The sequence below is a fragment of the Pinus tabuliformis genome, chromosome 1_2 (assembly GCF_031772625.1).
Source record: "Pinus tabuliformis cultivar Carrire ecotype Pingquan chromosome 1_2, CPIR1, whole genome shotgun sequence".
NCBI classification, from domain to species: domain Eukaryota; kingdom Viridiplantae; phylum Streptophyta; class Pinopsida; order Pinales; family Pinaceae; genus Pinus; species Pinus tabuliformis.
This window is the reverse complement of record NC_142298.1, coordinates 729,399,092-729,471,180: the sequence shown is the minus strand read 5'-3', so window position 1 is coordinate 729,471,180 and position 72,089 is coordinate 729,399,092.

Sequence of the window (72,089 nt, the reverse complement as noted above, 5' to 3'; positions counted from 1 at the left end):
CTTGCCCATTTGCTTAGGAGAAGTAGGGAGCAGATTTTTGGTGGCGAATGTGATGTTGCTTCATTATTTTGTCAATTGGGTTGGAAGTAAATAGAGTGCCTTGATCTGTCACTAACTCTCTTGGAAAACCAAACTCATAGAAAACATTTTCTCTCAAGAACTTAACTACATTTTTCTCTATGGTTTCCTTTACTACTTTTACTTCAACCCATTTTGTTAAGTAATCAACTCATACAATGATGTAATTTTTTTGTCTAATAGGACTAATGAAGCCCATGCCCCACTTCTCAAACAGTTAAAAAGACACTTGAGGTTGAAGGGGAATTTCATCCTTCCTTATAGTCTTCCCCATTCTTTGTCACTCATCACATTGTGCAATGCATCTTTAGGCATATTTATGAAGAGTTGGCCAAAAGTATCTTGCTTGCAAGATCTTGTAGGTTGTCCTTCTTGTAGCAATATGACCTCCACATGTGGCCCATCAAGACAAGATGAGAGGATGTCATAGACCTCATCCTCCCTTACACATCTTCTTAAAACCTGATGAGGTCCCAATTTGAAGAGGCTTCCCTCAATCCAAGTATCGAATGCACTTTGTCTAATGATTATGCATTTCTCCCTTGAAAACAAGTGAGGAGGGAGTTGGCCAATGGCCAGATAGTTGGAAATGTTAGCAAATCATGTAGAGAGAAGTGAGATGGAAAAAATATGTTCATCTGGGAGTTGATCATCAACAATCCCTTCATCTATAGAAAATGTTAATCTTGACAAGAAATCTGCAACAACATTTTTCTTTCCCTGGATTTTCAACAATGATTAAGTCAAACTAAAAGCAATAGTTTCCTAATTATCCTAACATTTACATCTAGTTCATTAATCAATTATTTAATTCCTACATGGTTATTATGTACAAAGACTTGGTAACAAGTAATATAGTGTATAAACTTATTCAAGAGTATAAAACAATGAGGAATTCATTTTCAGTTACAGTGTAATTCAATTCAACCTTTGATAGATTCTTACTAATTATGTAGATTGCATAAGGAAGTTTATCCTCAAGTTCACCTAAAGCTGCTCCAATTTCTCTCTCGGATTCATCTGTGTGAATGTGAAAAGGAAAGGTCTAATAATGACCTCTGCGAATAGGTTTTTCCATTAACTTTTCTTTTATGTTCTCAAATACTTGTTTGTATGGATCTATCCAACAAAACTCGACATCTTTGGTCAGAAAGAAAAACAAAGGAGAGGTGATCTTACTGAAATTCTTTATGAACCTCCTATAGTATCTTGCAAGGTTTAAGAAGCTTTTGACATTTGTTTGTTTTTGAAGGATAGGAAGGTGTTTGATTATTTCCACCTTACTAGGATCCACTTGAGTTCATTTTGAGGAGAGGAAATGTCCTAGAACAACTCCCTCATTTATTAGGAATAAGCATTTTTCATGGCTTAAAGAGAGGTTCATGTCTCGACATCTTTGCAAGACCTTGCTAAGATTGGGGAAACATTATTGAAAGTCATTCTTGTGACATCCCTTGGTTAATATTCCCTCATTGTAAATAATTGTATTTATTTAAAAGGCTAAGAGAAAGGGACATAGATTCCAGATTGCTTGGGGAGGGAGATTGCTTAAAGAAATGGTTAGTTTAAATGCATCAACCATCGTTGGTTGAGAAGTTAATGGGTTGACTAGGCAATAAATAAGAAAAAGACAGGGTCACGTGTCTGTTGACTCTAACATCAAGTAATAGAGGACAAAAATATTAAGTAAGGAATGAGTTGCATTGTCCATGAGATGACCTCGTGGGACCTCAGAAAGCAACAGATGGTTGTTCTATTAGGCAAGCATGAAATGAAATATGTGGAAAAGGAAGAAAAGTATTCACACATATGCAAGGCAGGAAACGAACCCTGTTTTTCTCTCATGCATGTGCAGTGGAGCGGGAGAATAATGGTAAAAACTGGGAGAAAAATTCCTCTAAGGGAAAAGGTGGACAAAAATAGAACAATGATAAAGACCATAAGGATCGAGCTCTAGAGAAAGTGAACTAGCTGAGGAACACTCAGAGAGAGGCTTGTTGGGTGAAAACATTATATAGAGTAGTGGGTTGCTTGAAGGTTGAAGAACCCACTAGAAGCTTGTGGATTAGTGAACCTACTGAATTGGGAAGAGACACTCAAGTACTTGTGAGGGCTAATGAACCACCAGGAGTTGCCTTGGGGCTGAAGCTCTGGTGCTTGACTCACTAATGAACTACCTGGAGAGGTGATCTCTTTACCCATCAATAGCTTATCCACTGATGAACCTTCCCTTGATGTGGATTTTTCTCTCCTAAAAATGTGTTGAAACTCTATGTACTGCGATATCTTAGAATGGGTGTTATTCATGTCTGTAAAGTCTGGAAGACTGGGCAAAATTTTGTGTAACTGGTGGGTGAAAGCATAGTAATCTTGTGACATCTTCTTTCAGCTGTTAAAATTGGTTAAGCTCCCTCTCGAAATCACTCCACCTCAAGCACTGGAATCTGGCTTGGGGGTGACAACAACAAGTAATTGTAGTTGTGCCTTGTCTATGGTTGGGTGGAGAGTTAGAGTCCCACTCTTAGTTGCCATATCTCTTATAAGATAAGTATACTCTTACGTTTTGTGCTTGTGAAATTATTATGTCTTTCTTCATTGTGTTGAAATAATGTTATGTTAATATTGAGGAGTGTTGTGTATTGCATGAATGAGGATGTCAACATCTTGTGTAAATATTTTAAAGGAATGTCTCATTTCTTATGAATATTGCTAGGCTTGAAAATAACCTCATTTGTCTGAGTTTGAAGAGATGTGTAACCAATATATGTTTATGGCTAATTACTTGCATTGAAATCTTTGAAAATATCTGGCTGTTATGTTGATAAGTCTCCTTATACCAGTAGGTAAATGTGTAAAACCACGTGAGGATGAGTCGCATTTAAGCTTAGGAGAGATAACACTCATTTGCATCTTTCTATATGTGCGTGTGTGTGTTTGTAGGCTGCAAGCCAAGAGGCCTTATAAAACTATATGTATGTTAGACCAAATTGAGAACATAATCACCATAGCCAAGACTTGGACTAATTCCTTTGAAAAACCATCGATTTCAAGCCTTATGTATATCTATGTGTGTATACATCAAGTGGGCGTTGAGTCTCAATAATCTAATGGCTCAGGCACTAAGTCGCAATTGGCCCATATGCCATAGAACCACCATGACCGAGCTTTGAGGACAGAGGAAAACCCAAGTATCCACATATTACATATGTTGTCGACTGAAATATTAGGTCTTGGAGGAGCCAAGAGGCTCGAACGTAATAGGTCAAGTGACCAAGCACAACGAGAAAGACGTTACAAGAGAAATTGGGACCATTAAGAGTTGAACACGTTACCACCATTGGATAATCACTGAAACTTTCTTCTTGAAGGTTTCAAAGGGAGTCCCTAAAGGAAACTCCCAAGATCAAATCCTTGGGACGATGTGGCAGTGGGGCTGCTATCAACACTAGGTGAAAACAATGATTACGAGTTATGTGACAAGAAGGCATGACAAATGATGAAATCACCTCGACGTTTAGGACTGATGACATCATCTTAGTGTTTAGGACCAATGATGTCACCTCGGGCCCTCGAGAATTGGACAGAGGGCCTGGTAGAATCCCCCAAGATCTAAGTTGTGGAGTGACTTAGCATAGTGGGACCCAAAGTTGTATCATATGGCGTAGCCTATGGAGGACCCCATATGTTTATAACGTGACATGTGTCACAGAGGGTATGGCGGGACCCAAGGCTAGCCTAAAAAGTTAGTATTGGTGCTAGGTGAGGACTAAGGTAGGAAATGTCACCCCAACATTTATTTCTTAGTAGTATTTCTTGGTGTTGGGTACTAAAGTCCCAGGGTTTTACTTCCAGGAAGATGTGGCATAGTGGGCTAGTGTTCATACTATGAGGTGGAAGGCAAGAGTTGTGAAAAGGCATGGGGACATGTTCGCAGTAGGGTCCATGAGAATCTATGCAATCCTGGAACTTTCATTTCATAAGAATCGACAAGGAACTGCATAGGTTTCTCTTTGGATTATATTCCCATGATGAGGTGGCTACAAAGCGCCCTGCACCCATTTAACTTGCTCAAGTCGATGTATGAGTGTTCATTTATTTGGAAGGGTATCACATATGAGCCAGTTAACAACAGATATATGTGACCCTGCACACGAATGGGTCAACAGCTACCATGTGCCCTGTGATGTTGACAGCCACGTGGGTGACACATGGAAGGACTGATGACATGGCACAATACAATTGGCCAAGACTATAATCAGCCATATATTTTGATCTAAGAGCCAGATTGGAGCAAAATTTATATCATTGGAAAAGTCTCGATAAGACAAACACAACAATGTAATATGTCTCTTGTTGTAAGGAAGTTGAAAAATGTTGAAAAATTTAGACCCCATTTCCATAAACAGACTTTGGAGGTTGGGTTGGATTAGTAATTACCACATTCTAACCTTAGTAGGGGCTATAGATAGTTGGGAATATGTTACAGAATGGTATCAGAGATTCTAGGTTCAACACTTGGATTGGATGGGCTCTATCACATAATTAACAAGCAAAGGTTCGACCCTCGACCTTTGAAGATTCAGTGAGGCCTTAATGCTGCATGATAAGCATTAAAAACCATTGTGTGGATTGATCATATGCACAGTTGGTGTGTCTCATGGTGATGAACATATGCATGTAGCATGATATTAATGATTGGATATGATTCTATTGATACTAATGCACTAATTGAACTGTAATGTTGCAGCTAGCTTTACACCAGCAGATTTCCAATAACAAGCCAAGGTGACAATGTTTATTACACATTAATATTTGTTAGAATCTAACAATTATGTATGTGCATGACAACACATGAAGGTTAAAGACCACATGAACAACAAAGGATGGTACATTATAGAACCAAAGGACCAAGGAATGAATAGTACAATGGTGGAGTACAGCTCTGATCAATCATAGTATGGATATGAAGAAGGAAAGATGAAGAGGAAATATTAGTTAGACAGAGAGGAGGGGTAGACTCTCCTGATTGGATGGACACGTTTGAGAACAAAAATAAGGAGTTGTAACACTAACAATGAGAGGCTTGTCAAAGTGTAAGAGAAACAAGCAGAAGTCGATGCAATCATATTGCAAAGCCTATCAGACTTGCAAAGGCAAAGGAAAAATTAGTTTGGGATCAACCATAGGTACATGCAAAACTATTTGGGGCAAGAAGAAAGAACTAATGGAGCAAATGAGAGTAGATCTAGAAAGAGGCACAGGTTGTCTAGTAAAGACACTGTGAAAAGAGGCACTCTGCTAAGTACTCCTGAAAAGGATTTAACCAACCATGAACAACAATATGAGAATACCTACAAGAGGCCGCATCATCGTCATCATTATCATCATCATCGTGGAAAAATAAGGGAAATAGAGTATGTACCAAAGGAGTTTAAGAAGGCCGAGCCTTCTATATTTGATGGTGAAATGAAGAAATCGAAGGATGCAGAAGCCTGGCCACTGGAAATGAAGTTCTTTTGTTCATGATTATTCAAAGAACATGAAAGCGAAGGTGTCTGCCTTCAACCTAAAAGGCAAGGCTAATATCTGGTGGTAAGACCTAAAAAATGTAAAGGGCATAAGAGAATAAGAGTTGTCCTGAAAGGAGTTTGGGGAATATTTCAGGGACAAGTATCTATCTGAGAGATGCTTTGAAAACAAGACGAAGGAGTTCTATGAGCTCAGATTGGGTCAAATTATAGATTATGAGTATACCACCAAATTCTTAGAGCTGCTAAGGTATGTTGCCTACCTTAAGGAAGAAAAAGAAAATATTTAGAGGTATGTCAATGGACTGCCACAATCCTTCAAGGATATAATTGAGTTGTATGAGCCCAATACATTGGAGGATGCAATGAAAAAATTAAAGTATTGCTATGAAAAGTCTAGTCGTAAACTTGAGTATAAACTAGACTCAAGATTCAAAGGAAATGTCAAGTTTAAAGTAAAAAGGCAAAAATAAACTAAGGGAATGAGGATGGCCCCTGTTAATCAAGAAAATTAATAGAGGTCTAACATTACTAGCAGAGGTAGTTATACTCAAGAAGAAGCCAAGAGTTATGAGAAGGGTCCATATAAGTGCTGGACTTGTGGAGGGAATTACTTAAGGAAATATTTCCGACAACACAAGCTCCTTGGTCCGAGAATATATAATGCACAGGAAGCAGAGACAGTCATAGACGTGGCTCAGAATATACCTATAATTTATGTAACGATGGATAATCATCAAGCTAATTACCATGTAATGATTATAGAGATGGAAGGTAAGCTTTGTGACAAAAAAAAATCAATTTTTATTGACCCTGGTTCAAATTTTATTCACATCAGTCCTTCTATTATTGAGAAATGCACACTAAAGAAGGAAGCACACAATGAGTCTTGGCTAGTCCAATTGGCCATGAGAATGAAAAGAAGAAATGAACATTGGGTGAGGGATTGCACAATCGAATTGAATGGGATGCCAACTATTACAAATCTCATTGTGCTACCATTGGGAGCATTTAACATATTGTTGGGTATGGACTAGTTGTACTTTCATCGAACCAAGGTAGATTGTTTTGAGAAGACCATCTGATGCCTTGATGAAGCTGCAAAGAATAAAGTATTGTGGGGAAAGATGAAACCCACTTATGTGAGATTAATTTCGACTATGCAAGCCGAGAGAAGTTGCAAAAAGGGATGTCTTTTATTTGTTTTCCAAATATCCAACAATGTTGAAGCTAATTGTGGCACCGAGAATGATTACAATGATGTGATGAGAAATTTGCCTATTTTAAAATAGTTCTCATATGTTTTTCCTAAATAAATTAGTGTGTTGCCTCCTCATAGAGAGGTGGCTTTCTCTATTGAATTAATGCCAGGAGCAACCCCAATATTAAAGGCGCCATATAGAATGAGCACTCTAGAATTAGTTGAGTTGAAGCTATAGCTCAAGGAGATGCTAGACAAGGGCTACATGAGGCCAAGCATGTATTTGTGGGGAGCACTAGTTATGTTCGTGAAGAAGAAGGACGAAACACTTAAGTTTTGTATTGAGTATAAACATTTGAACAAAGTGACCATCGAGAATAATATCCCTTGCCATGGATTGACGATCTGTTCGATCAGTTAAGAGGAGAAACAATTTTCTCCAAGATTGATATGAGATCAACCTATCATCAAGTGTGCACTAAGGATGAGGATATCCATAAAAAAACCTTCAAAATGAGATATGGGCATTACAAGTTTGTGTTAGTGCCCTTTGGGTTTACCAATTCCCCTACAACTTTCATGTGCTTGATGAATAGTGTGTTGCACCACTACTTGGACAGAATTGTAGTGGTTTTTCTTATGAAATTTTGGTTTATTCAATGACCAAGGAGGAACATGAAGATAATTTAGCCACAATACTACAATTTTTAAGAGAGCATAAACTTTATGTAAAGGTTAGTAAATGAGACTTCTTTTAGTCACAAATCTATTACTTGTGACACATTGTCTCAAAGGAGGGATTAGCAACTGATACATAAATGACTAAGGCCATGATGGAATGGCCAACACCTAAGAATGTGGCTAAAGTGAGGCATTTCATGGGACTGGCAGGCTATTACAATATGTTCATCAAGAACTTCTCCAAGATTGGCCACTTAATTACTGCGTTACAAAAGAAGGGGAAGAAGTTTGAATGGACAATTGACTATGCAACAAGCTTCAATCCGTTGAAGCAATTGTTAACCAATGGACCAGTAAGAATTGGAAACCCAAAAAAGGATTTTGTGGTTTGCACAGATGCTTGCAAGGAGGGACTTGGTGGAGTCTTGATCCATGAAGGCTTAGCGGTATGTTATGAATCTCATAAACTGAATGAACATGATCAGAACTACGTAACACATGACTTGGAATTGGATGCCATCATCCATGCATTAAAAACGTGGAGACATTGCCTCCTTGACAAAATATATCTCTAATGATTGATCATGGAGGACTAAAATATTTCTTTGAACAACCCAAGTTAAATGCAAGGCAAGCTAGATGGTTGGCCACACTTAGAGAATTTGATTTTGAAATCAAATATATAAAATGAGAAGAGAGAAAAGTGGTTGATACACTCAGCAGGACAGTGAAAATGAACTACATAGCAACCATAAGTTCTATGGAACTGATCTTGAAGAGAAGATAAAAAATGTTGGGCAACAGGATGAAAAATATCAATAGCTGAACGAGAAATTGCAACAAGCATGTGAAGGTGAAAAGGATAAGGAATATTTCCTTACAAATGATGGAATAATTAGATTCAAAAACCAAATCTATGTACCAAATGGCAATGACTTGAAGAAATGCATACTAAAATAATTTCATGCAAAGCCATACTCCGGTCACCTGGGTTTCAAAAGACTCTTACAACCATTAAGAAATTTTGCTATTGTCTTGACTTGAAAAGGGAGGTGGTTGAGTTCATCTCCAAGTGCATAGAGGGTCAACAAGTGAAGATTGAGTGAAAACACCCAACTGGCTTATTGTAGCCCATTACCATTATGAAATATGGATTTCATTACAGGGTTACCAAAGACTTCTAAGCAACATGATGCAATCATGGTAGTGGTTAACAAGTTGAGCAAGGTGGCTCACTTCGTAACTGTTAAGTCTAAAAATTTAGTTATTGAGGCGGCTCAAACCTTCATTAAGGAGATTGGGAGATTGCGTGGATTTCCTAAGAATATTATCTCATATAGAGATTCCAAGTTCACTTCAAAGTTATGGAGAGAGCTATTTGTAGGATTGGGAACCGAGCTGGAATTTAGCACAACTTACCACCCATAGACTGATGGGAAAAAAAAGAACTAATATAATTCTTGAGGACATGTTAAGGATGTATGTGATGCACCAACCAAGGAAGTGGGAAGAATATCTTCCACTTGTAGAGTTTTCGTACAATAATGGGTATCAATAATCATTGAAAATGGGCCCATTTGAAGCACTTTATGGGAGGAGTTGTAATACTCTTATCAGTTGGAATGATCCAATGAATAGGGTCCTTATTGGGCCTGATATGTTAAAGGACATGGAACAAGAAATGCAAGCTATTAAGTGGAACTTAAAGGTAGTGCATGATAAAAAAAGAGCTATGTAGACCAACATAGGTTTCACAATGAGTTTCAAGTTGGGGAACATGTCTTCCTATGAGTTAGACCAAAGAAGAGATCCTTAAAATTTGGGTCATGTGCCAATCTAGCACCATGATTTTGTGGGCCATTTGAAGTGCTTGAAAGAATAAGGCCAATGGCCTATAGGATGGCCTGCATCCATCAATAAGAGTTCATGATTTCTTTCATGTTTCATTGCTTAAAAGATACATACAAGATGTTAATCATGTAATTGATTGGTCTTTATTATAGGTAGTGTTGAACCTCAGAATTACCCTCTCCTTGACAACTTTTCTCACTTCTTTCCCTTGCTTTTCCATAGGATTATTGATCCCCATCAATGATAAATGATAGATTTTGTCTTAAGGAGGGCATTAAATGATTGACATGTTATGTTTTTATGTTTTTGCTATTTGAATAAGTTTTTGCAAATTAGCTACAGAACGCAGCCTATTCTGCAGCTAACTGTGTATTTCGTAGCTACTTCCATGGTCTGGTAGGTTCCAGGTGTCAAACGAAGAAACTGGCCACATGGGCATCTCTGGAATTGTCTCCACATGGATTCTATCCTAGTCACTTAGCCCAGATCGATAAGAAAGAAATCTCAAGATCATAGTCAAAGGTGGAGTCAAATATATGAAACCCAGAAGCAATAGGACTCTTTGTCTACTCTTTCATGGTTAATTAATAAATCCAACAGTTCTATTGTAGCATTAAATCAGATCAGCTACCTGTGTTAACGGTTCTGTGCAAACATCTCACTTGAATTCAAGTCACCTGTAGCTGATCAAACATTTACGCAGTCCTGTTGTGATTTGTGTAGGCCACCTGTGGCTAATTTTCCTCAAAGACAGTTATGAATATTTTCTTTTAAATACTGGTTGTACAGAACTGATAGAGGTTTGAAGATTTTTGATATATTAAGTTCAGACTCTCAGCTCTGTATTTTTGGACTTTGTTCATGTTTATAATAAAAAGCCGTGTGTTGACCAATGATCGTTTGAAAGAGAATTTTCAATTAGTTAGCAGCTCAACCCAATTAGTTGCAGAGGGCCCCTGCACTGAAGGAGGTTTTCTTTCCATTTGTTTTCTGTTCAGCTTTAATTTCACCATTTGCTTTTAGCAGTATTTCTAACTTAGGTTGATTTCTTTTAGTTTTGATCAGTAGCATAATGTTAGAACTCAATTGTGCAATCTTGTTTCTCCAACCCATTTCATAAAAGGAAATGACTTTGTTTCTAAAAAGAGTAAGGTTGAAAGTAATAAGAATGCATTGTTGACTAGTTTACTCACTGTTTTTGTTATTTATTTTCTAGTTTAGATTGTCAATACACTGTGTTAATGAATGTTTTTGATTACCATTTCAAGTTGATACCCATCCTAAAATAAATGGTTAAACATTCACTCTACACAATGGTTGAAAACAATTAGTTACCTTCTACATGTTTTCATTTAGTTCTCTAGATCATGAAGTATAAAAAGTTGCTTGTATTCCATCTCAAGAAGGTTATCTTTCAAAACTGAAGGTTAGAGTAACTAGAAGTACTTCAGTTAATTTCATTCTCTATATTTATTTCAACATGCCTTACAACTTCACCTTTTAATTTTAAGAATTAGATTCATGACTTAGGATTAATGACAAGATGGGACAAATGCTCTGTTTTTCCTTCTTTTAACTTAGATTTTGATTAGTTTTAAGCTCTTGGTTCACCTTTAGGAAGTTTAGATCTAGTTTCTCATAGTTCAATTGTACATCATTAGGAATCAAAGAACAGAAACCCCAAAAAAATAAATAAATAAAAAAACGAAGTAGGCAGGGTTAACTAAGCACATATAGTGCACTGCACTTCATCAGCTTACAAACCTCGGTTGATAATTCATGCAAGCAATTTAGGACACTAAATTGACTAAACATTTTGGTGTCGTTGTCGAGGAAGTGTAATTAGGTAACCTCATCTCTTACATTAAAAAAAAAATGATATGCATAGAGAAAGAGACTCTAGGGGTAGATTTATAGCTAGAGGCAGGAGTTCAATTCCTACAACACCACCTACTCCACCAAGAACAAGAAGAGATACACCTCCATCTCAAGCTCATACTCCTAGCCATAGAACTCCTAAAGTTTTAATGTCAGAAATCCAATCAAAAGGATCTCCTATTTCATCTACTGCGGCAGTCCTACAAGAGAAAAATCTTGGGTCTCCAATAGGAGGAGTAGCCTTTTTCACCTCCACAGGAGAGCACATTTTAGTTGAAGAATTAGGAATACCTAGTGAGGAGGAAGAAGTAGAACCTCTCTCCCACATACCATTAATAGAGGAACCAGAGGAAGAGAAAGTAACCTTGCAGGTTGAACCTTATACTGACTCTAAAGAAACTATAATGGCCGAAGAAGGAGAGGATGGAGAATTCACACTGTTTGGAGGAGGGGGTAGAGGAAATAATGGAGGAGGCAGAGGAAATAGGGAAATAGATAATTCTTTTGGATTCCCTATAGTTGATGAAGAAACAAATGCCACAATGAAAAATATCTCACCTTCTGTCCTCCCAAATTTCCATGGGTTAAAAAGTGAGGATCCTAAAACATTTTTATTTGAGTTTGAAGTCTTGTGTAGAACCTATGATTACTTAGAAGACTCTCAAAAACTTAAGTTGTTTCCTTCAACATTGAAAGGAGTTGCTTTGAAGTGGTCCATGGAGTTGGTCACTCAGTCCATTAGAACATGGAATGACATGAAGAAAGTGTTTTTGGATAGGTATTTGGATTATTGCATGCCTACCAATCACAAGGATGAAGTGTTCAAAATGATGCAAAGAGAGGATGAAAATTTAGAGGAATTAATTAAGAGATTCAACTATAACTTGAAAAGAGAAAAGATGGATAATTTAGATGAAGATACCTTAAAATCTCTTCTATTAAAAGCCATTAGAGATGAGTGGGTCGATATCCTTAACATGATGGGGAAGGGAGATATCTCTCAACTCCCATTAAGTGACATAGGAGAATTATGTGTTCATCTCTTAAGGGGGAAATCCAAAACTGGGAAAGGTCCAAGAGATCCTTCTCCTGTTAGAGCAAATAAATCTGCAACTAGATCAGTGAGTAGGGCAGAAATTGGGAATATGCTTGATGAATTAAAAACATATATTCTAGGGATCCCTAGTGAGCAAATAGACACCCTTAAGTTGCAAAACAAGCAGAAAACCGAGATTGATGCTTTAGTTATTTTCTGTCTCAAATGCAAAAAAAAACACACTTTAAGAGAATGCCCTTTGGATGCAAAAATCATAGAGACTTGTGTGATTTGTTCAGAAAAACATAAGACCAAGGGTTGTCCTTCAATTCTAGGTCTTAAGGCTATTTTTCAAGAAGAAACAATTCCAAATTCAGCAGAATCTCTTTGCTTTGTCTCTATAAGACCTTGGCAGGGGCCACAAAATCAGGGATTTAATAATCAAATGTATCTTCAGCCCCCACCAAATTGGAATTCTTAGCAGCAACCTTAGCCTCAACCTCAACCTCAACTTCAATCTCAATCTCAACCTTGGGCTCAAGGAATACAAAATCCTTATGGAAGATTTTCTCAATATTATCATTATCCTCCATCATATCGTATTTATCCTCCCCCACAAATTCCATAACAAAATCAGCAGCCACAACTTCAAAATCAGAGCCCTCAACTTTCACTACCATTTCCACAACAAAATCTGCAACAAATTCCACAACAAAACCAAAATTCTCAACTCTTACTACATTTCAGCAAAGACCAAATCAACTACCTGCCCAACCATTACCAAACCCCAACAATAAAAATCCTCAGAATACTTACATGGTGGAAGGACAACAATTTCCAACTTATATGATCACTCCTCTAGATCTCAATGATGTTCAACTAAGATCTAATAGGGTATTAGAAAAGGAAAGGCCTTCTGTAGTTATTCAGGAACAAGACAATTATGAGGAAGATTCTCTACAACCCAATAAAAGTTTTGAAGGAACATGTCTCCAAAACCAAAATACTAAAAAAGAAAATCAGAAAGAACCAGTGAACTCAACTCCTATCACTGAGCAACCAATACCTACTTCTGCACCTCCTTTTCCTGAAAGATTACAAGTTGATAGAGGAGTAGAAAAGCAAATTATGTTGCCTAATTATGATTTTCTGGATGAATTGAAAAATGTATGTATCAAAATCCCTTTTTTACAAGCCATTAAGGAGATTCCAATCCTAGCTAAAACAATAAAGGAGTTGAGCATAAAGAAACCAGGAAGAAAAGTAAATGAAACAAAAAGAATTCACATGGTAGGAAAAATAGCAGATACAATGATAGGAAAAATTGCCATACAAAAATATGTAGATCCAAGAAGTCCAATTGTGAAAACACATATCAATGGAGTTGAAATTCTGAATACATTGATTGATTTAGGAGCAACAATGAACATCATGAGCAAACAAACCATGGAAAAGCTCAAGCTTCCTAATCTTCTTTACACACATACATTACTGCGATTAGCAGATAGATCTGTAATAAAACTAGATGGTGTGTTAGAAGATATTTCAGTGTCCTTAGATTCTTGGGAATATCTTGTTGATTTTATGATCTTAACCCCCAAGAACAATTTAGGAGGACATCCACTTATATTAGGAAGACCTTGGTTGGTCACAACTGATGCTTTCATTCGCTGTAGATCTGGTGACATGTATATTTCTGATGGGAATTCAACAAAGAAATTCACTCTATATCCTCCAGTAAGAACAATCACAAAAATAGATGACAAAGAATGGATTGATGATGAAAATGACATTCAACCTCTCTTTACTATTTCAAATATTAGTGAAGATAGTCAAATCTTGAATACAATGGAAAATTTTGAATCATCTCCAGAATATGAACATGATCAATTCTAAGAAAAATCCAATATTGAATATTTTTCATCTAGGCAGATGTCTCTTTATTCTATGGAAGAATTTGGTAGGTCTACAATTAAATATTTCTAGGGAGAACATTGAACATAAATAATAACTGGGAGAAATTATAACAGGAAAAGCTAATCAAAACATTACAACAGCATTTTGCTGCATATGCATGGGAATATACTGACATGAAAGGAATTAGTCCTAAGACTTGTATACATCACATCTACATTGAGGAAAATTGTCAACCTATCAGACAACCTCAAAGAAGGATGAATCCAAATCTTAAGGAAATTGTTAAAGAAGAGCTGCAAAAATAGCTGAATGTAAACTTCATTTACCCAATTTCAGACATCCAATGGTTTCCCCTTTAGTGATTGTGCCTAAAAATAATGGTAAATGGAGGGTGTGCATTGATTATTGAGAATTGAATAAAGCTACCCTTAAAGATCATTTTCCTTTACCCTTTATAGATCAAGTGTTAGATACATTAGCAGGTAAGAGGTATTTCTCATTCTTTGATGGTTTTAGTGGTTATAATCAGATTGAGGTGGCACCTAAAGATCAAGATAAAACCACATTTACCTGTCCATGGGGAACCTATGCCTACCGAGTACTTCCTTTTGGATTATGTAATGCACCTGCAACATTCCAAAGAGCAGTACTAGGAACTTTTTCTGATCTAATACATGATTGTGTAGAGGTATATATGGATGACTTTACAGTCTATGGGAACACATTTGAAGAAGCTTTGGAAAATTTGGAAAAAGTTCTTAAAAGATGTAAGGAAGTAAACCTTTCACTAAGCCATGAAAAATGTTTTATGATGTTTACAGAAGGGATTGTTTTAGGACATCACATTTCAAGAGATGAAATTAAAGTTGATAAATCAAAAGTTGAAGTCATCTCCAAATTATCAATTCCAGGATACTATAGACGATTTATAGAAAATTTCACTAAAATAACATCCCCACTCTTCAAATTATTCACCAAGGATTGTGAATTCAATTGGAATCCTGATTGCCAGTTAGCATTTGACACTTTAAAAACAAAAATTTCTAAAGCACCCATCTTGAGAGGTCCAAATTGGAAACTACCTTTTCACATTTCAATAGATGCTTCAGATACAGCTCTGGGAGCTGTATTAGGACAAAAAGATTTGATTCCTTATGCCATCTACTATACAAGTAAGAATTTGACTCCCACTGAGTTAAATTATACTGTAACTAAAAAGGAATTTTTAGTTGTTGTTCATGCCATCAATAAGTTCAGATATTATATAACAGGGTATGAAACCTTTGTTCATACAGATCACTCTGCAATTAGATACTTAATGAATAAACCTATTACTAATGGCAGAGTTACAAGATGGCTATTACTCTTGCAAGAATTCAATATTATTGTGCTAGATAGACCTGGAAAACAAAACAAAGTTACTAATTTCTTGTCCATAATTCAAAATATCAAAGATGACACTCCGGTTGAAGATAAGTTTCCTGATGAATCTTTTTTTGCAGTGACTACTCAGACCCCTTGGTTTGCAAATCTTGCCAATTACTTAGTCACAAGGAAATTGCCTTCACATTTGTTTCCTAGAGAGAAAAGAAAAATCATTCAAATAAGTGCAAGATACTCATGGATCGCTAATGAATTGTATAAAACAGGTCCAGAAATCATGATTAGAAGATGTGCTAGGAAAGATGAAATGCCTGAGATTCTTAAGGCATGTCATGATGAACCGTGTGGTGGACACTTTGTTGACAAGAGGACAACGTATAAAATCCTTTCTTTAGAATATTATTGGCCATCCCTCTGTAAAGATGCCAAAGAATATGTCAGGAGGTGTGACAACTGCCAAAGGGTAGGAAAACCTGCTTCTTCAAATGAAATGCCACTACAAATTCAGGTACTCATTGAACCTTTTGAAAAATGGGCCTTGGATTTTGTTGGACCAATTAATCCCCCATTTAAGCAAAAGAAGTATATATTGGTATGCACTGATTATGTAACTAAATGGGTAGAGGCTAAAGCATTGCCTTTTGCTAATGAAAAATCTATAGTTAATTTTCTTTTTGAGGACATCTTCACTCATTTTAATGTTCCAAGAGAAATTGTGACAGATCATGGATCTCAATTTACATCTAAAATGGTGAACAGTCTTGTGGAAGCTTACAAGATCAAACACAAGAGATCTACCCCCTACCATCCACAAGCAAATGGTCAAGTTGAATCTACAAATAAGGTGATTGAAGGAATTCTCACTAAGATTGTGCATCTACATAGAACAGATTGGGTAGAAAGGCTTCCTGAAGCCTTATGGGCTTATAGAACTACATGGAGGAACACAACGGGACACACACTCTATGAACTTGTTTATGGGAAACAAGTCATGTTCCCTATAGAGTTTCAAATCAAAACCTTCAAGATGGCAGTCCAATTAGGACTGGATTTATCAAAGGTGCAAAAGCATAGATTGGAGCAACTCAATGAGCTTGATGAAATCAGGCAAGATGCAGTTCAAAGAACCAGTATAGTCCAACAGCAGAGGGCTAAATGGCATGATAAATATATCAAGGAGAAGAAGTTTCAAGCAGGAGATTGGGCACTTTTGTTCGATTCAAAATTCAAAGATTTTCAAGGGAAGTTTCAGACTCATTGGCTTGGGCCATATGAGATTGAAGAAGTCTTTAATAATGGAGTAGTAAGGATAAGGACAATAGATGGAAGCAAAATACCTCTTCTTGTGAATGGTCATCGTTTGAAGATATATCGTTTGAAGAGAGGAGTTCATTAAGATTTTCCAGAATAACTCTGAAATGAAGCTAGTGAAGAAGAATTCTTCTTCTCCACTAACTTAGCATTTATTTTTCCTAAAAAAAAATGATGAAAAAAATAAAATATAAAAAATATAAAAAAAATAATAAATTGTATGAGTTTGAAAACCAATCATTGATTGGCATACTTATACATAAAATATAGGGTGAAAATCAGATATTTCTAACATCCTATATTTTCCATTTCCTTTCTGTAATAAATAGTGACAAAAAGCTACATTTATTTGCAGTTTAGAGTCTGCAAATTCATAGTCTCATTCCATCTCATTATGTTTTCATTTTATTTTACAGTTCCATTTCATCTCACTATCATATTCCATTTACATTTTATTTCTACAATTTTACTCCATTTCACCCTATTTCCCATTTTATTTTACATCTCATTTCGTCTCACTGTCATAACCCATTTCCATTTCATTTTTATACTCATATTCCATAGCCATACTTCACTTTTCATTCTTTTCACATTCTACAGCTGATTCCATTCTGTAGCTAATCTGATTCTGCAGCTACAACTTACTTATTAGCTCTGGCACAATTGTACAACTCACAAATAAATCATGAATGCAGGAAATTGAAGAATCGAGTTTTGGAGACCAAACATGCTAAAGGTACCTACGGATCAACAACAAAAGAGTTATGAAGCAAAAGGTAAAGTTTTAAAGGTAAAATGCAAAATTTATTTCAAACAACAAGTTATAAACATAAGGCATGTATAATATGAATAATCGTATGTCTCTTTAATGAGTTATCATTTGATTTGACTGTCACTTCATCATACCACATCTCCGCCACATCTTCCATACTCGATATCAAACGGTCCATAATAACTTCATCATACCACATCTCCGCTACACTCTCCATACTCTGTACCTAAACAGTCCCTAATAACTCCATCTGTTAACGGTCATGACTACGATGTGACCAACGTATCCACGTCTCTCCAAACCCTCACCGTCTACTTATTCCACGCAAACCCGTAGTTCTTTTTCACCATACCCGCAGTCAGTCCATTTCATAGACCAAGAGAGTAATTTTGAAGGTTAATAAATTTTGTGAAACAGAAGCCATGGGACTCATTGTTAGGACAGAGCATGTAGGAGAAAAATATATGGAGGGATTCCCACAACTCAAGGAGATGTTGCAGAAGCTTGGATGGCTCAATTTCATTGAAAATTTTGATGGCTTCCACAAAGAGATCACAAAATCTTTTGCTAGATCATTTGATGGTACAAAAGTAGAAATTGGAGACATTAAGTTTGTAGCAACATAATCCTACATAGCAAAGGCTACAAAACTTCCAAGACATGGTGAGAGATGGTTCAAAAACAAGGAATTCCACAGTGAATCATGGAAAGTAATCCTTAGGAACCCATGTATGGATGTCTCTGTGTTTAGAAAAGGAATTCCTATTTCAGCACTTAAAATTAAATGGAGAAGCATGCTTTTGATATTACAAAAATTCATTACCTGTGAGGGGAGATTCGAGTGCATGTATGTCTATCATATACGTTTATTAATGAACTTTCTAGAAAATGGAGACATCAATCTCCCTTTCTTCCTGCTAAACAGTTTAAGAAGGATGGATTCAAATGTACAAAAGAAAATAGAATTCCTAGACACAACCATGTACCATCATGGGTTGGTAAAAATACTAGTTGAGTTTCATTTGAAAAGAATAGGAGATACTTGGGAAAATTTCTTGATAAGAAACTATTTCCAAGAGGCACCAGAATCACCTGAAGAGGGTAATGTCAGAAGGAGTAGGAGAAAGAAGACCGGTATAACCATTCAAAGAAAACCTGAGTCCTCAACACAGAAAAATGATGAAGAGCTAGTCTCTGAAAAATTGATAGAGATCAAGGAGAAAATCAAGAAAAAAGGGAAGATGAAAAAGAAAGCTGGTGGAATTACTGGAAACAAACCTAAATCTTCATTACAACAAGATGATGAACAATTAATCTCTGAAAAATTGACAGAGATTAGGAAACAAATCAAGAGAAAAGAAAAAAGGAGAAAAAGGGTACAAGGAAGGAGAACATAAGCCCTCTACAACTTAGAAGGAGCTCTAGAGTCCGAGGTATGGTAAAGAAGATATCATCAAAGGGAACAAAGTTCATAAATCTAGAAGAAGAAACCCCAATACCATCTCCTGATAATGTTCCATTTACACACAATCCTCAAAATTCTCCTGAACAATATTTCGAAGGCAGCCCCAGCAGAGGATCTCCAAGCATAGACCCAATGCAGCAACAGATAGATGATTATATAGAATCACTAGAGAAGAAAAGTGCCTCAATGGATCTAGAATCCTCAGCCAATCCAGAACCCTCTGTCAATCCACAAGAACCTCTAACTGACTCTCTCAAACAGGAAATCTATGAGTTAGAGATATTGAACAGACATATCAAGAAAGAAAATGAAACCCCGAGGGAACAAAGTAAATTAGATAAGGCTATTCATGATAATACAATACTGCACCTAGGGATATGGTATAAGAAGAATAGGAAGTTGAAGATGAAGAAGAGACGCTTAAACAGAACAGTCATCAACCTTAAATACAAGCTTCTTATGAAGAAACCCAGAATGGCAGTCACTTCAAAGAGGAGCAAAAGAAGAAAATTAGATGTGCTAGCAGAGGTGTCTAAGCAAATTCAATAGGAAAGAAGAATTCACATTTTTGGAAAATTGCATGGGGGCATGTACTGATTTTGCAGTGGGGGTATGTTGAACCTCATAATTACCCTCTCCTTGACATCTTTTCTCACTTCTTTCCCTTGCTTTTCCATAGGATTATAGATCCCATCAATGACAAATGATAGATTTTATCTTAAGGAGGGCATTAAATGATTGACATGTTATGTTTTTATGTTTTTGTTGTTTGAATAAGTTTTTGCAAATTAGCTACAGAATGCAGCCTATTCTGCAGCTAACTGTGTATTCCGTAGCTACTTCCATGGTCTGGCAGGTTCCAGGTGTCAAACGAAGAAATCGACCACATGGGCATCTCTGGAATCATCTCCACATGGATTATATCCTAGTCACTCAGCCTAGATCGATAAGAAAGCAAGCTCAAGACCATAGTCAAAGATGGAGTCAAACATATGAAACCCAGAAGCAATAGGACTCTTTGTCTACTCTTTCGTGGTTAATTAATAAATCCAACAGTTTTGTTGCAACATTAACTTGGATCAGCCACCTGTGTTAATGGTTCTGTGCAAACATCTCACTCGAATTCAAGTCACATGTAGCTGATCAAACATTTACGCAGTCCTGTTGTGATACGTGTAGGTCACCTGTGGCTAATTTTCCTCGAAGACAGTTATGAATATTTTCTTTTAAATACTGGTTGTACAGAACGGAGAGAGGTTCGAATATTTTTTATGTATTAAGTTCAGACTCTCAGCTCTGTATTTTTGGACTTTGTTCCTGTTTATAATATAAAGCCGTGAGACTCTTTTTATTATGGTACCCTGGCATGGGTGTTATTCATGTATGTAAATTCAGGAAGACTGAGTGGAATCTTGTGTAGCGGGTGGATGAAGGTAGAGTAACTTTGTGACATATTGTTTCAACTGTTAAAATTGGTTAAGTTTCCTCTCAAAAGCACTGAACCTCAAGCACTGAAATCTGGCTCGAGGGTGACAACTATAAGTAACTATGGATGTAACTTGTCTGTGGTTGAGCAGAGAGTCAGAGTCACACCCTCAGTTACCATATTTCTTATAAGATAAGTAATCTATCATTATTATGACTTTGTTCATTGTGTTGAAATAATGCTATGTTAATAATGAGGAGTGTTGTGTATTTCATGAATGAGGATGTCAACATCTTGTGTAAATATTTTAAAGGAATGGCTCATTCCCTATGATATTGTTGGGCCTGAAAATAACATCATTTTCCTAAGTTTGAAGTGATGGGTAATCTTTGTTTATGATTAATTACCTGCATTGAAATCTTTGAAAGTCTTTGGCTATTGTGTTAATAAGTTTGCTTATACCAGCAGGTAAATGTGTAAAACTAGGCTAGGCTGAGTCACATATAAGCTTAGGAGAGATAACACTCATTTGCATGCACACACACACACACATATTTGTGTGTGTGTGTTTTTGTAGGCTATAGGCCAAGAGGCCTTATAAAACTATATGTATGCCAAGCCAAATTGGTAACATAACGACCACACCTAAGACTTGGACTAAGTCCTTTGAAAAACCACAAGGTTCAAGTCTTATGTATATCTATATGAATATGCATCAAGTGGGGGATGAGTTTCAATAATCAAAGGGTTTGGACACTAAGTCGAAGTCGACCCATGTGCCATAGAACCACCATGACCGTGCTCTGAGTGTGGAGGAAAGCCCAAGTATTCACATATTACATATGCCATGGGATGAAAGATTAAGGTCTGGAGGAGCCATGAGGCTAGAGCCCGATAGGACAAGTGACCGGGTGCGACGACCAAAGGCAGAATAGGAGAAATCAGGACTGTTGAGAGTTGAATGCGTTACGACCATTAGATAATCCCCAAAATTTTCTTCTTAGAGGTTTCAAAGGGAGTCCCCAAAGGAAAATCCTGGGATCAAATCCCTAGGATGATGTGGTAGTGGGGTTGTTTTCAAAACTCTGTGGAAACCACAGTTACAAGTCATGTGACAAGAAGGCATGACATAGGATGATGTCACCTCAGCATTTAGGGCTAATGACATCACCCCAGACCCTGGTGAATTGGATGGAGGGTTTGGTACAATCCATTGGGATTTAAGTCGCAGAGTGACGGTGTAGTGGGACCTAGAGATAATTCATCTGATGTAACTGGTAGAGGAACCCATCCATTTATAATGTAAATCATATATGAACTGTGCCATAGAGGGTCTAGCGGACCCAAGGCCAGCCTGGCAAGTTAGAATTGGTGCTAGGTTGGGATCGGGGTTAGACACGTCACCTTGACATTTATTTCCCGACAATATTTATCTGTGTTGGGTACCAAAGTCTCGGGGTTTTAATTCTGAGTAGAGGTGGCATAGTGGGGTAACATTCATATTGTGAGGTGGAAGGCAAGAACCATGCGGAGGTATGGGGACATGTTGGTAGCGGGGTCCTTGAGGATCTATGCAATCCAAGAACTTTCATCTTGGAAGAATCAATGAGGAACTACATATGTTTCTCCCAAGATTATATTCCCACGATGAGGTGGCCAGGGAGGGGTCGAAACTCATTTAACCCACCTAAGTCTATGTATGAGCGTTTGTTCATTTGGAAGGGTATGGCATATGAGCGAGTCGACAGTCGATATACATGACCATGGACATGAATGAGTCGGTAACTACCATGTGGCCTGTGATACAAACATCCACGTGGGTGCCACATGGTAGGGTGCATTACGATTGGCTAAGACTATAAATGCCCAGATATTTTGATTTGGATTTAGATCAGAACAAAATTTAACGTTGGAAAAGTCTTGACGAGATGAACGCAATGATGTAATCCATATCTTGCTTTGAGGATGTCGAAAAAGATAATAAAAAAATTAGACTCCATTTCCACAACCAAACTTTGTAGGTTGGATCAACTTAGTAACTACCTCCTTCTAACATTATTAGGGGCTAAGGATAGTAGGGGGTATGTTACAATTCCCATGGGGTGTGAATTCATCCATATAAATTTCTATTGAATCATGTACAAGATCATAAACGATGTTAAGCACAACCCTTTGGAAAGTGGCAAGGGCATTACATAAGACAAATGAGAGGAAATTATAAGCAAAAGTCCCCAAGGACGAGTGAAAGTGGTATTATCTTGATCTTCACGACTAATTTGGATCCAATTATATGCATTAAACCCATCCAAAAAGGAAAATAACTTTTCCCCAGCAAGCACGTCAAGGGCTTGGTCAATGAAGGGTAAGGGAAAATGGTATTTCCGTATGGATTTACTAAATTCCCCGTAATCAACAAAAATTATCCATTTCCCATTCTTTTTGGGAACAATAACCAAAGGAGATACTCATTCACTATGTAAAATTCAATAAATGAATCATGCATAAAGTAGTTTATGCAATTCTTCCTTGACGATGTCCTTTAAAGCAAGATTTATTCACCTTTGATGTTGGTGAATGGGTTTGTGACCTTCTTTTATGTATATGTGATGGGTGTATATAGAAGGGTGTATGCATTTCATACCCTTGTAATTCTATGCAAATTAACTAATGTATTGCCTCAAGATAATGAGCAATTCATCCTCTTGACCAACTCAAAGTGAGGAATTAATTTTTAACAGTTTGAAGGGGTTGATTTCCACCATTTTTATGTTGTTTTGACTAGAATCGACAGTTAATAATTCTTCCCATGGACTATTCTTGGAACATGTTATGAAACCAGCTCAAGAAAAGATAGAAAAGATAGATCAACGCCTTAGAATTCAGCCTCTTCGAGGGGGCAACCTCCTTTACATTACATAAATGAACAGTTATTGGATGATACAAATGACAAAACCTCCTTTCTGTATATAGGAGTATATGGAGTCACCATATAATCCAGCCGACCTAAAAATAATAATATAAAGCCACAAAAATAACAATAGAGGGATTCTATGGGGCACAGAAATAACAATATGGGGGTAATAGGGGCACAAAAATATAAATAAGGGGTATAACTACAATAGTAATGGGGTAATCACTAGTATTATAGGGACCCAACATGCCCCTCTCCTTCAAAAAAGTGTTGTCCTCAACGCTTGAGTAGTTCTGGATACTTCTACATAAAATTCTCATCCTCCCATGTGGAATCCTCAGCGGATAAATTCTTCCACTTGATAAGATACTCTGAAATTGATTGATTTCGTAGCTGTCGAGTTCTTGTTTCTGTGACTGCTTCCGGTTCCAATATAATTTTTCCTTCCTCGTCAAGTTCTGGCAATATTGTTTGAATTGGGAGCTTGTCACCTATAACCTTCTTTAAACATGAAACATGGAAAACTGGGTGCAATCGAGAAGCTGCAGGAAGCTCCAATTTGTATGCCATAGTACCAATCTTTTGCAACACCTTGTATGGACCATAATACTTTGGTGATAATTTATTATCCTTCTTAGCTTGCTTTAGGGACATTTGCTTATATGGTTGTAGCCGTAGGAATACCCAATCACCTACATCAAAACTTCTTTCACTGTGATGTTGATCTGCCTGTTGTTTCATTCTATTTTGTGCCAACACGAGGTTATCCTTTAAGAGTTGGAGGACTTGTTGTTGATGTTCGATGTGATGTTCCACTGCCTGAACCTTAGAATTTTCTCTTAAATATGATGTGATGGATGGTGGTTGATACCCATAAAGTGCCATAAATGGGGTCATTTTTGTTGCGGAAGTGTTATACCACCATTCAGCCAGAGGCAACCATTTGACCCATTGTGTCTGTTTATCAGATACAAAGCAACGAAGATATCCTTCCAAACATTTGTTTACTATCTCAGTTTGCCCATCAGATTGAGGATGATAAGATGAGCTATGAGCTAACTGAGTACCAAGACAAGAAAATAATTCTGTCCAAAAATTTCCAGTGAAAATGGGATCTCTGTCACTTACAATAATCTTTGGGTTTCCATGTAGCTTTTGAACTGTTTCCATAAATGCAGTAGAAACTGTACTGGCTTTAAATGGATGTGATAATGCACAAAAGTGTGCATACTTGGTAAGTCTGTCAACTACCACCATGATGACACTCTTTCCCTCAGACTTGGGTAAACCTGTGATAAAATCCATTGAAACCTCCTCCCAACGTTGGCTTGGAATGGATAAAGGTTGTAATAGACCCGGTGTCTTAATTGTTTCAACTTTATTTTGTTGGAAAACCAAACATTCTGCCACAAACTTTTGAATATCTGATTTAAGGCCATCCCAAAAAAATTCCTTCTTAACCCTGTGGTAAGTTTTTAAAAATCCTGAGTGCCCTCCTAAGGGAGAAGTGTGCAATTCCATAAGAATCTTTTGTTTTAGCTGGGAATTCTTACAGAGGTATAAGCGATCTTTGTACCATAACGAATCATTTTTCCAGCTAAATGTATCAGAAGTACTGGAATCTTGTTGTAGCTTTCGAATAAGTGCCCACACTTCTTCGTCATTCTTCCATTCCTCCCTTGCTTCGTTTATCCAATCTGGTTGGATAATAGAAATGGCACACAACAATGCTTCCACATCCTCATCCTTTCTTGAGAGTGCATCTGCCACCACATTTTGCTTCCCTTTTTTGTAGATGATTTCAAAGTCATAACCCAACATCTTTGTGACCCACTTTTGTTGCTCTTCAGAGGATAATCTTTGTTCTAAAAAGTATTTAAGGCTATCATGATCCGTTTTTACCTTGAAGTGTCTTCCCATTAGGTAGGGTCGCCATTTCTTAAGTGCATGGAGTATTGCCAACATTTCCTTCTCATAAATAGCTTTGCTTAAAAACTTTCCCTTGATTGGACGACTTTCAAAAGCAATGGGTCTTTCATCTTGCATTAGAACAACACCAATTCCATTTCCTGAAGCATCACATTCCACAATAAAGGTTTTTGTGAAGTCTGGTGTAGCTAAGAACGGTGCTTGGCACATTGCCTCTTTAAGATGTTCAAAGGCCTTTGTTGCTTCCGGAGTCCATGAAAATGAATCTTTCTTCAATAATGTTGTTAGAGGTGCTGCTATTCTCCCATAATTCTTAACAAACTTGCGATAATACCCTGTCAACCCAAGAAATCCTCGCAGATGCTTTATGGATGTGGGGATTTTCCATTCCTTAATGGCTTTAATTTTGCTAGGGTCTACCTTAACTCCTTCATGAGATACAATATGACCCAAATATTCCACCTCCTGGACTCCAAAGAAACATTTGGATCTTTTTGCATATAATTGTTTCTCCTCCAATAGTTGTAACCCTGTCAACATGTTCAACATGATCCTTCCAAGACTTGCTGTAGATTAGTATATCATCAAAAAATACTAACACAAATTTTCTAAGGAATGGTTTGAAAATTGAATTCATCAAACATTGAAATGTTGAAGGTGCATTGGTAAGGCCAAAAGGCATGACCAAAAATTCATAATGACCCTCATGAGTTCTAAATGTCGTTTTCGGAATGTCTTCAATCTTCATTCTGATTTGATGATATCCCGAACGAAGATCCAACTTGGTGAAGTAAATTGATCCATGCAATTCATCCAGTAATTCATCAATGACAGGAATGGGGAACTTATCTTTAATAGTGATCTTGTTGAGCTCCCTATAATCCGAACACGTGCCATGATCCATCCTTCTTGTGCACCAATACTACTGGAGCTGAGAAAGAACTTTGAATCGGTTGAATTATACCAGCCTCTAGCATTTCTGTAACCATACGTTCAATTTCACTTTTTTGGACATAGGGATATCTGTACGGCCTGATGTTTGGAGGAACACTTCCTGGAATCAGATGAATAGCATGATCATGATCACGCATAGGTGGGAGACCTTTGGGAGTCTCAAATACCTTGGAATGATTGTCCAAGACTTTTTGGAGATCTGGAGAAATAGATGATTCCAATGTGGAAACATCTAGCGAACATAATTGTGCAATTACACCTCTTTGCTCCTTTTTTAGAAGCTTTGTCATGCCATTAGAGCTGATTATCTTTCCTGGTTTCCCTGCAATACCCCTTAATTCAACTTCCTTTCCTTCCATAGAAAATTTGATGAAAAGTTCTTGAAAATTAAAAGCTATTGTACCCAAGGATTGTAGCCATTGGACTCCTAGTACAACATCAACACCTCCCATTGGAATGGAAAGCATTGGGCTAGTCAATACATATTCTCCCATGGATAGCTTGATATTATGGCACTTTCCAGAGCAATTTATTGTTCCTCCATTTGCAATCATCACTTGACACTCTGGTGCTGGATATAGGAAGCAATTCAATTCTTTTGCTACCCTACAATGAATAAAATTGTGGGTGCTTCCTGAATCAATCAACACTATTACCTTTTTCTTCTTGATTTGTCCTTCTATCTTGATGGTTTGAGGAGTGGTAATTCCCACCAATGCATTACAAGATATGGTCGGATTTATTTGTTCTTCATCTAGGCTTTGTTCCTGGAGTATATCCTCTTCTTTTGACCTTTCTTGCTCCTTTTCTTCTTCCTCTTCACAATCTATGTAGAATAATTTCTTCTCAGCACACTTATGACCTTTTGTGTATTTGCTATCACAATTGTAACAAAGCCCTTTTGCTCTTTTTCTTCCAATTGTTGTGGTGTCAACCTTGTAGGTTGTGGAAGACTAGGGGCAACAACACTTCCGTCTTTATAGTTGTGAATGGTATGCTTCCTAGTTGCCATAATTTTGCTTTCCATTTTTCTTGCTAACCTGAATGCCTTCTCTAATGAATCAGGTTCCCAAAGGCGAACATCATGTTGGATATTATCCTTTAAAGACCCTATGAACACATCAATCCTATGCTCCTCTGGAATATCTTTTACCCTTATGTTCATTTTTTGGAACTCCTCAATGTGCTCCATTATTGAACCCTTTTGTTTGAGACTTATCAATTGGCTAAAAAAAGTGTTGCTTTTTGTATCCTCATAATGTGCTATCAATTCTTTCGTAAAAATTGCCCAAGTGATAATTTGTTTACGAGAACAAAGCCATTGATACCATACAAACTGATTTGGTTCCAAATATACAGTTGCCATACGTACCTTTTGTGCGTTTTGCACATTATTGAGATCGAAGAATTGCTCCATCTGTAATATCCATGTGGCGGGATCCTTGCCATCAAACTTCCTCATATCGATTTTTGGAATATGGTGATTCTTCGATCCAACATTAGCATCTATGGAATCATGATTAACATTTCTTTTGTTCTCATCATGAGTTTCCTTTACTACCTTTTCACCATTAGTAAGTATTTCTTGTAGAAAATTTGTCAAATCTGTCTTCAAATCTGCCATGCCTATCTTCAAATTTGTGTTCAAATCTATCTTCAAATTGGTCCATCTTAGCTTCCATGCCATTCATCTTAGTTTCCACGCCATTTATCTTAGCTTCTGTTAACTTTTGTGAGTGTGACATTTGTTGCACTTGTTCTTGTAATTTTGATATATCATGTAGCATTTCTTCCTCTTCTTCATGAGTCATGCTAGAGCTTTCAGGTTCCTTACTAGGTGTTTGCATTTTCTTTCCTCGGGGCATCAGTTACCGATAATAATGCTCTACTATGCCCTTTGAATTCCTTCAAAATAAATTTTCAAACCAAGCTTAAGCAAAAATTTAAAAAAATCTACACACCTTTTTTCACTTTGTAGGAGCTTGATATTGCCTCTGATGTATCTCTGTACTTTCCAATCATCTAGTTCTGAATTTGTGGCCTGTAGTAGCTATTTGTGTCCTCTTTCCAATGCCACCAGTCTGATCCAAATTGGATTCTCCAAGAAAGAGTTATGCACAATCTCCCAAGATGACCTGATTATAGACCTTTCCAGAAGAGCGAACTTGTATGAAGTGCCACGTGTACAATTTTCGATCTTTGGTTCTGAAAAAGGTATACAAGAAACTACAGTCCGTCCTCTTTCTGTAACTTCTTACGAAATTTCAATATAATTCCCAGAGAGAAAGTTATGACGATTTTCCCCAAGTCACCTGTTTTGAATGTATTTCAGGAGTCTGCAAAAAAACCAACTTCCTCAGATCATATCTCCGCAAATGTCACGCGAAAAGCTCTGAAATTTGGACCCAAGGTTCAACGCGATTTATTCTCAAATGGGTTTTTTTGCGACTTCTGAAACGTCACAGAAAAAAAGTTATAGCGAAAATGCCACGATGACCTGTTTGGAGCAGCGAAACCCTAGAATCCAAAGCTCTGATACCAAATGTTATGAAACCAACTCAAGAAAAGATAGAAAAGATAGATCAACGCCTTAGAATTCAGCCTCTTCAAGGGGGCAACCTCCTTTATATTACATAAATGAACAATTATTGGATGATACAAATGAAAAAACCTCCTTTCTATAGATAGGAGTCTAAAGAGTCACAATATAATCCAGCCAACCTAACAATAATAATATAAAGCCACAAAAATAACAATAGAGGGATTCTATGGGGCACAGAAATAACAATATGGGGGTAATAGGGGCACAACAATATAAATAAGGGGTATAACTACAATAGTAATGGGGTAATCACTAGTATTATAGGGACCCAACAGAACAACTAGGTTTTCCTAGGGATAATTCCTCTTTCATCCCATCAATTTTCATAGTAGCATGGTATTAATTTTGCATAAATATCTCAATTAAGTCATCTTCATCATCCTGCTTGTTGTTGAGGTATGTTTCTATGGTGCACATAGGATAGGGTGATGAGATTTTAGAATCCTCTTCTTCTTCTTCTACCCATGTAGGAAAGTCAACTTCAATGAGAGGTTGTGCAGGGGGATATAGCACAAGCTATTTTCGGGACTTCTCATTAGCGATTATCATGTTTCTATCCCTATAGCTAATAATGCATCAACATTAGCTAACTAAGGTCTCCCTAGAATGAGCGGATAACCACTGAACTTGGCTTTAGGCTGGAGGACAAGCAAGTAAGTGGGATATTCCCAGGAATCTTTGGAGACCATTACATCTTCTATTATGCCTTTTGGCTCTAATGTGAATTTGTCAACACAATATAACATGGTAGTAGTATTCCTCAAGGACTCTTGGAGTTTAAACTTGAACATAGTTTCTGATGAGCCCCATAAACAGGTAATTATATGGGCTCATTTTGCCTCCTAACTTAGCTTAATCCACCATTCTCATTAGTTTATTGCATGTTTTTTATTATATTTATGCTAATAGAGTGAGTTGGGTTGGTCATTATGCCTTGAAGTCTAATGTGTGCTTAATGTAGATTTTTGGTCAATTTTGGAGACAAAGTCAAAGATTTAATGAACATTTGGCAGCAAATATTTGAAGAAGACAAGGGAGAGGATTTATAGGAGGGTGTCCCCCTCATTTATGACTCCCTACTTCAAATTCTCCTTCAGAAAGCTCAGAGCACAAGCAGCCACATCAATGCACCAAAGAGGCAGCCGAGCAAGTGAAGGATAACTATTGTCTATCTCAAGCTTTAGGAGCCAAGCCTCCTTGATTTTAAGGGAGATGTTGAGAGCTCTAGTTATATAAGTAGAGAGGCCTAGGGCCTCATTAGGTTGTTGGATGTTAATCAAATTTTCGCACTTTTTTTGCAGCTTTGCTCTGCTCAACTTCGATCTTACTTTTGTAGATAGTTTCATGTAATCTTACCGTTATTTTGATAATGAAGATGAGATTGTTTCTGAGCTAGCACTGAGTTATCTCAGAGGGCTGAAGCTCTTGGGTTAGTGCCCAATCCAAGTAGCCAAGCACCTCTTGTTTTGTATTTATATGCTTTGTTTCAGTTTATGAAAGAATTGCTGATAGACAGATTTCTTTCTTAGTTAAGAATAGGTTGCTTTTGGTAATTTAAAAGGTTGGTTCCATTTTATTTTGATGTAGCAGGTTAAATAGTGATAGAAGAAGATACATAAAGGTCATCAACAGAGCCTTGGCCTCCTTTCTCCCCTTTGGGACCATGAATTGAGGCCAAGACCCTCTTGCAGCCACAAAAAAAACACAGATTTGCCTTTGCCATAGGATTTCTAGTGTTGCAGCTTGTTAGAAGGTTAATGCTTTGTTGTAGATCTATTTCATCATGCTCATTTTTGTCTTTGCAATAAATTTCCTTCCATGTTTTCTTTCCATATAGCATTGTTCAGCATTTACTTTCCTAGATCAGAATTTAGACTAGCTTGATGAACAATTCTGTTTTTTAGTGTAGCTAGTTTCTTTGCTTGCTTAGTCTCAGTGTTTGATTTTCAGTTCTCTTGCAATACATCTCTGCTCACAATAAGTCAACCGATGAGCCATCACCATCTCTCTTTGATCCATGTTCCACAGGTCATCCAAAGTCCCTCACAAATCTGCCTTAATTTTCTGCACTTTTCTCATGAACTTTCCTCTCTTTCCTTGAACAAGTCCAACCATCTTTCTCTTCCCTAATCCTCCTTGATGAACCTTAGACACCTTAACACATCCTCCTAGCCATCAGCTACCCTTTCCACCCATTTTTCCACCTTCAAAACCTCTAAAACGACTCTTGACATTCTCTTGTAGACCTCCTATAGATCCTTTGTAGCCTCTTGTAGATTTTCCTGTAGCTGTCTTTTTGAAGTCCGATTGCATGAAAAGCCTCCAGAAGGCCACCTGGGATCTCCTAGGCCCCCTCCACACCTTCCTACACCTCCGCAAACTCCAAAGTTTCCCTCCATCGCCACCTAATCGCTGCCACATTCACAAACAAATAAATTACATGCATGATAATTTCACCTAAAAATACATAAAAATCCAAAAAGATGTTTTTTTCATTTCCTTCTAGAAATAACCTGAGTAGATGTTGTTTACTTCCTAAGTAGGTAATGGAATTAATTTTCTGGGTTTTCACCTCTCTTTCTGCAAAAGTAAGATTAGCTAGTTAATTAGGGTTTGCGAGGGTTACTTCACATTTCAGTCTTCTTTCATTTTCTGCAAGTAGAGTAGCCTTTGTAGGGTAAGTTTTCCTTTCTTTCATCACATATAAAGCTTCTTTTGGAATTCATAGAATTTGGCTTGAGCTCTTAGTGATCTTGCACTAGCTGACCAAGTGACAGCCTGCAGTAAGAACTAGTACTTGTGCATACAACACCGTTGCTTCCAAGTTTGTTACGACCTACCAGGTTGATAAAAGTAAAGTAGGAAGCCCCGGAGTTGCAGCATTATTGCTGCAATACTAGTGCTCACCACTTTTTGGCGCCGTTGCCGGGGAAGCGTCAGAGTATCATGTGATTACTACTTTTCTTCTATTTCCTACTGCAACATTCTGCCAAGTAGTTTATTTCAACAAAAGTAGAGTAGTTCTTTCTTTCAATTCCTGCATTTCCTTGCTTTCATTACAATTTTGCAATTTCCATTCTAGAAAAAGTATGTTAGCCATTTCCTTGCTTTCATTTCAATTATGCATTTTCCATTCCAACAAAAGTAGATTAGTCATTTCTTTGCTTTCACTTCAATTCTGCAATTTCCATTCCAACAAAAGTAGATTAGTCATTTCCTTTCTGCATTTCATTTGCTTTCCTTTTTCAGTTCTACAATTTCATTTCAGCAAGTTCATTTCAGTTAGTTGCAATTTGTTTGTTCAATCAATTTCAGTTTTGTAGGTACAAGCAGTGAAAAAAACAAAAACCAACAAAAAAAAGATTTCCTTTCATGCCTCGTAGGAACAGAGATAATTCAGGAAAATTCTTACCCAACACCCCCACCACATCACATAGCCACCCTTCTCTCTTCTTCGGTGGCAGTGATCAAGAAGAACCTTTAGGTGAACAACCATAGATATTTGAAGAACCTATAGGGGAAGAAGAAGAAGAAGAAAATATCCCTCTAGAGACAATGGCTGAAAACAGAAATGGTAGATGGAATGGAGAAAGAGTAGAGGGTACCTTTCCCATCCGAGAGACCAATGGGGACACTAAAATGAAAAACATAAGCCCTTCAGCCCTACCTCACTTCCACAGATTGACTATAAAAGATCCTGACACTTTCTTGTTTGAGTTTGCTGTTATCTGTCGAACCTATGACTATGCAGAATATGAGCAAAAGTTGAAACTATTCCCTTCTACCCTCAAGGATGCAACATTGCGTTGGTTCATGGGATTACCTGACAATAGCATCACAACTTGGGCTTAAATGCAGCAAGACTTCAATAACAAATATCGAGACTGATGTAGGTCAAAATACACCAAGGAATAAATCTTCCGAATGACCATGGGAAGTGATGAATTATTGGAAGATTATGAAGAGAGGTTCCAACTCAGTTATAAAAGGGCCAGGTGCACACTTGACCCCGAATCGCTGAAGTTGGTCCTGCTCAGGGGAATTCTGGAAGACCTTCTAGACACCCTCCATCTGCTAGCTGGGGGAGACATCTACCAACTACCTTATGAAGACATAAAGACTGTTTTTAGAAACCATTCTAGGGCAGCCAGAAAGAGAGGTAGGGGGAGTCAACCCATAGCCAGTACCTCCTCATCCAGTTCATCCATAAAAGGTGAACTTGGACACATGCTGGAAGACTTCAAGAGTGAGATGCTGCAGACTCTTGCCATGCAAATGGATACCTTGCATATCAAAAGGAAACAAGAGGAAGCAGAGAGGGCTTTGGCCATTTTTTGTCCTAGGTGCACCAGAAGGCATCCTAGGAACGAATGTCCATTGAACTCTATAGAGGTTTGTTCAGTCTGTGAAGAAGATCATTCTACAGATAAGTTCCCTTCCTTGCCCGAACTTAAAGCTGTATACCAAGGGGTCGAAGGAGCCACTGAACCACTCTATTTCATGAACCAAAGGAGACCGCATGGACCTAGACCATACCAGCAGGGAATGCAAGGGACATCTCAGGCATACTATAACCCCAACCAAGCCACTTCCATACCTTCTTGGGGCCCTCCTGCTCATCCTTCTTGGTCCACACCTCCTCCTTGGTCCTATCCATCTCAATATCATGCCCAACCAACTTCTCATGCATTTAAATCCTATGCTCAACCACAAACTCAGTGGAATGCATCTCACCAGGGGTGGAGGCCCCAATACAACTCTCCTCCCGCTCTTTTGCCTCCACCACCTACTCAACCACAACCATTGCCTCCTGCTCCACCAAGGCAACCCCAAATGCCTACTCAACCGAACCCGAACCCGAACAACAGACAGGCTCAACAAGTATATAGTGGGGAACCATCATGCCCAACCTATGCTGTGGAGATTCAGGAGATTAACCTACGATCTGGGAAGGTTCTCCCAGATAGCCAGCCTCCCCCTCAGGAGGTTGAGGAAGATAAAGAGGAAAGTGAACCAAAAGCAATTCCACCCTTTCCTGAGAGACTATCTGGGACAACACAGCCCACCCTAGAAGAAACTGAACTTCTAGGAGAATTGAAACAGTTATGTGTAAAGATACCACTTCTCCAAGCCATAAAGGATGTTCCTATATACAATAATATGATCAAAGAGAAGTGCTTTAGACATCCAAGAAGGCGCAAAAGAGATGCCCCAACCATCAATGTCATAGAACAACTATCCGACCTGATGTTGGGGTAAGTAATATGTTCGAAATATCTAGACCTTAGAAGCCCAGTAGTTGATGTCGACATCAATGGCACCATGATCCCACATACCTTGATTGATCTGGGAGCTTCCATTGATGTGCTAACAAAGGACACCATGCTCAAGCTCAAACTCCAGGGCTCCTTGAGAAAGACCACGATAGTACTGCAGCTAGCAGACCGCTCCACCGTGACCCCTGAAGGGATTGTGGAGGATGTGATGGTCTCCATTGATTCTTGGGAGTACCCTGCTGATTTATTGGTTCTCCAGCCGAAGGCAAAGCTCACTGGGTATCCTCTCATCCTGGGAAGACCCTGGTTGGCCACTGCCGATGCTTACATCAGTTGTCAGGCTGGGAACATGACCATCAAGAACGGGCATATGTCTAAGCAGTTAATCCTATACCCTCTTGCCCAACCCTTGCTAGAACATGATCTACCTCTCTGGTTGGAGGAGGATGAGGATGAAGTCTATTCTGCACCACTATGTGCAGTAGAAATTGTCATGGGGGAGGGGAGAAACCGCAAAATGAGGATGATATCATTGGAAATCTAATTCAGAATCCACCCCCTATTATTTTTCCATTAGAAGATCTAGTGAAATAAACCCAAGACAACCCCCTAACTGATCTATGTGTGGCCGACCCGACCTCTCCCTGTGTTAAGAATATAGAGTTTGGCCCAGAAAGAACCTTGAAAATCAACTCATCCCTATCCACCTCCCAAGAGAAGGAACTGTGCAGCATATTAAGAAAACATTTAGATGCCTTCGCTTGGAATTATAAGGAGATGAAGGGAGTGCACCCTTCAGTATGTACTCATCATATATACATTAAGGAATATTGAAAACCAGTCAGATAGCCTCAAATGAGGATGAATCCATCCCTTAAAGACATTGTTAAGGAAGAATTGCAAAAACTACTTGATGCAGGATTCATCTACCCCATCTTTGACGGTGAATGGGTCTCTCCTTTGGTGCTAGTGCCAAATAAAAATGGTAAGTGGAGAATCTGTGTTGATTATCGGGAACTGAACAAGGCCACTAAAAAGGACCATTTTCCTTTGCCTTTCATAGATCAAGTGTTAGATGGTCTGGCGGGGAATTTTTTTTTCTCCTTCCTAGATGGGTTTAGTAGGTATAATTATATCCAAATTAGTTCGGAAGACCAAGATAAGGCCACTTTCACTTGTCCTTGGGGTACCTTTGCATACCAGGTCCTTCCTTTTGGTTTGTGCAACGCTCCAGCCACTTTCCAAAGAGCAGTATTGAGTATATTTTATGAAATGGCTCATAATGCGGTGGAAATATATATGGATGATTTTACTCCTTATGGTTCTAACTTTCAAGAAGCTTTATCTAACCTAGGGAAAGTTTTGGACAAGTGTATTGAAATGAACCTGTCCCTTAGTCTGGAAAAATGTGAATTTTTTATGACTAAAGGGACTGTTAGAGTCGGTCTAGTAGCTCTCCACCAGGGATCAAAGCTCTTTGCATTTCATGATTAGGTGTCCCATTAGTGTGATCATGTTGCATTCCGTTAGGCATGCCATAATACCGGTGGAGGGAGTTTGTGTCTTTTATTCCCCTCTTGTTTGGCACTGCTGGTTCAGGTTTGTTTAAGTAAATAAAATCTTCAAAGGGTCATTCATCTTGCTTTAAGTTTCGAGGTCTTAGGTCTAGGGTTGAGTCCATTTTTGGCTTGAGAAGTCATAAAGGACCAGCAGGCCAGAGGGATGTTCTTCATAAGCATCATTTCAACAATTCTCACTATTGTACAGCTAAATTTTCACCTTGTTTTCAAAACTCTATTTTTGGAAAACAAAGGTCATTATCTCATTTCTTGTAAAAATTCTCAAAATTTCAAACTCTCCAAATGTAGAAGTGCAGCCTTGGTCTCCTTTGCCAAAGCACCTTAGAAGCTATCCTTGCAAATTTTTTCAAAAGAAATCATCATTTCAACCAATTTTTCAAAGAAAAGAAACCAAAAGTCAGAGCTAATTAATTCAAAAAGTGTCAACACTCAAAACATTATAAAGTGGGTTTTGGGCAAGTAAAAATCTAAAGGAAGCCTATAAAAGCACATCACTCTTCATTAGCAACTCCTTTGCCTCTCACAAGCTAAGTGAATCCTTGCAAAGGTGATTTTAGGAGTTCTTGAGCAAATTGAGCAGTTTCAGAGGCGCGCTACGTGTTAGGGAGGGCACGCTACGCGTCACGGGCGCGCTACGCGTCACGGGCGCGCTACGCGTCAGGGAGCATTTCTCAGTGTTATTTTGCACGTGCCCTACGCGTCAGAGGGGCGCTACGCGTTGGGTAAGGCGCGCTACGCGTTGGGTTTTCAGCTCAACAAACTGCCAGCAAGCCATCAAATCGACTTTTCTCTCAAGCAAATTGCAGGTAGGCCTCTCCTCCATGGCTAGATTTGGTTTTGCAAGATGAAAGAGAAAATTAATATGTTCAAATGCTATGAAAATGATAAATCAAAACCCTACATTGTTGTGGAAGATTTAAAGTCTAAATGGTGCTAGGGTTTCAAATTTTTCTTGTTGTCCAAGGTTGCCCATTTGTAATCCCTTTTTTCCCTCATTTTCATCACCTTTCTCCTTCAAATTTTCCCATGAAATTTCATAATTCTCCTCTCTAAAATTCCTAAAACATACTTAATTCCCAAACCCTACTTCACTTTAAAATCCCACAATTTTGTGATTTCCCATGCTTGCCTTCCCTAAATTCCTTCTTTGTGTTTATTCTCCCTAATTCCCTCATGTTCCACTATCCCTAACAATTCCCTTGTATTTATGTCCCCTTGGTGACAGCATTTGAAAAAGTCAAACAACATTTAATTGGGTGCCAAGTCAACAATACATTTCAGCTATCTTGCCTTCAAAACCATGTCAGAAACCGAATTAGATTATGAGCAGAGTTATGACAGTGATTCAACACCAAAGGTAGAAGTGCCAAGGAGGTATCACAAGGGCGGTAAGGGTGGTCGGCATGTCAGGGAAGAGCCCACTTCTTTGGCTCATTTGCAAGCTTGTCCACTTGCAATGTCATGTTTTCAGTATCAATCATGCTTTGGATATTGTGAGAGGATCTCACAAATTCAACACCATAGAGAACTGGTCCGCTTGTTTGTCCTACATTTGCAAAATGGCCATGTGAACCTTGCAGGAGTGGATTTCACCCTATCACCTGAAATGGTTGCTCAAGCCACCGGGATACCAAATGTTGGGGAAGAGTGGACCAAGCGCAAGCTGCTAGACAAATTTCATTATCAACCATACATCAAACCCGGATGCATGAGACACCTAACTGCTGTTTTTCCTTTCAGATTCCTAAGGGATGAGTATGCACCCTTGATGAGGCTCATTATGCGCTATTTCACTTGTGAGGGCAGATTTTCACGTTTATATTCGTACCATATTCGTTTGTTGATGCATTTCACCCGGGTACGAATGATGAACATTCCATTTTTCATGTGCCGAAATATAAAGAAGATGGTGCCCGTAGTGCAAAGGAAGAACCTCACACAGCAACTCAAAAGTATATATCATTATGCACTGATCGAGATCATAGTGATGCATCAGTTGGCACAACAGGGTATTGCTTGGGAGGATTTCATTTCTCGCGACTTCTTCATGGTGCCACAGCCACCTCCCGAGATTGTCCATGATGAGGGAGGGCCTTCACATCAGTTTGACATTCCTGAGCCAGAGCATGTCAGCGCTCCTCCATATGTTACATATCAGAGAGGCCACAGGGTCTTATTTGCAGCTGCACGACGAGTATTATCTCCACACCAGGTGGAAGGGGTCTCGCCTTCTTCATCAGCATAACGAGTGTTATCTCCACATCAGGTGGAAGGGGCTTCGCTTTCGATAGCAGCACAGGTACAGGAGAGAGGCAAGCAAGCCATGATTGATGAGGGGCCATCAGGTGATCCATATATAGATATTGTTGACCTTGATATCAGTTCTCCTAGCTTAGAGCTTAAGGAGATCATTCAGCAACAAAAGGCTGAAAATGACTTGTTGCAGCAAAAGTTGGAAATGGCAAATTGGACAATAACATACTTAGAGCAGTGCAACAAGCAGTTGGAGGATGAACACACTCTTGATGAGTTGCAGAGGATCCGAGAAGACCGGAACTTGGCTCGCAAGAGACCTGGTGATTTGACACCTATTGAGCAAGGATCTATGCTCATTCGGGTGAACACTCATTTAGAGAAGTTGCTAGCCAAGGCAAACAGGGACAAAGACATGCTCCACCACATGAAGAATCATATTGGGCCCGCATGCATGTGTGCAAAGCAAAAATGAAGGTACTCAAAGCACGCTTGGCCAAGGCACTAAAATGGAGGAAAAGGCCCGATCCGCTTCAGATTTTGGCTGAAGCCACCTTGAAGGAGAATGGTGCTCAATGATACACTTCCAGCTCAAAATTCAGGAAATTTGGAGTAATTTTGGTCAATTTTGAATTTTTTGTGCCAAAAACAGGTTTTTGCCCTCAACGCATAGCGCGCCGCGCGCTACCCTTAAGTTGGGGAGGTCCATTTCACGAAAACTCAGCATTTTTGGATTTGTCATGACAAATTACACTTGCTCAGCCAGTACCAAGACATTTCATGGAGATTTGAGCCCTCAAAAGGTCAAAAAACAAGCAAAAAATGACCTTCTACCACTTTTTGGACACACAAGAAGCAGTTTTGGGAGATTGCATTTTTGGAGGGGCAAATGGCCACCAAATTGAGAAATTCCACTTGGGCTGGAGAGTAGACATCCAGAAATTTCCAGCAAGCCCACTTGTGCCTCATTTGGATGCCGGGAAGTGCCCCAAAAGTGGGCTGAAATGCGCGCTACGCGTTGGGAAAATTTGCCAGTTTTGCACCTTCAGCTCAGGAAAACGCATCATTGACTAGTTTTGACTTTTTGGTGGGATTTTTCATCCTCCTTGATGTAATTGATGTAATTTTATGTTGACATGACACTTTTTTACTTATTCTAGAAGATTCATTCATAAAATGGCAAAAAATTAATGAATGAATTGGTTTCCTAGCTTATAGAGGCAAGTTGTTTTGATTGCCTAGATTGTAGTGCTCAGTTTAGAATTGGTTGAAACAGCTCCTAGGATGATGAGATAGACCCCTAGAGGCAAGGGAATGTGTTAGCTTGCCTATATTATGTATTTTCTTAGTCAATTTCATGGTTGGACTCTTGAGGGATAAGCTTAGACTGTTTTACACTTTGTATCTCTGCAATTTTGGCAAAGGAAAGACCAGGGTTTTGCAGCACTATTTGGGATTCCTGTGGTTATTTGTGTTGATGGTGTGTTTCTCTCATGTACTTGTAAGTTTGTTATGTGCATCTTATTCTTACTATTCTCTTCTGCAAATTAAGTAAATGAAGTGTCAAGGTAGAATTCATGGTTTCTATGCTCTGCCTTTAAGTTTGCTTAATATCAATGTTTTCGACTGTTTAAAGAGAATTCTCGATGGTTTCTTGCTCTCCTTAGCTCCTCACCGGTCATATCCATCCATTCACTTATTTCAAAGGCATCAAGACAATCTCCTAACTTGCCCCAAAAAGACCTCTGCAAAAGTTGTGTCTCATCCCCGCACCCAAAATTGCTGTGCTCAGTTTTCCAACAAAACCCTAAAAAATTTAAAATCAAACTTTCCCCATCAGTTTACTAGCCTAAAATCGGTGTTCTTTATTGGTCATCTCAGCCCTTTTGAAGACCTTTTTCCGAGATAGACCCGGAGAGAGCCCTCTCCTGTCCCCGTAGGGCTAGCTACGAGGCTGAGTGGTTTGATGTTGCCTTGGATTTTGTCTTTTTCAGCCTGAGGCCAAATTCAAGCGCTAACATATTGGCGACCATACTTGGGAGAAAAAAATTGTTTGTGGGTTGATGTGTTTGTTTCATAAGTCTTAGACGGAGCCTGAAGTTATGCCAGGTAGCCTTCGAAACGCTTTTGCTTTGCATAAGCGGAAGTAGATAAACGCTGCTTCAGTCCATCTCCGTGAGCTTGTGAATACGACATTTCATTTGCATGTTACCTCAGTACATTTGTAAACTCTGAAACTTTTGATGATAAGTTGAGAGTTTTCATAGGCTGATTGGTTATTTGTTCCTTGATATCCAAGCTGGTTTCGGATTCTAGTCATATATTCAAATCTCACTCATGTCCAGCTATTTTTAAGTATCTTGAAGACATTGATTTTGAAGAGAGTTTTGAGTTGTCCCTGTTCAAAACCAAATCTGAAAGTGTGCTTGATTCTCAAGTTCTCAACCCTGATGTTGCTGCTGCCCTTGAAATTGAGAGACATAATAAATTGGTTGAAAATTTCATCCTAAGACACCTTCAGACGGATATCCAAGTCACTAATCTTGCTGATTTCCTCGAAACTATATCTGCCAATATTGGATCTACTATCACGGCTTCTGTTCCGCACGAGCAGACCAATCCTCCTTTTATTTCTATATCCCCTATAGTCACACATCCTGAATCTACAGTCAATTCTCCCTCTTCATCTCATATCGCTTCTCCTCCGCCTACACCTCCCTATACCCCTCATTCACCTACTCCACCTGCTACTCCTAGACCCAATCTACCTAAAGCAATGGCTGCCCGGTTTGCCCCTCTTGCTCTTCCTCAAAATCTGCATGATATGCTAGCTGATTATCAGAGTAAAATTCCCATGTTTGATTGCACTTCTCAAGGTGTTTCCGCTCAGCAGCATATAGACAGAATGACCACTTTCTTTGATCTATATGAGATAGATGAAGAAGATGTAACTATGCGTTTGTTTGTGCAAACATTCGGAGGAGAAGTAAGAAAATGGTTCAGAGGTTTGATAGCTAGAAGCATACCCACAATGGATGAACTTCAGAAGCAATTTTTAGATCGATGGGAAATCAGAAAGGATCCACTTCAGATCAATGCCGAGTACAACAATCTCAAACGCAATCATGGTGAGTCTGTCCAGGATTACATTATCAGATTTAATACAGTTTACAATGTTATTCCAGATGATTTAAGACCATCTAGAAAATCAGCTCTTCTCAAATTCCCGGATGGCTTTGATCCGGAGATGGCTTATTCGCTGCGAGATAGAGATCCTCCTACCTTGGAGGATATGCAGAAAATCGCTGTTAGTGTTGAAGCGAATTTGAATGATAAAAGAGCAAGGATGAAAGCCGAAAAACGAGTGACAATCAAAGAAGAAGCTTCTACATCAGATCAGCTCCTTCGTAAGGTAGAAAGGATGCTCGAAAACGCTCATCTCGACAAGCCGGAACCGTAGATTCGCAATCCTAATTTCCGAGGTCCGCAGCAGCCACAATACAGAATTAAGCAGCGTGAAACAAGGGCACAAGAGTTAGCAGCTCAGCAGCAAATAAAACCTCCTCTTCAGCAGAATTTTGTTAGCCAAGAATCCGAGGATGAAGGTGATACTATCGGGGAGGAAAATCATTTTTTCACTCCTGATGATCTGCCTACCTATATTACAGAAGAAGAAGAATTTGTGAGAAACTCCATCATCCATCAGGATGAGAATTATATCTTATCAAATGATACAACCCTCGAGGAAGAATCAGAGGAATACCAAAGAGGATATCTCAATGCTTTGACCGCTCAGCAGAGACAATTAAGAAATCGAGCTGTTCCCATAAATCCCATTCAGAAGAAGAAAGATACTTCAGCAAAAAATGATTCAGCTTCCCCACAGAAAAAAGGAAAAGAGATAATTGATCCCCCAACAAGTCAATCATCTTCAGCAGATAAGGTAAATCAACCACCAAGCACAATGAGGGATAAAGTTGAAAGAAGAGAAGTTCCGGCCAAAGAAGGTGAAAAGGTTTCAGCATTTAGTTTGGAGAATGAAATTTCAAAGCTAAAAGTGTCTATTCCATTGACTGAAATCATGAAAAATACTAGCTACCGAGGTCAAATTTCCAAAATTTTGAATATTGATCCAATGCTTGACACGGTAAATGTAGAAGATGATCAGCCAGAATTAATTTTTGGGCCTGCTTTAGATGGTGAGTCTCCTGAAAGTGATGTTCCCCCCTTCTATATCAGTTTGAGGTTGCACGAGTATGTTTTACATAATGCCATGTTTGACTCGGGTGCTTCGCACAATTTGATGCCGAAAGCAATTATGGAAAAGCTGGGATTAGACATCATAAGAAAATATCATGATTTGTATTCATTTGATTCCAGCCGGGTAAAGTGTATCGGATTTATCAAGGACTTGGTGGTAAGCCTAGATCAAATTCTAGCTAAGAATGTCTTGATGGATGTGGTTGTGGCGGATATTCCTCCGCGTTTTGGTATGTTGCTTTCAAGGTCTTGGGGAGCTAAGTTGAAAGGTACACTTCAGCTAGATTTTTCTTATGCTACAAGTCTAGTCTTTGGTCAAATGAGAAAGTTATATCGGGAGCAAAAGATGAGATACATGATAACTAGTAAAGAAAAGCCAATAAATCATCCTGTAAATTATGTACATATAGATTTGGAGTCGTTTGTTTTGTTTGCTGATAATTTTAATGAGATAGATAGTCAGTTAGTTCAGGCAGAGGATATACCAGAGATTACTGAAAACTTTAGAGAAGTTCTGCAAAAGGAAAGAGAAGAAAAGCCAGCTGCCACGAAGCAAACAGCTGAAGCTAAGGGGCAGCAAACAGAAAAAACAGAGGCAACACAATTTTAGCAGTTGGAAGAAGATGAAGATGGTCTTTGGACCATGGATTTTGATGGCGCTGTGGGCATGGTGCTGGTATTGGTGTGTGTATTCGAAGTCCCTTTTCTGTCCAAGACAAAGTCCCAAGCAAGGTGAGAGTGTGTTCTTATAAACTAGCATTCGATTGTTCAAATAATGAGGCAGAATATGAGGCTCTCATTGCTGGTCTTAAAATTCTTCGCAAGTTGAAAGCAAAGAAGATTGCAGTTTATGGTGATTCCGAGTTGGTGATAAAGCAAGTTAAAGGTGAGTTTCAGGCCAAGCATCCTCGTATGAGGGCATATCGAAATGCTGTCCTAGATATTTTGAAATTATTTTCTGAACATACTTTGACATGTGTGCCCCGCATACAAAATGGTGTTGCGGATGCGCTGGCCAAGGCAGCAAGTAACTTAAAAATTCCAATGAATTCCAGCAACAAATTTGAGATTTATGTGAAACACCGCCCCACAGTTCCGGATAATCAAAGATGTTGGCAAGTCTTCCAGGATGATGAAGAAATTGAAGATTTTCTGCAGATTGAAGGTGAGTTTAAAGACATTTCCATAGATACAGAATCAGATGAAGTAAATCAAATGGATGTGCTACAACTTAAGGATAATTTTATTCCTAAAGGATTGATTCCTTTGGAAGAGTTGTTTGATCAAGATGATGTGGCCCGCAAACCGACATTGAGACCAACTGAAGAAGGTGTTGAAGAAGTAAACATTGGAGCAGCTGAGAATCCCAAGATGGTAAAGCTATCAAAGTCGTTGTCACCAAAGGTAAAGAAGGAGTATGTCAGATTGTTATCTTCATTTTCTAATGTCTTTGCATGGGATTATTCAGATCTGAAAACATATGACACTAATATCATTCAACATACTCTTCCTATAAAGCCAAATCAGAAACCTTTCCGTCAAAAGTTGAGGAGAATTAATCCTAAATTGCTGCCATTGATAGAAAAAGAAGTGAATAGGTTGTACAAGTCTGGAATCATAGTACCTATCAGATTTTCCGATTGGATATCCAATTTGGTACCCGTAAGAAAGAAGACCGGTGAGATCCGTTTATGCATTGACTTCAGAAATTTGAATAAGGTGTCTTTAAAAGACAATTATCCATTGCCCAAGATGGATCATATACTGCAGCGAGTAGTTGGAGCATCAAGGATGTCGCTACTCGATGGCTATTCCGGGTACAATCAGATTTTGGTAAATGAGGATGATCGTGACAAAACTGCATTCACTACTCCATGGGGAACATTTCATTATGCAAAGATGCCGTTTGGTTTGAAAAATGCAGGTGCCACTTTTCAGCGTGCGATGGATATGGCCTTTGCCAATGAGAAAGATGTCTTTTTAGTTGTCTACCTTGATGATTTGACTGTATTTTCAAAATCTGATGAAGAACATTTATATCACTTGAAATTGGTTTTTCAAAAGTGCAGAAAATATGGTATTTCGCTGAATCCAAAGAAGAGTCTTTTCGCCATGAGTGAAGGCAAGCTCTTGGGCCACATCATTTCCAAAGATGGCATCCGTATAGATCCTGCACGGGTTGAAGCTATTCAGCAAATTGAGCAGCCTCAGAACAAAAAAGAAATACAGTCCTTTAATGGTAAGTTGAATTTTCTGCGTCGCTTCATTCCGAATCTAGCCGAGCATCTTAGAGAAATCACAAGCATGCTGAAAAAGGACAACCAGCTAAAGTGGATCGAAGAGGCGGTAAAATCTTTCAATTTGGTAAAGTTGGTTCTATCTTCAGCCCCTACTCTAATTAGTCCGGATTACACACAAGATTTTATTTTATTTTCATTTGCTTCTGAGCACACATTGGCAGCTGTACTAATGCAAAAAAGAGACGGAGTTGAGAAGCCTATTGCTTTTTTCAGTCGTATTATAAGGGACGGAGCATTGAAGTATAACATCATCGAAAAACAAGCGCTTGTGCTTGTGAAGGCCTTGAAGGATTTCCGTGTGTATATATTGAATTCTCACATTATTGCATATGTTCCTAACGCAGCAGTAAAGGATGTCTTAGTACAGGCAGAACCGGAAGGAAGGCGCGGTAGGTGGATTGCTGCACTATTAGAGTATGATGTGGAAATTAAACCCACTAAGCTGATTAAAGGTCAAGGTCTTGCCAAATTGATGGCTGAAACTAATCTCCACGTCCTAGATATCAATTTGATAGCTGCCATGTCCGATGAAGACGAGGAGAATTCAGCACAACAGGTATCTGACATCTTTATTTCTTCTCCTTGGTATGCTGATATTATATATGTACTTCAAAATTTGTCTTCACCTCCCGGGATGCCTCGAAATAAAAGTAGGACATTGAAGTTGAAAGCAGCCAAGTTTTGCATCCTCAAATCTGCACTATATTGGAAAGACCCCGGTGGCATATTGCTGAATTGTTTGGTTGAGGAGGAAGCCAAAACAGTTGTGGAAGATTTTCATAAAGGTGATTGCGGCGGCCATTTGTTTTGGAAGACTACAGCAAATAAGATCCTAAGGGAAGGTTTTTATTGGCCTTCATTGTTTTCAGATGTATATAAAGCTGTCAAGAATTGTCACGAGTGCCAAATTTTTCAAGGGAAACAGAAATTACAGCCATTGCCTCTCAAACCAATTGAAATCAGCGCACCATTTCAGCAGTGGGGTTTGGATTTTATCGGCGAGATTCATCCGGCATCATCAGGACAGCATAGATGGATATTGACAGCTACAGATTACTTCACAAAATGGATTGAAGCCATTCCCACCCTGCAGGCCACGGATGCGGTAATTATTTCTTTCCTTGAAAATAATATACTGTCACGATTTGGCTGTCCAAGTAAGTTAATTACAGATAATGCAACAGCATTTAAATAAAAAAGAATGGTTGACTTTTGCTACAAATACAATATCATCTTGGGGCATTCTACCGCCTACCATCTGCAAGGAAATGGGTTGGCAGAATCTTCAAATAAGTCCTTGGTAAATATCATTAAAAAGTTGCTAGAAATCAATAAGAAGAGATGGCATAAAAAGTTAGTGAATGCACTGTGGGCTGATAGGGTAAGTCAGAAAAAGTCAATTGGCATGTCTCCTTTTGAGCTGGTGTACGGGACAGATGCAGTGTTTCCTACTTCGCTCTCTATTCCCGTGGTCAAATTGCTTCAAGAAGCGGATAGTGAGGAAGATCCCATGCAGAGGCGGATTAATCAAATGATTCATTTACAGCAGACACGGGAGGAAGTTCTTCACAATACCCTCAAGTTGCAAGAGTGCATAAAGAAGATTTATGACAGGAAAGCAAAACCAGATGACTTCCAAATAGATGATGTGGTTTTGAAGTGGGATGCTCGGAATGAAGATAAAGGGAAGCACGACAAATTTGATAATTTATGGAAGGGTCCCTATAAGATCGCAGCATATCGTGGCCAAAATGCTTTTCTTCTCAAGGAAATGAACGGAGATGATTATCCCGGAGGGTCGATCAATGGTCGGCTGCTAAAGAGGTACCATGTCTGAGCATTTTCTGTTCTTGTCACCATCATTGTACATACCGTTTTACTTTTATTTTGTCGCATGTGTGTAGTGATCTTTCATCCTCAGTCTGGGGCCTGTAGTGAAGGCTATAATTCTGAAGATGAAGATTGGTTGATTTGAGGTTTGTCAAGGTGTTTTTATCAGTCCATTTTCTGTCCACAATTGAGTTAGTTTGGGTCAAAGTTATGTCCAATTTTCAGTCAAATCTGCAGTCACTAAAGCTGTCAGAGTTTGTGTCAAATGAGTAAATAATGACTCCATCACCCAATGGTTGAAAGCACTGGTCTGCTCTCCTAGAGGTCTGAGGTTCTTGGCATCTCCAAGGAGTTACCATCCCCATTGGAGCCAATGTTAGAGTCGGTCTAGTAGCCCTCCACCAGGGATCAAAGCTCTTTGCATTTCATGATTAGGTGTCCCATCAGTGTGATCATGTTGCATTCCATTAGGCATGCCATAATCCCGGTGGAGGGAGTTTGTGTCTTTTATTCCCCTCTTGTTTGGCACTGCTGGTTCAGGTTTGTTTAAGTAAATAAAATCTTCAAAGGGTCATTCATCTTGCTTTAAGTTTCGAGGTCTTAGGTCTAGGGTTGAGTCCATTTTTGTCTTGAGAAGTCATAAAGGACCAGCAGGCCAGAGGGATGTTCTTCATAAGCATCATTTCAACAATTCTCACTATTGTACAGCTAAATTTTCACCTTGTTTTCAAAACTCTGTTTTTGGAAAACAAAGGTCATTATCTCATTTCTTGTAAAAATTCTCAAAATTTCAAACTCTCCAAATGTAGAAGTGCAGCCATGGTCTCCTTTGCCAAAGCACCTTAGAAGCTATCCCTGCAAAAATTTTCAGAAGAAATCATCATTTCAACCAATTTTTCAAAGAAAAGAAACCAAAAGTCAGAGCTAATTAATTCAAAAAGTATCAACACTCAAAACATTATAAAGTGGGTTTTGGGAAAGTAAAAATCTAAAGGAAGCCTATAAAAGCACATCACTCTTCATTAGCAACTCCTTTGCCTCTCACAAGCTAAGTGAATCCTTGCAAAGGCGATTTTAGGATTTCTTGAGCAAATTGAGCAGTTTCAGAGGCGTGCTACGCGTCAGGGAGGGCGCGCTACGCATCAGGGGCGCGCTACGCGTCAGGGAGCCTTTCTCAGTGTTATTTTGCACATGTGCTACGCGTCAGAGGGGCGCTACGCGTTGGGCAAGGCGCGCTACGCGTTGGGTTTTCAGCTCAACAAACTGCCAGCAAGCCATCAAATCGACTTTTCTCTCAAGAAAATTGCAGGTAGGCCTCTCCTCCATGGCTAGATTTGGTTTTGCAAGATGAAATAGAAAATTAATATGTTCAAATGCTATGAAAATGATAAATCAAAACCCTACATTGTTGTGGAAGATTTAAAGTCTAAATGGTGCTAGGGTTTCAAATTTTTCTTGCTGTCCAAGGTTGCCCATTTGTAATCCCTTTTTTCCCTCATTTTCATCACCTTTCTCCTTCAAATTTTCCCATGAAATTTCATAATTCTCCTCTCTAAAATTCCTAAAACATACTTAATTCCCAAACCCTACTTCACTTTAAAATCCCACAATTTTGTGATTTCCCATGCTTGCCTTCCCTAAATTCCTTCTTTGTGTTTATTCTCCCTAATTCCCTCATGTTCCCCTATCCCTAACAATTCCCTTGTATTTATGTCCCCTTGGTGACAGCATTTGAAAAAGTCAAACAACAGTTAATTGGGTGCCAAGTCAGCAATACATTTCAGCCATCTTGCCTTCAAAACCATGTCAGAAACCGAATCAGATTATGAGCAGAGTTATGACAGTGATTCAACACCAGAGGTAGAAGTGCCAAGGAGGCATCACAAGGGTGGTAAGGGTGGTCGGCATGTCAGGGAAGAGCCCACTTCTTTGGCTCATTTGCAAGCTTGTCCACTTGCAATGTCATGTTTTCAGTATCAATCATGCTTTGGATATTGTGAGAGGATCTCACAAATTCAACACCATAGAGAACTGGTCCGCTTGTTTGTCCTACATTTGCACAATGGCCATGTGAACCTTGCAGGAGTGGATTTCACCCTATCACCTGAAATGGTTGCTCAAGCCACCAGGATACCAAATGTTGGGGAAGAGTGGACCAAGCGCAAGCTGCTAGACAAATTTCATTATCAACCATACATCAAACCCGGATGCATGAGACACCTAACTGTTGTTTTTCCTTTTAGATTCCTAAGGGATGAGTATGCACCCTTGATGAGGCTCATTATGCGCTATTTCACTTGTGAGGGCAGATTTTCACGTTTATATTCGTACCATATCCGTTTGTTGATGCATTTCACCCGGGTACGAATGATGAACATTCCATTTTTCATGTGCCGAAATATAGAGAAGATGGTGCCCGTAGTGCAAAGGAAGAACCCCGCACAACAACTCAAAAGTATATATCATTATGCACTGATCGAGATCATAGTGATGCATCAGTTGGCACAACAGGGCATTGCTTGGGAGGATTTCATTTCTCGCGACTTCTTCATGGTGCCACAGCCACCTCCCGAGATTGTCCATGATGAGGGAGGGCCTTCACATCAGTTTGACATTCCCGAGCCAGAGCATGTCAGCGCTCCTCCATATGTTACATATCAGAGAGGCCACAGGGTCTTATTTGCAGCTGCACGACGAGTATTATCTCCACACCAGGTGGAAGGGGTCTCGCCTTCTTCATCAGCACAACGAGTGTTATCTCCACATCAGGTGGAAGGGGCTTCGCTTTCGACAACAGCACAGGTACAAGAGAGAGGCAAGCAGCCCATGATTGATGAGGGGCCATCAGGTGATCCAGATATAGATATTGTTGACCTTGATATCAGTTCTCCTAGCTTAGAGCTTAAGGAGATCATTTAGCAAGAAAAGGCTGAAAATGACTTGTTGCAGCAAAAGTTGGAAATGGAAAATTGGACAATCACATATTTAGAGCAGCGCAATAAGCAGTTGGAGGATGAACACACTCTTGATGAGTTGCGGAGGATCCAAGAAGATCGGAACTTGGCTCGCAAGAGACCTGGTGATTTGACACCTATTGAGCAAGGATCTATGCTCATTCGGGTGAACACTCATTTAGAGAAGTTGCTAGCCAAGGCAAACATGGACAAAGACATGCTCCGCCACATGAACAATCATTATTGGGCCCGCATGCATGTGTGCAAAGCAAAAATGAAGGTACTCAAAGCACGCTTGGCCAAGGCACTAAAACGGAGGAAAAGTTCCGATCCGCTTCAGATTTTGGCTGAAGCCACCTTGAAGGAGCATGGTGCTCAATGATACACCTCCAGCTCAAAATTCAGGAAATTTGGAGCAATTTTGGTCAATTTTGAATTTTTTGTGCCAAAAACAGGTTTTTGCCCTCAACGCGTAGCGCGCCGCGCGCTACCCTTAAGTTGGGGAGGTCCATTTCACGAAAACTCAGCATTTTTAGATTTGTCATGACAGATTACACTTGCTCAGCCACTGCCAAGACATTTCATGGAGATTTGAGCCCTCAAAAGGTCAAAAAACAAGCAAAAAATGACCTTCTGCCACTTTTTGGACACACAGGAAGCAGTGTTGGGAGATTGCATTTTTGTAGGTTCAAATTGCCACCAAATTGAGAAATTCCACTTGGGTTGGAGAGTAGACATCCAGACCTTTCCAGCAAGCCCACTTGTGCCTCATTTGGATGCAGGGAAGTGCCCCAAAAGTGGGCTGAAAGGCGCGCTACGCGTTGGGAAAATTTGCCAGTTTTGCACCTTCAGCGCAGGAAAACGCAGCATTGACTAGTTTTTACTTTTTGGTGGGATTTTTCATCCTCCTTGATGTTATTGATGTAATTTTATGTTGACATGACAATTTTTTACTTATTCTAGAAGATTCATTCATAAAATGGCAAAAAATTAATGAATGAATTGGTTTCCTAGCTTATAGAGGCAAGTTGTTTTGATTGCCTAGATTGTAGTGCTCAGTTTAGAATTGGTTGAAACAGCTCCTAGGATGATGAGATCGACCCCTAGAGGCAAGGGAATGTGTTAGCTTGCCTATATTATGTATTTTCTTAGTCATTTTCATGGTTGGACTCTTGAGGGATAAGCTTAGACTGTTTTACACTTTGTATCTCTGCAATTTTGGCAAAGGAAAGACCAGGGTTTTGCAGCACTATTTGGGATTCCTGTGGTTATTTGTGTTGATGGTGTGTTTCTCTCATGTACTTGTAAGTTTTTTATGTGCATCATTTTCTTACTATTCTCTTCTGCAAATTAAGTAAATGAAGTGTTAAGGTAGAATTCATGGTTTCTATGCTCTGCCTTTAAGTTTGCTTAATATCAATGTTTTCGACTGTTTAAGGAGAACTCTCGATTGTTTCTTGCTCTCCTTAGCTCCTCACCGGTCATATCCATCCATTCACTTATTTCAAAGGCATCAAGACAATCTCCTACCTTGCCCCAAAAATACCTCTGCAAAAGCTGTGTCTCATCCCCGCACCCAAAATTGCCGTGCTCAGTTTTCCAACAAAACCCTAAAAAAATTAAAATCAAACTTTCCCCATCAGTTTACTAGCCTAAAATTAGTGTTCTTTATTGGTCATCTCAGCCCTTTTGAAGACCTTTTGCCGAGATAGACCCGGAGAGAGCCCTCTCCTGTCCCCGTAGGGCTAGCTAAGGGGCTAAGTGGTTTGATGTTGCCTTGGATTTTGTCTTTTTCAGCCTGAGGCCAAATTCAAGCGCTAACAGGGACCATGCTAGGTCATGCAATATCTCAACAAGGATTGCAGGTGGACCCCAACAAAATTTCCATCATCCAAAGGGTCCCACCTCCTCAAAAGGTGAGAGATGTCTGAAGTTTCCTAGGCTTAGCGGGATATTACAGAAGATTCATTAAAGATTTCAGTAAGTTAGCCTCTCCGTTGTTTGGTCTTTTGGGGAAAGATGTCGAGTTCATATGGACTGAAAACTGTCAAGAAGCCCTAGATACCTTGAAAAGCAAACTTGTGACTGCCCCAATTTTGAGAGGCCCAAACTAGGCCCTACCTTTCCACATTCACACAGATGCCTCGAACAAAGCAATAGGAGCAGCCTTGGGGAAAATTGATGAAAGGTTACTTTATGCCATATACTTTATAAGTAAAAATCTGTCAAAGGCAAAGTTAAACTACACGGTCATCGAGAAGGAACTCCTAGCTGTAGTGCATTCCTTAAATAAATTCAGACATTACATCACAGGCTATCAAACCTTTGTACACACTGATCATGCTGCAATTAGGTATTTAATGAATAAAGTAGATGTAAATGCTCACATTATTAGATGGTTGTTTTTACTGCAGCAGTTTGATTTAACCATTTTTGATAAGCATGGTAAAGAAAATGTTGTTGCTGACTTTTTGTCTAAAGTAAATTTTCCTGCAGGTGAGGAAGGAATGGTGGATGATCAAATGCTAGATGAACACCTATTTACTATCTCAGTACTCTCTCCATGGTTTGCTGATATAACAAATTACTTGGTTTTAGCACAGTTCCCACCACACTTGTCCTCGAAAGAGAAGAGCAAGATCGTGAGGAAAAGTGCCCCTTTCACTTGGATTGGGGGCAATCTCTTCAAACTTGGCCCAGATCAGATCTTGAGAAGATGTGTCACGGAGGAGGAAGTTTTTGACATTCTCCTAACTTGCCATGACGGGCCTTGTGGAGGCCATTTCGTAGCAAAGAGGATTGCCTTCAAAATCTTGCAAGCAGGCTACTATTGGCCCACTCTTCATCAATATATGAAAAGGTATACCAGCCAATGCGATCGGTGCCAAAGGATGGGGAAACCTACTCCAAAGGATGAGATGCCTATGCAACCTCAAGTGACTTTTGAGCCATTTGGGAAGTGGGCATGGACTTTGTGGGTCCTATCAACCCTCCTTCAAAACAGAGGCAATACATCATTATGTGCACTGATTATCTGACAAAATGGGCATAGACAAAAGCAATAAAGGCAGCAACAGAGAAAAAAGTAGCTGAGTTTTTAAGAGAGAACATATTCTATAAGTTTGGGTATTCAAGAGAATTGGTTACAGATCAAGGTATTCAATTCACTTCCAATTTGATTAAAGACCTGCTCACACATCATAAAATCAAGCACAAGATTTCCACCCCTTACCATCCACAAGCCAATGGGTAGGTGGAAGTCACTAATAGAGCTTTGGAAGGAACTCTGACCAAGGTAGTGAGCAACAACAAAAAAGATTGGGTGGATAGACTAGTTGAGGCCACTTGGGCCTACAACACAGCGTGGAAGACCACCACAGGGTTCACACCCTATGAATTGGTCTATGGGAAGAAGGCTTAGCTGTCAATAGAATTTGAATACAATACACTAAGGATGGCAGCTCAGCTAGACCTAGACCTCAGCCATGCATAGAGGGAAAGGCTACTCCAGCTCAATGGATTGGATGAACAAAGATTGCAGGCCCTTCTCCACACAGAGGTAGTCCAACTTCAAAGGAAAATATGGCATGATCAAAATATCAGGGAGAAGCAATTCTACGAGGGAGATTGGGCACTCCTCTATGACTCAAGCAGACTTCAAAAGCAAGATGAGGACAAGATGGCTGGGACCCTACACTGTGGAAAAATGCAATGACAATGGTTCAGTTCTGATTAGAACCATTGATGAGGAAGCCATCCCCATGCTTGTCAATGGACATAGGTTGAAAATTTACAAGAATCCCCTCTCCAAGCGAGAGTTCATTGAAGATCTGAATAAGACATTTTTGGTAGTGATGCAGGTCTCAGCCTCCACTCCACCCACTCACTAAAGAAGTAGAAAAAAAAATTTAATAAGGACTCAAGTGATGAAAAAAACAAAAAAGAGAGAGAATAAGATCCCTGGGTGAAAATCTCCCTTGGAGGCGCCCAGGGCAGGCAATTAGGGTGAAAATCTCCTTGAGGCACCCTAGTTGTCTTTCAAAAAAAAAAAACAGAGAAAAGAAGGAAGAGGAAATTGACTTTTAAAATGCATTGCAGGTTACAGGTGGACCACAAGAAGCAAGAGAAGATGCCACAAAGCCTATTTCACCTCCTCCATACTCTTCTCAATCATTTCTGACCTTTCTTCCACCTCACTGTGTGTTTTTTCCGAACACTGTGTATCCTACAGGAGGCCCTGTGTGTTCTACAGGAGGCTCCTGTAGAAATCACAGAGAGCTCGAAATGGATTTTAAAAATAGTTTGAGGAGCTGGGAAGTTTCATGAAGAGCATGTAGGCCCTCCTACAGCTATCCACCCTCCTGGCCATCCATCCCACACCTGCACCACCTCATTATCATGGATTTCTTTCCTTCCTGCTAAAAAAACACAGAAACCAGTTTTTAGAAAAAAACAAAGAAATAAAAAGAACAACACCTCCAAATCTCACTTGCAGCTTACCAAATACCTCTCCATCACCATCAGCATCTCTGGTAGCATCCTCACAGCTCCCAGCACAAGAATTAGCTAAAATTTTTAAAGGGAGAAGCAGCTACAGGAGCTCCTGTAGGATTTCCTGTAGCAGCTGATCCCCTTAAAATCAAGCCACAACAACAAAATAGGTGTAGCCATAGGATTGAAGAGGATGTCTGAAGCTAGATCCAGCCAGAGGGTACCTGCACAAAGCAAACTAGCCACACATCAGGGATCAAAAAGCATACAACAGAGGAGATACTACATGCAACAACTGAAATACGAACATGCAGCAGTAAAGGAACCAAGATGCACCACAACACGAACATTCGACTTGTAGGTAAGTGTGTAACCCTCTCTTCTGTTGGACCTGTGTAATTCAAAAATATGCATAAGCAAATGAGATGGTTAGGGTTGAACGAGAAAAGGTGGCCAATTAACTGGCCACCCTCATCTAGTTGACTACGCTCATTCAGATATGCCACCACACATGTGCCTAGTCAACTCACAGTAAATCCAAAGTATAGGTAGTGGAGGTTATACAAACTCCGATGAGCTCTGATGCAATGATGGGAAGTGATTGCCAGAAACAGTCATGAAGAGCCATGACGACAGAGCAGTGGGGACCAACGGTCTGAATCTAGCAACGTACCTTTTTTCTAGTTCACCCCATCACCGGAAATATCTCAAAGAAGACATAAGTATTCCTCCTCGAAACTCCTTCACCACCTTTTCTTCCATTTCGTGCTCGTCCACTTAGTTATAGCAAGATATATACCACCCATAGCCTTGAAAACATCATTCTCTATCCATTTCAGCTATCCTTCTGCTATCGGAGTCCTACAGGAGAAATAACAGGTTCTACAGGAGCAGTAACGGGTTCTACAGGAGCACCTACAACCAGTTCTACAGGAGGGGTAGTAAGCAGTTTTTAAGGAGGAAACACGGGGTTTTTGCTCAAATTCTGGCTTGAAGAGGTAGGTTTTGTACAGACCCACCTTGAATATTAATATGTGCAAGAAATGATACAATTTTAAGGGGGAATTAAGCTTATAGAAGGAGAGGAATTCCATAAAAACATTTCTGCCTGTTTTCTTAAAAAAACACAGTTTTTCTCTGTTTCCTGTGTCTTCAAAATTTTTTGTCTCCATCTCTACCTAGGGTGTTCCAAAAGGCTATAATAAAAATGACAGGGGGATTCATGAGGAAGGAACCCATAAATCCAGTCAAGCTCCATGAACATTTCGAGGTGGTAGCCATTTTCACCAGAACAAACTGGATGCCATTTTTCGAAAAATTTCGAGGGTTTGATGAAGAAGTGGCTCAAGAGTTTGCCCTTGCTTTAGTACCTTGCTCAAAGACCCATGCCACTGTTACTTTCAGAAGTCTCACCATGGAAATCACCCCAGAATTTATCAGTAGAGTTACTAGCCTTCCCCTTGGATTACCTTGGAGCAAAGATGAAAAGCCAAAGGGATAAGTTGCCAAGAAAACCTTATTCCAACTAGATGAACATCTTGTAGAAGACAAAAATGGCATTAGAAGAACAAGCATACCTTACCCTTGGGATGAGGTCAGTTACCAAATCATCAAGTATATTTCCTGTGAAGGGAGGTATAGCATAGTTTATGGCTACCATTTTAGACTTCTCCATGAGTTGAGATATGGACTCCCACACCCAAAAAACTTAGCATCCCCTATTTTCTCCTATAGTCCCTTACAGACTACAGCATTAAGTTAAAGGCAGGAGGTCCAGATCAGTTGGATCACCATGGGTTAATTAAACTATTAGTGAAAGAAGCCCTCCACACCTTCACAAGCCCCATAGCATGGGAAATCTTCAGAAATATGACAAGAGAAGATGATATAAAGGCCCTCACATATGACCACAGTCCTTCTGAAAGTGAGGGGGAAGAACAACAAGGAGAAGAAGGGGAGGAAACGAAGGAGCAAACAGAGGAGGAAGACACCAAAATAGAGAAGGAGGAAACTAAACCAGAGGAGGAAGAAACCAAGGGAGTAGAGGATATTGGCCACATGGAGAACCAACTTAGAGAGATGGGCAGGGAATTAAGTGATGTAAGACATAGAGAGGCAATCAGAAGAACTCACTTGGAAACAAAAAATGAGTTGCTAAGAAGACAGCTGCAAGAAAAGGAGACACAATTGGCATGCATGGCCAGCTGGCCTATGGAGGGACTACAATGCAGAGCACCAACAAAATCATATGGAGTATACCTCAAAGACCAATGGATGCAATTTTAGATCAAGACTTTGGCACAAAGAGACACCATGCCTTTCCAAGATTATAAACAGTTTACAGACCTATGTGACCAAAGTTCAGCAGAAGACAAGGCAAAGATAGCAGAGTTCTATTTGGATAACATGGCCCTCACCAATATGAACCTATGGGACCCCAATGCTAGGCTAGGGGACTTGCAACTGATGGGCATGGCATCATGGATGAATCATGAGGAAAAAAGGGCAGCAAAAATAAAAAATTTGATGGCAAAAGAGAAAAATGAACCCTTAATGATCAAATCTAAGCCATCAGACCCCATGGCTCTCATCAGTTTCCACCAGCTGCTTGCAAATAATCCTCAAAGTGCCCCTAAGTATATCAATGAGCAGGCTCAGGCCATTACACATTTTGAGGACATGGAAAGATTACTTGGGGAAGACTGTATTCATGCTTGTATGAGGAGGTGGAACACTCTCCCACACAGTCTGGAAATCATGGAGTATCACTCCCCAACAAGGATGAAAGAAGAATTAAGGAGAGTGCCACTGTACAAGCGCTCTATGCAGAGTTTGAAGGCCAATTGGATTGGCCTCAAATTGAGTCCCCCACTGCTGCTAGGCCTACTGGAAGGTGGAAAAGAGGAAGAAGAACAACAACAGTGGGAAGAGGTGGACAGAAAGGTAGGATTTCATGACAAAGAAGAGGACCTCACATCATAAGCATGGGATGTTAGGGAGGTCATCAGGGCCATCAAAGATGAGGAGATGGATTAGTTGCTCAGAGGATGAGCAACACATTCAGTAAGGAGGTGATGATGAGCCCCATAAATGGGTAATTATATGGGTTCATTTTGCCTCCTAACTTAGCTTAATCCACCATTCTCATTAGTTTATTGCATGTTTTTTATTATATTTATGCTAATAGAGTGAGTTGGGTTGGTCGTTATGCCTTGAATTCTAATGTGTGCTTAATGCAGATTTTTGGTCAATTTTGGAGACAAAGTCAAAGATTTAATGAACATTTGGCAGCAAGTATTCGAAGAAGACAAGGGATAGGATTTATAGGAGGGCATCCCCCTCATTTATGACTCCCTTCTTCGAATTCTCCTTCAGAAAGCTCGGAGCACAAGCAACCACATCAATGCACCAAAGAGGCAGCCGAGCAAGTGAAGGATAACTACTGTCTATCTCAAGCTTTGGGAGCCAAGCCTCCCTGATTTTAAGGGAGCTGTTGTGAGCTCCATTTATATAAGTAGAGAGGCCTAGGGCCTCATTAGGTTGTTGGATGTTAGTCAAATTTTCGCCCTTTTGTTGCAGCTTTGCTCTGCTCAACTTTGAGCTTACTTTTGTAGATAATTTTATGTAATCCTACTGTTATTTTGATAATGAAGATGAGATTGTTTCTGAGTTACCTCAGAGGGCTAAAGCTCTTGGGTTAGTGCCAAATCCAAGCAGCCAAGCACCTCTTGTTTTGTATTTATATGCTTTGATTCAATTTATGAAAGAGTTGCTAATAGATAGATTTCTTTCTTAGTTAAGAATAGGTTGCTTTTGGTAATTTAAAAGGTTGTTTCCATTTCAGTTTGCTGTAGTAGGTTGAATAGTGATAGAAGAAGATACAAAAAGGCCATCAACAAAGCCTTGGCCTCCTTTCTCCCCTTTGGGACCATGAACTGAGGCCAAGACCCTCTTGCTGCAACAAAAAAAACACAGATTTGCCTTTGCCATAGGATTTCTAGTGTTGCAGCTTGTTAGAAGGTTAATGCTTTGCTATAGATCTATTTCATCATGCTCATTTCTATCTTTGCAATAAATTTCCTTCCATGTTTTCTTTCCATATAGCATTGTTCAACATTTACTTTCCTAGATCAGAATTTAGACTAGCTTGATGAACAGTTCTGTTTTTTAGTGTAGCTAGTTTCTTTGCTTGCTTAGTCTCAGTGTTTGATTTTCAGTTCTCTTGCAATACATCTCTGCTCACAATAATTCAACCAATGATCCATCACCATCTCTCTTTGATCCATGTTCCATAGGTCATCCAAAGTCCCTCACAAATCTGCCTTAATTTTCTGCACTTTTCTCATGAACTTTCCTCTCTTTCCTTGAACAAGTCCAACCATCTTTCTCTTCCCTAATCCTCCTTGATGAACCTTAGACACCTTAACACATCCTCCTAGCTATCAGCTACCCTTTCCACCCATTTTCCCACCTTCAAAACATCTAAAACAACTCTCGACATCCTCCTGTAGACCTCCGTAGATCCCTTGCAGCCTCTTGTAGATTTTCCTGTAGGTGTCCTTTTGAAGTCCGATTGTAAGGAAAGCCTCTAGAAGGCCACCTAGGACCTCCTAGGACCCCTCCACACCTTCCTACACCTCTTCAAACTCCAAAGTCACCCTCCATTGCCACCTAATCGCTGCCACATTCACAAACAAATAAATTACATGCATGACAATTTCACCTAAAAATACATAAAAATCCAAAAAGATGTTTTTTTTCTCATTTCCTTCTAGAAATAGCCTAAGTAGATGTTGTTTACTTCCTAAGTAGGTAATGGCATTCATTTTATGGTTTTTCACCTCTCTTTCTGCAAAATTAGGATTAGCTGGTGAATTAGGGTTTGCTAGGGTTACTTCACATTTCAATCTTCTTTCATTTTCTGCAAGTAGAGTAGCCTTTGTAGGGTAAGCTTTCCTTTCTTTCATCACATATAAAGCTTCTTCTGGAATTCATAGAAGTTGGCTTGAGCTCCTAGTGATCTTGCGCCAGCTGACCAAGTGACAGCCGACTGTAAGAACTAGTAATTGTGCATATAGCACCGTCGCTTCCAAGTTTGTTACGAACTACCAGGTTGATAAAAGTAAAGTAGGAAGCCCAGGAGTTGCAGCATTATTACTGCAATATTGGTGCTACCTAGTTTCCTTCATCATGATATTGATTGCAACTCTCAAATCAATGAAAGTGTTTGGAACTGTAATATTGTTTATATGCGCATCTACCACTATAATTCTAAGATATAAATACTTAGGGAAGATTACTCGCCTGAGCATCAGGTCAGCTAGTTGCCCAATGAAATTGATGGTAGGGGCATACAATATCTTTATTCCACGCCTTCTAATACATTGTTCTTTGATGATTTTATTATAAATGGGAACATCCTTGATGGCTTGGATGGGAGGTATTTTTACAAATAGATTCTTCAATCCTCTTAGAAGTTCAACATCTTTTGTGGTGTGTTTTTTTTGAATTGGTAATCTTTTAGGATAAGGATGTTTTTGGTGAATGATCTAAGGCACAAGATCTTCCTTCTCTTTCTTGGGATATTCATTAGGAGAAGGTGGATGGACATTCAAGAGAACCTTCCCTAACCGAAGGTTAATTTCTTAGACCTATATAGAATAGGTATGATAAGTCTCTCCATTGTAAAGATGTTGAGTCTAATTATTATTAGGATTGTAATTTAGTTGAGAAAGCATATAAGGTTTGTTTTAGAGAACACTAATGGGTACTTATCATTGTTGAGGAGGAGTATGTTAGTTTTTGTAGCATCGGATGTGTTCTAGCCACGAGATTTGGTGGAGAGGCTAGAATACATGTATTCTCCAATACCCATAAATCATTTCTGGAAATTCCACCTAGAGGAAACTTAATTAGATTTATTAATTAGTTTTAAATATTTCCTAAGTATAAACTTAGGAAATATGATTAATTAATCAAAATTAATTAAGTGATGGCGTGAATGTTTTATAAACTCACTCAGATCGACAAGGAAATAATCCGGGCCATCGATTATGTTTTAATGTTGGTCGTTGGTGCTCCAACATAAGATTATAAGAAGAAGTTGATGGATCGTAGATGGAGAACTCACTAGTGCAGTTACTCAGTTGCCCAGGCAGATTGATTTTCTTGTAGTTGCTATTCAACTGAGGAGATACAATCAAAGGGTGCGTAGCAGGTGAGAGAGAGAGGGTAGCAACAAGAGTCTGGAAGGCGGATTTCTGAATTCAAGAAGAGGTAGCATGAGGGAGAGAGTATTTCACGAGAGCATTGTGCAAAGAGTGATGTAGAGGCACCAACATATGGGTAAAGGGTCCATCTTGGGGTCAGGAAGTTGCTGTGGAGAGTGAGAAATTTCTTATAAAATTTCTCTCAGTATTTTTCTCTGTCTAGATTGCCAGAATTCTTGTACTCAGATTTGTTGTTGAAAATTAATAAGAAAACCCTCATCCGTTGCACCGATTTTCCCAAGTTGGGGTTTTCCCAGGGATTTTTGTCCAAAAATAACTGTGTTAATGTTTTCTATGTGTGTGCTATAATTTCTCTATTTCCAACATTTTATTTTTTGTAGCAATTTATCGTGAAAGTTGCAGTAGTAAACTTATTTGGTATTTTTCTGTAGCAAATAAACTACATAATCAATTCGACAGTTAGAAGAATATTTTTCAGTTATTGCAATAGATGAAATTTTCACAGAGTCATCATAGTAGGTGGTTGAGGTACCTGAGGCCTCCATCCTTGTGATGGAATACCCCATTGAGGAAGTTGGTTGGAATATGACTTGAAGGGAGGAACAATAGGTTGAGGAGAATATGGCCAAGGAGTGGGCATGGGCCAAGGTGAAGGATTAGGATGGTACCAAGGATGTTATTGTAATTATGATTAAAATGGGAAGGGAAATTTATATCTTGCTAAAATTGTCTTGGGGTTTGTGGTCTCTTCTGATTGATGAAGCACAATTGCTGCATACTCCCTTATGTTCCTTGGTAAACAACCTTCAAACATGATAAAGATGAAAATTCGTTAGTATAATTATTGTCTTCACATACAAAACAAACTTCTATAATATTCAAAGGACATTCATCCTTAGGGTGTCTGTTTGTGTACTTGGAGCAAAACACAACCAATAATTTTTCTATTTCTTCTTGTTTTTTCTTAATTTGCAAAGTATTCATCTACATGGAAAATGCGTGTAATATTTATGTTTTCATGTCTTCTAACATTCCTCCTATTTTGTTTTTTGTAAGCACATAGGAAGAAGGACTTACCAAACTCTTGCCTATTCTACCTTTTCCCTAGTGGCTCTAGAATGATTTTTAATAACTTACTTAATCTCATCATACGTGAGTTGGTAGATATCTCCATTACCCAATAATTTAAGAATTTCCATGAGATCTTCTTTCAACCCTCTCAATAGCACAAACTTTAAGGAGTCTAGTCCCATAGTGCAATTGTGTGCCCTTTTGTAACTTAGTTGGAACCTTTCCTCATAATCCTCTAAAGACTTATTTTCCCCTTGATCATTTTGAAAATCTCATCTCTAGTGTCCCTTGCTCTATAATAATCTTGATACTTATTATTAAAATCTTGTTACATTTGATCCCAAGTGGTGATATTATTACCTTCAAGGCTAATGAACCATCAAACACTTGCATCCTTTAAGGTGGAAGGAAAGATCTCAAGCTAGTGTAGTAATAAGTTCTACATACAACAAAAAAATTGAACATAAAGGTCTCAGGATCTTATGTGATTAGCCCATAGAAGTGTGGAATATAGATGGGTTAATCTTTTTCACTTTTTCCTCTCCATTTGTATCTCTAATGGGGAATACAAGCACTTCGAGTTGTCTTTCTTCAACCATAGTAATAGTGGGGGTTGAAGGATTTTATCCTCTTGCAAGCTCCTCAAAGATCCTTTATTTCTCACACAAAAGGGCCCCAAAGGTGCTTATGGATAGGGAAAGAGGCTCACATTCAACTGAAAAGGGATGGCTTCTAGTAGAAGTGGGGGTTTTCAGTAAAAAAATGTTTGTCTTGTCCCTAATTCTATGAGGCACAAAAGAAGAGAAATTCTAAAAAGAAGAAAAAATTTAAGTTTTTTTTTCCTAATTTTGTAGAAGGAAAAATTTGGAAAAAAAAAAGTGAATCAATAAAAGAAAATGGAAGTGTATATCTTCACATCTCCCCGTAGCTATGTAACAAAAACTCTTTATTTCCTCTTCTAATTGTTATGCAAGTGAGAGATGTTGGAGTGTAGGCTAGATGAACAAAATGTTGAAGAAAAGCGTAACTAGATGCGGTATTTGTCAATGTAATTTTGATCTTTGTACTTGTCAAGAAAAATAATTATTGTTTTTATAAAATTATATGAATGAGTTTCTTTCTCATTCCATAGGTCTACGAAAGTCAAAGAGTCAAGATTATGTTAAGTAGCTCTTTATGAGCATTTATGTAATGTACATAGGTCAATCTAGTGTAAAGAAGCCCTCCAAGACAAGTGCCATTCTTCATTAAATAAGTCTGCAAGCAAAACGATGAAGAGAACATCATGTCAGCCTGCAAAAATGAATTAAACAACTAAAGATGACATGTTGGCTCATATAAATGACACAACGCTTCACTTGTTCAAGTCGGCTAAAAAATGGAGGCATAACCACTATATGTACTGTTTGGTCAATTTAGTGTGATCTAAATTGCTATTTATAATGTCAATCCGGGGTTCGTAAACTGACGAAGTGAAGTGTACTATATGTACTAGATAACCATTTCCTTAATCTTTTGTCGTTTTTGAGTTTTTAGTTTATTTTTGGATTTATCTTTCCCTAATGTGTGATGGTGAGAGTGAAAGTGAAGTATGAAGTATGGATGGTGATGGTGGTTTCTACGGTGATTTTCTCAAACTTGAAAGTGCTCAAGAAGAAATCTTTAAAACAACTAAACTGAAATCAATTCTTAAGAGAAAGTAAATGCATCAAAAAGTGAACTAATGACAATGGCCCAGTATCCTTGCTGCTGAATGAAAAGAAAGTAAAAACGGAACTTAAAGCAACTCAAACCAAAAGCAAAGCAACTAATTCACACTACTTAAACTCTTCAGATCCTTTACCCTTCAGCTCAATCTACCTTGTGGGAAGTAATCATGAATAAGTCAAGCAATATGCTATCTAAATGGCAAGAAATTAAATTGCATAAAAGAAACTAGTCACACTACTTTAACTCTTCTGGTCCTTTACCCTTCAGCTCAATCTACCTTGTGGGAAGCAACCATGAATAAGTTTAAGCAATATGATAACTAAATTGCAAGAAATTGAATTGCAGAAAGGAAACTAATCACACTACTTCAACTCTTCTGATCCTTTACCCTTCAGCTCAATCTACCTTGTGGGAAGCAATCATGAATAAGTTTAAGCAATATGATAACTAAATTGCAAGAAATTAAATTGCAGAAAGGAAACTAATCACACTACTTCAACTCTTCTGATCCTTTACCCTTCAGCTCAATCTACCTTGTGGGAAGCAATCATGAATAAGTTTAAGCAATATGATAACTAAATCACACTACAATTAGTAATATTCTGATTTCTTGCTAATAGAGTCACTTCACTATAGAAAGAAATCATAAATTGATGAGCAGTATGATATCTAAATAACAAAAAAATAAGTAAGCAAATCACAACTTGAAAAAGACAGTGCTGAAATTAAACTTCAGAAAATGAAAGTTAGCAGGAAGGACAAGATGATCTCATATGTCAAAAGTTATCAAAAAGATGAAAATTTGCCCGGGCTGCCTAAGAAAACCTGTAGAAAAGCACTGATCAGTTGACAGTTATGAGAAAACAGGGGTGAAAATCTAAACAACAGTGAGTTAAGAAAAATCAAACGGTGTGTTATGTACAAGCTAATGATACAAGAACATAATAAAACCAAATGAAAACTTTACAAGGCTTCAGCGCGCAGGGGCCCTCTGCCACATCAGCCGATCAACAAGTAGTCACACGAATAAGTTCAGAAAAGTCTTCTCATATATTAAAACAGCAACATATATAAACAGTGGGGTGACAACAGTTCAAAATTTACATATCAAGAAAAAAACTTCTTTATAGCGTTCATCGACGCGTTATTTATAATGAAAAAATGCTGAAACTATCTAACTAACTCCTACGCTATTGACTGTGTTGCCAAAGACACGTAGATCCCTTCAGCCGAGATCTAGCGTAACTGTCATCATGTCTATTAAATCTCTGGAGTGGTTGCTGTTAGATTCCAGTTACAGAAGTGATCTCCAGGTGTGTTGGTGTCTTCGTGAGCTGAGGACTGTGCCACGTAATGTTCACGTGCTCAAAACAGAGACGTTCCACCGTTGAACTCTTTGGTTGGCTCTACCTTTGACCTTCGTTGACCGTGACCTTCCATGGATGATTTGGCTGCTTCGAAGGGACACGTTCCATGTATCCGTCACCTAGAGCTTGCCCATGTGGCTCGTTTCTTCATAGGACACCTGTAGCACAACTTTTAACAAAATAGCTGTGGAATCCTGTGCTGGCTGCGGAAACCTATGCTGGCTGCGGAAATTGACAAGTTTCCGCAGCTGCATGAACAAAAAAAACTAAACCAAACAACAGTCATAAGTATAGTCAGAAAACCATGTAAAGAGCTCTTTTTAAACTACAATGCAATGATTTAACAGCTGGGTGGATGCAATAAGTGGAAAAGGAAGGCTGAGAGGGTGTATAGGAAGGTGCAGGTTTGAGGCTCAACATGTACCGAGTTAGGGTCACTGCAAAAATATAGTACAAAACTCACATTTTTTCTGAGATGATTTGGTGAAGAACAAGGACTGTAATCTGCATTACATGAGAACAATATCTTAGACCTCCGAAATCTCGAACAAGGTACACAGGAGCAAACATCTCAGATAAAGTGCAGTGGGACAATATTTCAGATAAATGAAGTGGCTCAGAATCTCAGATGAGGACAACAATCCTATGTTTCTCGGATGGACATCATGATCTCTGTCTCGACATACCTAACACAATCATGTGTGATGTGGAGGATCCATGTGATCGCATAGTTACATAGTTACAGTGTCATGAGGAGGATCTCAATGTGGCATACATCCTAAACATAGTCATGACCTCGACATAGTTGGAATCATGATGAAGACCTCAATACAACTATCATATATATACCTCAGAATGGAGATATCATTGTTGTAACAAAGACCTTAGTGAAGATGTAGCACTGGTGCAACAATGATGAAGATCTCAATGAAGGTGAAATCATGGTGCAACAGTAATGAAGATCTCTGTGGTGTAGTAGTGATGGCCTCAATGGTGGGGCAATGCTGACGATCTCAATAGTGACAAAGAAGAGGATTGGTGTCTTGGTCTTGGAGTGGCATAATAGGTAAAGGGTCAAGGTCTTGGTGTTCGTCAATTGGAATCTCTATAAGAAGAATTTTGTGCGAGTTTTCCTCTCCAAGAGGGAGAGGTTTTGGCCCTGGAAGAAAGCCAAGCATCTTGTGGTATTGTCTCTTTGTTTTGGTAGCATTTTGATGAAGCAAACACACACACTAATAAGAAGAAGAATATCAAGCTAAGATAAATTGTAAAAGCACTTCACAAATTGTTATCAAGTCTAGAAGAATCCTACTAATACTAATTTCCCTGGATTCTTCAACATAGAAATATGGTCAAATTCTCCCCCGGATGCGGGTGTTTGAGGCAGCATTTAAGGTGAAGAGACAGGAGTGGGGCGAGGCAGTCCGACACCTGCCCACTCAGTACAATGTGTTAAAAACTTGTAAGCTGGTGAGCGCTTGGCATGCGCGTAGTTTATGGTTAAACAACTCACATTCCAGTGGCTCCGGTTCATATTTCCTGTCCACCGCGATGGCTCCTCCCTCCACACGCTTAGACCTGCAAGAGATGGCGACATTCTTGAATGCTGCAGTAATGGTAGAGGCATCTCGAGGCATGCCAGAATGGGTTAAGGCCCGACTCTGTCTTGGGTTCGTGATGAAGTCATTCGGGCCGTTTCACTTGGTTCATTCCCTCGCCTCTGGACTTATTTCGATTTCTAGTCTGTTTGAGGTCAGCTCTATTATTTCTGAGGCCTCTCGGCATTTGAAGGGGAAAGTCTATCTGGAGCTCGGCTCGGCCCTTCTGGAGCGGTTCATGCTGCTCCTCTCATTCCTCTGCTGGGTTCTGAGCTACTGTTTGGTGGTCTTTGTCTTGACATTTCATTATCCGGTCTCAGGTCTTATCTCTGGCTTCGGGTGGTGGGTTTTAAGTTGGTTTGTCATAGCCTCTGTCCCTACGCCAAAGTATCTGGTCTCAGGCCTCGTTTATGATTCAGGGTGGCGGGAGATAGGCACTGTCTATCCTAAAGTCGCCCGAACGTCTTCTGGAGAGAATCAATTAGTAATCAATTTGGTTTCACCGGCTAGGGGTATCCATAGGCTCCCTTCCTGGTCTTGATGTCTTTGTTTCTCCGCTTGCATCACAACTGCTCTGCCTGTCCGACATCTCATTGCTGCCCCCTCTCAGATGCCTCGACTTCGCCAAAGAATGGGGTGCCGAAGAGGCCAGCCCCGGCGCGTGCCAACAAGCTCGTCCTTTGACTCACCTTCCCTCTCCAATGAGCTGTTTGTCGGTCACTACCCCAGCACGCACAGTGGGAGAGGGCGACTCCGTGCCTCCAGACACTACCCTGGGCCTCCTTCTTCATCTGGCTCAATAATTTTCTCTTTTAATAGCTCCCTGCATTGGCCTAGGATTACAGCTCACATTACAGTGGCTTTCCATGAGACTATTCAGTTGGAGGACTTTGATTCTCATCCGGGAGGTTCGAGGGCAGTCTCTGTTCCTTCTCCTTCCATCCAGTTGGGAATAGGTAGCGCGCCTCAGCAGGATTTTAATGTTCCTGGTTGCAACACTCAGGATATGGAGATGATGTCGGTTGACCCTGGTCCCTCTGATCAACACGAGGCTCAAGCTAAGGATATGCCAGAATATGGATGGTGCCGTATCGTGGAAGAACCACAAGATGACTAGCGCACTTCCCTCGGCCTCGTTTTTTGGTTATGATTCTTTTATCTTCAGGCTAGTTTGCTATGTAAACTGTGTTGTGGATTTCCTGTGTTTTTTTTGATGTTTTTGTTAACTATGAAGTACCAAGAGAGTATCATCCTGGTCCCCTGCGTGGGAGCTGAATTCTGTCTTCTCATCTATTTTCTCTTGACAACTCTGCCTCTCATCAGAGTAGAGTCTTGACTTCGGTCCCCATGTAATTATATTTCTCTACTTTGTTAATAGAATTAGTCTTACTCAGAAAAAAAAAGAAATATGGTCAAATTGTCGAGCTAACTATGCCACAGGAAAGTCAAATTGTAGGAGTTACTTGCAAAAATGAAATGTCACACACCTATGTTGATTACAAGAAATGGAAAGCACACTATTATTGGAATAAAGGACTTGGAAAGTGTTGATGCCCCGAAATTCGTTGCAACAACATCGGGGAAACCACCCGGTCCGGAACTTAGTGCAGCTCCTTTTCCGTTTGGAATAGTGGCTCCGACTGGGGATAATGGGACCAGTTTCCCAAAGATCATAAGTAAACGGGATGGATGAATGATTTACGATGTAAGGTGATAATAAATAAATAACTAAACTACAAAAGAAATATAATAACTATAAGCTAATCCCGGGACTTATCGATTCATTTGAATACAGCGTTTGATAATTTAGGCTTACTGGCAGGCATATAGATGACACTAACAACAAGCATAAATGTTTAAATCATTTAAGATTGCTCTGCATAAGTAGTTATGCAGAGCGATAATAGCGAATTACTGTACTCAGTCATTTATATCATTGTTACGCGCATGATTAAAAGAGATAACAAATCACAAAACATTCAATAGTGATATGAAATGCAGACTTGCTGTTATATTGCATACATGTAATCAACAATAGCAAAAGTAATAACACAACAATTCATATAATAGAAAAGAGAACAGATACAGATAATAGTACCATGCAAGCTGTTTGATCAATCCAATATATTAATCGCTATGTCGCGGTTCCTCCTTCAGACCAGAAAGCATTCCAAGCAAACGACAATAGTGCACAATTTACTTAAAACAGCCTTCCAAGTAAAATTAAGAACCAGTGGTCGAGTTTCAAAAAAGAATATAGACTGAAGCACAATAGTGCAAACTTCAGTCTTTAAGTCTTTTACAAAATTTTACGACCCTTTCCAAAACAATGAAAGGATCTATAAATACTATGCTAATCTAAAATATCTAAATATCTAAAACTGAAAAACAACTAAATCGGCATTAACAAATATCATTTTGTATTTTGGTGATTCGGCAGTCGGCGGCGATGTTTCAATCAGAGGTCTCTTTGCCTTTACTCCTTTGCTGACATATCGCCAGCATTGGCTCTACTTCTGGTGGAGTATTGAGGCGTGAAGTCAGCTGTGCATCATATGTGGCATCTCGAATATCGGCAATCAGGTATCGGAGAGCATCTGTTAGACAATTAAGAGCCGACCTTTGAGAATGTGGTTTAATCAGGAAAAGCCAGTATGAATCGGCGGTCAAGGTATTTACTCCAGTAATTAACCGCCCTTGTTTCTCCAGATCAGGGTAATTCCTAAGCTCCAGCATATTTGCCGTTGTTATGTTTCCAGGTGTGCATTGTGAAATCATGTTTGCCAGATACAATGTATCATTGACTAGATTGATCATGTTACTGGCAATCATTTTGCATCTGGAGGCTGCTCTTTCTGCTTTCATCATCTGTGTGTTCCATTCCATGAAGAGTATGTCCTTGTATGTTACACAGATTCGGGAGAAATTTGCGGCTTGCCCTTCTGGAGAGTCTTGCCATTCAATATATTCTGTTATATCGTCTTCAGCCTGATCCAACTTGCTTCTGGCTTTCTCGATTTGTTGACACACTGCTGTAGATGTTTCACATAGTGACTTAGCTTCAACAAGTTGTTGGCATAAGATCCTGATTTGAGATATCAGTGCGCTGTTTATTCGAGTTACCTCTGCTCTGAAATCATTGATACTCTTGGCGCTCTTAATACCTTCAAGCTGAGCTGATAGCTGAATTATTTGCTCGTCTTTAGCTTGTATCATCAGCTCATTCGATGCCTTCAACTGGGATAATGCCTCTGACAATTCTTTTGCTTTCTGAATGTCACTTTGGTCTATCCTCAGTTGTTCAATTTGCTGGTTTAACAAATGATTCTCTTGTTGTTGGGCCAGCAATTGTTCCTCTGCCTGTGCTGCCTTATTCCTTGCCTCTATCACTTCTGCTTGTAATGCGTATATCTCATGCTCTTTAGTCTTCAAAAGAAGACTTACTTCGGATGCTTTGTCAATAGTTGCCGCTGAATAAGCTCCCGCAAATTGCGATAGCTTTGTCAGATCTTCAGAGGGATCCAATTCTCCCTTCCAGACCACATTGCCCGTGATTGTTTGCTCAGACAAAATAGAAGGTTGATCAAGCCTTCGCCTTTTCCTCGAGCGCCTTACAACGGCTCTATGCTTTGGGCTGTAGAAAATGTCTAGAGGAGGAATTTCCTCCACCTGAAGATCAATTTGATCGGATGGGTCTTGAGTGATTACCTCTACATTCTGTACCATGGGTGAGCCGCTGGTTCCCTCTAGAACCGGAGAAGAAGTAGTATTGGGAGTCTTAGAGGTGTCTGAGTCTTTGGAGGCTTCCTTACCACTTATGATGGAATCGAATTGGTTCCATTCTTTAATTAATTCAGGATCAGTAGAGACTTGCTCACTTTGTTCTGTTTGAGCTTTATATTGTTCTTTCTCCCGTTCAATCCTCTGTTGTTCCTCCAATGCCTTCCGCCGTTGCTCCTCATGTGCTCTTTGCTGCTGTTCCTCCAATTCCCTTTTCTGCCTATCTTCCAGTTCCTTCTTTGCTTTCTCTTCTTCTTCTCTTTTCCTCTGTTCTTCTAACTCCTTTTGCTTTCTTTGCTCTTGTTCAATTTGTGCTTTTTGCTGCCTTTCTATCTGCTCTCTTCTTTGCTTCTCTGCTTGCAGCTTGTTTTGCCTTTCCTCCTGTTGTCTATCATATTCTTTAGTTGTAACAGGAGATAGGTGTATTTGCTGCTGACCAGGCTCGCTTGAGGAGGATGTTTGGGCTGTGGATAATAAATCTAGAGGCAAAGTTTGCAACCTTTGCTTTCTAAGTTTATTAAATTCAGTTAACTCCTCATCTTCATAACTCAATTTAGCAAGTTGTCTGACTTGGCTTATTGAATCGGCACTCATGAACAGGTCGTCAAACTGGTCTTCTTGATGAACAACCTTTGACAGTTTGGCCTGTTCCAAGGCAATGAAAGCAGTCTTTTTTGGATCATAGAGTCTATTTGGAATAGAAGCCAGGGATATCAATTGGAGTTTTGCTGCTTCCTTCTCTGCATGCTTGTAATTCAGCAGCGTATAAACTCCAATTCTTAAAGGAAAAGAGGGCCATCCTCTCTTTTTCTCCTCTTTGAGAGTTTGTGTGACACCCTCAGACATAATCTGGTAGGAGATTTCCCGGGCTAACAATTTATCTGGGACGTACAGGGGGAGGACATGTGGCTTAGCTTTGCTTCCAAAAACTCTAATATAGGTAAAATGTTCTTTGCCGAACCAATGGGCTACGGCTGGGAGATCAAAAGAAGCTTCATAGGAAATTCTAGGGATAGGTCTGTCAAAAATAGAATAGTGAACGGGAACCATAAAACCATTGCAGATTTGATATAAATGGTCTTTGTGAGAGGGTTTCCACAATTTCCGATGGTACAAGTGAATGGGTGTTGGGTCATGGGTTGTCCATCTCCAACCAAGGACAGGAAACTCAGAATTAAAACAAAGGGTATCCATAATGTAAGCAGAGTAATAGAATGGTGGGATTTTTCTCTCAGTGACTCTGGTTTTGGCCCTAAACTCACGAATAGCCATGACCAATTTATCAGACAAAATAGTGGCCCAATCCATGATTATACTATTGACGGCTGCTTCCATTAAAGGAACCATATCAATATGAATATTTGCAGAGTCATGAAATCCCCACAATCTACACATCATAATTCCGGCGTAGCAATAAGGTGAAGCCAAAGAAGCATTGGAGTACTTACCCGACATATCATGCTTGTGTTTAGTTGGATTCTGCCTCCACTCTCGGAGAGGTTCGGATGGCGATTCATTCTCCTTCGCGAATTTCTCCAAAAAGGCTCTATTATAGACTAGCTCGGGTTGAGGCAAATGATACATCCGTCTCAAGTCATTAGGCTTGAAGGAACCGAAAATCCTTCCATCCTTAGTATGGAAGGTTCTATCAGTGAGAGTAATTTCTTCAATTGCCCAACGTACCACATCAGTATAAGGCAAGACTTGTTCTCTGGATGCTATTCTGTGCAGAAAGGAGTCAGCCAAATCTTTAAGAGTTGCCTCAGACTTTCTTAGTTCATCCACACTAGCCTCCGTTACTGTCTGTTCTGGTTGTTCTACTTCTAGCAAATTGTATGTACCTTGCCATGTAGTACCAGGAAGACCAGTGCATGTAGTATCTGAGATTAAGCCTTTCTTTGAAACCATAGCAGCTTGGCCTAAGACAGGTGTTGGAGTAGAACCTGCCACCTTTTTGAACTTCTTTCCCATCATATTCAGACTCTTCTCGGTTGAATTCTACACAAATGCAAGAGAAATCGTAACAAAGAAATAACAATGACAATCCATAACGGGATAGATATATAACTTGAAGCGTGGTGAGATTAATTCTAAAAGTGGCTGCGGATCTAATGATTTGAGAGGGCACCGCAAATGCAATGATGGTGATTTTACGGCCTGCAGCTTCATAAATGACCATTACTTAAGTTATTAAACCGAATGACCCCTTAAAGCGTGCAATAGATTTCTTCAAAGGTCTAATCGTAATTGCTCGTTAATTCGAAGGGGCAAAGCTTTAAATACGCATGCATTACCTTATCCCTTTACTTAACGGCATTTTGAAATTTGTGCTTTTGTCAAATCGGATTTACATATAACTTTAATGCTTTGAAATAATCATCCTTTTATTAGGAGTTCTGGTCATCATTAAGCGTCATCGCATCGCATCGGGAGTGTGAGTGACATTATCATTTGGGAGAGATCTTG